The sequence below is a fragment of the Hippichthys cyanospilos genome, chromosome 1, assembly GCF_059441005.1.
Source record: "Hippichthys cyanospilos isolate Australia breed blue-spotted pipefish chromosome 1, RoL_Hcya_1.0, whole genome shotgun sequence".
Lineage (NCBI taxonomy): Eukaryota > Metazoa > Chordata > Actinopteri > Syngnathiformes > Syngnathidae > Hippichthys > Hippichthys cyanospilos.
This window is the reverse complement of record NC_142369.1, coordinates 32,692,146-32,764,234: the sequence shown is the minus strand read 5'-3', so window position 1 is coordinate 32,764,234 and position 72,089 is coordinate 32,692,146. Positions and strand designations below refer to the sequence as shown.

The window sequence follows — 72,089 nt, the reverse complement described above, 5'->3', positions numbered from 1 at the left end:
TCACATACAGGTCACATTTATTCGGAAATGTGAACAACCTGGGCGGCTCGGTGGCGCAGTGAATAGCACGTCCGCCTCACAGTTCAAAGGTCCCGGTTCAAATCCATCCTTCCTGTGTGGAGTTTGCATGTTCTCCCCCGAGCCTGTGTGGGTTCTCTCCGGGCATTCCGGCTTCCTCCCACACTCCAAAAACATGCATGGCAGGTGAATTGGACATACTGAATTGTCCTTAGGTGTGATTGGGCGCGTGAATGGTTGTTTGTCTCTGTGTGCACTGGCTGCCAATCAGTTTAGGGTGTCCCCCGCCTACTGCCCGAAGCCAGCTGAGGAAAGGTGCCAGCATGCCTGCGACCCCTGTGGGGATAAGCGGCTAAAGAAAATGGATGGAAGGATGTGAAAAATCTCTCAAAAAAATTGAATTGGGGCATTTAAGCACTGCAGTGTGAACCTTGTAAAAAATGCCAAAACCTTATAAAACCATGTTTTTAAATCCTGTGAGCCTTATAGTAAAACAATAAAATAAAATTGGGTATATAGAACCATATGACTTGTAAGCCTTAGCCATTGCAAGTGATAAAAAGTAACGTTTTTCAATCACCAGTTTGATAACTGCATTATTTTACATGTACAAATAATGTCAGAAGCACATTTTCTTTCCTTAAGTGTGCTCAAGCCCTGCTCGCTCCAGCGAGGTTTATCTGCCAACTCGCCATATACAGTATTTCAAATACTTGTGCATCTAAAAGACTAAATTCATTGCGGTTAGTGTATGCACAGAACACATACCATACCAATGACCCATTCAAAGGAGATAAAGAACAATGTGCTTACATAACCACATATTCGAGTTAGAAAAGGGGTAACTGAGGGGCCTCTTTCTGTTTTTTCTTTTTTTTTAACAAACAAAACCAAATATGAGCTTATTGGGCTGATAGTGCACATTAAAATGGCATTTGAAAACCTAAATAGTACAATATTCAGACTTTAAAACGGTTAGTAATTGTATGGAATAGTACTTAATGTTACAATAGAACCTGCACCAAATATGCTAATTTTTATTGAAAGTGAAAAACTTTTGCCTTCTCGCATAGCTCAAATCAGTCATTAACATGGTTTCTTATGTTTGTCTCATTTGAATGAAGCCACTGGCATCAATTACAAATGCATATGAAGATAAATGAAAAACCAAAATGCCTCTACCACTTCAAATGCACTGGAGAAATAAATAATTATGGATACAGTTTATCTCTTTTGCTTTTGCAGTTGGGATGAGCCTAAAAAGCCTAAAGACTTTCACACATAAATGTTTTGATGTCGCTTGCATTGTGAAGTGTCTCACAGTTCCTCATAAATTAACTGTAAAGAAGTTTTCTCTGAATTATGAACATGTAATTGTGTTCATCCGTGGACAGATTAAAATTGATTGTATCTGACTGACTGTCATATTACCCATCAGCAAGACTTTGTTCAATTAATCTTTTGCTGCACAGACTGGTCTGGTCTTATCTTGTAGTAAGAGATGATGAATCATGTCTTGATGTGAGCCTCTTGACAGATATACGGTATTAAGTGCCGTATAGGCTAAAAGAACATTAACTGCACACTCAGACGCACGCACACCCACACACTATCATGCTGGCTAAAGTCTTTTTTTAATTCCAAATTTATTCTCATATTTCGACTTTGTTCTTGATGTCTACGACATCCTCTTGGAATTCACAGGATGGAATACCATTGATTTTCTGAATGTTTTAAGTCTAAAAATGATCATTGTAGCAGTTTCTAAATCTATTAAATACTGTACTGCAATCCCTCTGAAGAGTTTCTTAAACTAAAAGCACAAAAACTGCTTTGCAATGAGTTTGTAGTTTCGCAACACATGCAATAAATACTGTGAACACAACTGATAGATTTACATACAATTTCTAAATTATAAACACACTCCTTACAAACTACAGTATATACATTTATGGCTTTATTTACATTGTTCTGCCACTGTCTAGTGACACTTGTCGCAGTAGAATTTTTTTAGAAAATTATTCAACAAATCAGCCAGAGCTTATAAAGCCACAAGTAAGTTGTTGGTGTGGAATAAAATGGAGAAAGTGAGAATTAGTTGAGGCAGAGGAAGAAAACATGGTGGTGAAGAAGCAAAAATGAGAGAAAGAAATTGTATTACTGGTGACATCCCTGCTTGAAAACAACAACAACAAAGAAAGACAGCATGGAATCTTTGTTGGTGTAAGATGTTTAGTGGTTAGATGGTTAGTGGCGCTGATGGACCAGCATGGCAGCGATGGCAACCCAACATGTGATGCTTGTTAGCACATCATGTGAATGCTGTTGGATGCTGAGCCGTGCTGGTCTTTCCAGCACCAAACACAAAAAAAACATACTGGTAAATGGAATGGACTTACAATATAGCGCTTTCGCCACCATATTTTGCTCAAAACATGCTTACATTCACCCAATAGAGACTGCAGCCAGGTGTATTACTTTAATCTCACAAGCACACTACAGGCACCGGTCAACACATTTCCACCTCTATCCCTATTCATCTAACTTGGTGCACAACTTTTCCATGTCTCTCAAGCTAGCAAACATGTAAAGATCTTTGTCACCTTCTTCCAACCTGGGACATGCATCATTTTATGGCTCTTTTTTTAGCATTTGCCTCCTAAGCTTTTGCTCTAGCCTGCATCTCTGTGTGTGTTTGTCTTCTTTGCTCAGTCATCTCAACATCCCACTTCCTATGAGCTAACCTTTTTGCTTGTATACTTGCCTGAACTTTCAAGCTCATGATCACTTCATCTAAGCCTTTCAAATTGTATCTAGTTCACATCCTACCTTTAGGGCATAACCACTAATTTCATTTAACATAACACCTCTAATTTCAGGTTTCAGCCTCCAACACGCTTTTCATTTTCAGGACACTCCTGACACTCTCCCTTTAAGATAAACCCTACTCCATTTTTCTTCGCAGCCGCACTATGTTAAAATAATTTTAACCAGCCCTTAAGCTCACATCCTTACTGCCACCTGGTCTCCTTGGCACACGCAATATCTACCTTTCTCTCAATCATGACTACCTACTCAAGTGTCAAACTCAAGGCCAAGGGGCCAGATCAGGCCCGCCACATCATTTTATGTGGGCTGTGAAATGCTGATTTTGTTACGTCTTGGCATGGTGAGTGGAGGTGTGGGAGACCCAAAAATGCAGAAAACGGCAAAGAATGTGGCTCAAACAAAGGAGGTTTAATGAAAACAGAGGCCGGATCAACAAGAGCAAACAATACAAAGTAACAAGAAAAAAACTCAGAAACAAACTCACGGGAGGCAGAAGGGAACAGAGACCGGAAGGTAAGGACTAACTCTAAGAAGATGGTGGACTCGGACAGAGTGACAGCAAAACAGCGTGGAAAAGACAATGACCCGACAATTAAATGGAGCTAAACTGGAACTTAAATACACTCACACAAACTAAGCAGAATGCAAAGCTGGATGACATGAGAGGCAGGGGAAGCTGATTGGAGGACACGCCGGGGGCAGCTAACCAGACAGGTGGACGAAATCAAACTAACGAGAACGCAGACAAAGGCAGACGCGAGTGAAACAAAGATTAACTTGAGAACGTGAAAAAATTCCCACAACCCACAAAACAACAAACCTCAACCAAACATGACAGATTTAACTTCGAGTTAGAGCTAAAATAACAAACTTGCAAGCTGTCGTCAACTTTTAAAATTTTGGTAGAAGAAAACAACCATTTTTCTTTCCACTCTCTATTTTGAACGGTTTCTAGCAGCCTCTGATTTCAAAACTAGTTAAGTGTGTGACGAACACACATAACATGTATTTGATTCGCAGTCATTTCGGCCCTCTGACAGAAACTATAACTACAATGAGGCATACGATAAAAATAAGTTAGACACCCCTGACCTACTCCAATCTAGTCTCTTCTTCAGGTCTCTGTGCTTTCCTCTCCTCTTTTTGTCCAAGAACCTGCTTTCGATCGCTCCTTTGTCTTTGACCCACATTAGGTGCCGAACTCCTGTATGTTACCAGTGACAATGGCTCTTGTTCACTCGGGCCCCATATGGATGGCGGTTATTAACCCCAGCCTCAAATGATCTGATAGTAAAATTATAGGAGAGCAAATTTATAAGGCTCGTAATTGTTTGGCAAAGTTTTAAGCTGGATGCCCTTCCTTATGCAACCCTTTGCATTTATCCGGGCGTCGGACCAACTTACAGTCTGCACTGGCTTGTGTCCCATAAGGGCTGCTTTTCATGAACACATTAAAAGTATCCAAAAGGGATAGTATTATTTCACTCCTGGGGGAAGCATTGACCCAACTCGGGCTTTTAGATGTTTTTGATGTGTGACACCAAAGGAAACGCATCCAAAAAAAACCCCACTAGGAGGCTAAAGTATTGCATAGATTGTCAAAACATGCCAACTTTAAGTATTTCATCAACCACAACTAATGTTCAAAGGCAAAGAAGAGTACAGGAATCAAACCTCGCGTCATCACTTCAGAAAAATTACAAACTTGAAGTGGGTGGCATAGGATATTGCAGCAGCATGGTTAATTTTTAGTTTTGAATTTATTTCAAGAAAAGTTTCTACAACTTGTTAAATGCTGTTGTGTGGTCATTGTTAAATATTTGAAGTTTATTAATTAAAAAAAAATGTACCGGTTGGTCAGTGCTCATGCATGTGCATTGTTTGAGACAGAGCTGAACCCTTCACATCCCTTCATCGCTTTCTCCTGTCCTCTCATCTTATCACGAAAGCCTGATTTCCATGTTGTTATTTTGAAACAATTCAATGGCAAGTTCCTGCACTTTCTGTTAGAGAAATCTCAGAAAAGAAGACTAGGACAAGCCTAGCTGCTTAAACAGCAAAAAGAGTAACTCAGACCAGCCAAGATTGACTTTTCTACGCCGGCGTAGGGAAAAAAGGCTTGAGCAAATGTAACTCGTGGGTCTTCCAACGCCAGTTTTCCACTTGCCCAGCCGTTCCCCCCGGCTTTTATTGAATAGAAGCATAGCAGATTACAAGACACAACAAAAGAGCCAGCCGGGCGCCACCGGCAGCTGGGCCAAGGTCCCGGCTCACACTTTCGTGCGTCAACAGTTCTATCTAAGGACAGGGTCAAGATGAACTAGGATTGCATAAATGGGTAACAATGAACTAAGAACATAATGATAACAACCTAATATATGATTCCCTTCACACTTTCTCTGTAATGTACTGTGCAATGTACCGGTATATAAGCCGCAGGAGCATAATATGAGCAAAAAATTGATTTTTGTCACGGGTAAGCCGCACTGAAATATAAGCCGCAGGTAATAACATCAGATCTTTATGTGAAAAGATGGTATATGAAGTTTATAATTATTTTTTTTTAGTTATTTAATTCTTTTGTAATTATCTGCCAACAGCAACATCCTCTCTTTAACAGACTGAACATGCCTGCATGTTTAGTCCCAACATATTTATAGAAAACGGACGGACGGATATATGTTAGTTAAATAGCAGTTCAAAATCGAAATCAATACTTCAATCGCATCTTTTTTTTGTCTCCCTTTGATTGACAGTTCATTTTAGTGAGCATAACACATTCTACATCATTCATACAGAATCATGAATACATAAATAAATCACATTTAAATCACATATAATGTGTACTGTATATAAAATGTGTTACGTCCCAGTCTAGGGTCTAGGACATAACATGAGTAATGGGCCCCGCCTTCCCCAACTCCCAAGCAGCCAGCCAATAACCCAAAGGTTTGGAAAACAAAAGATACATTTATTTACAAAAGGGTTACTAAAAGAGTGGAGCAATTAACTCAGGGTGAACCAAGGCCAAAATAACAAACAAAACAATCTCTGCAATAACCAAACTAACCTAGCAAACAAAACAACCAAAAGACAATAAGCTTACCTCCCGAGCTGCAAAAACAGGAGGAAAGAAAATGTACAACAAAAACGGCGATTCACCCCTACTGCTCAGTTTCAAGACAATTGGTACAAATGCGTGGCTGGTTGGAAGCGAAGGAGAGACGAAAGTTGTCTGCCGTCTTCTCTTAATATATGGCAGGTGTGCGACCTCCAATCAGCAGCAGCCAATCGTGGGCCTTCCTGGAGCCGACCAATTTGTGCACTGCTGGGGCACACCTAAACAAAAGATGGCAGGAAACACAGGCAAAAAGAAACACAACAGAGAGCAAGACCCCTGAGTGACCCCACCCGTAACAAATGTACACATCACAAATTTACCCCAAATTTAATTTATTCACTAATTAGATTTAGACATCCAGCACACATGTTTACGGAGCACAGAATCTGTCTGCCTGCACCTTGATCAAATTCACTTAAATCTCATGACACCACCTGTGCCTCAATTTAAACGAACTGCGAGTTGGGGAGTTGGGGTGGACAACGATGGGCAGCCAATACAGCCTCGTAATAAATTAATAGCTACACTTTTGCAGCAATATCACTTAACACCATAAGAATGAAAATGCAGATCTAGACGATGTTACTCATGGCCGTGGATGTGTCCAATTCCAGTGAGAAACGCTCACAATCTATGGTTTTGTTCCACAATTGCTGGGTTACATCTTCAGCCCTGGCTTCAAGGGCTTTGGTTGACGATAACATTTCTGCCTTATTTTGAAAGTCCCTGAACAATGCATCAGCTGTTTGAATAAATGCCTTTTACCCTTTCTCCTTCCAGGAATAATTACTTCTTGTTTTTGAAGATGACGTGCCAGACCTGGGCCATGCTTCGGTGGAGGCTTTCCCTTTGTCACCTTCCGTCAGTTTTGTTCTGTTGTGGGGTTTCTGTTTACAGGAATTCTGTTTTGGCTGTCTGTTGGGTTTACCTTGCGTTTGTCTGTTTTAGTGTGATTACTTAAACCCATCATCTGCGTGTTCCAGCCCCCGTGTCTCAGCCAATCCGTTTTCCCCGCCTCTCGTTTCCTCCCAGATATTGCGCTTGTCTTTAAGTTCCAGTGTTTGTCTATCCATTTGTCGGGTCATTGTCTTCCGACAAGTGGTGAGCATATTGGAAGGGTGACCCATGTTGTCCTATCAGGCTCAGCTTGGTCGAACCCCATGTGTGGGCCCTGTCATCAGGCGTTTCTCATCAAAGCCCATCTCAAGGCCTGGCTCCAGTATTACTCGGTTTTTTGAAGAAATATAGCATCATTTCCCCTCTTGTCAGTGTTGTATCTGAACTCTTGTGCAATATTTTGCCATTTTGAGGTCATTTACATCCACATCATTCTCACAGTATTTTAGCCAAGTAATGACACACCCCTGGTAGTGTGAGAACTAAGAGGTTGTGCCAGGTTGAACTTTGACATGGTGTCACCATCTGGATGAAATTTCAGCTGCCTTCTTTCAATGCTCTCATTTGGATGTAAAATGCTCTGATGTCAAGATCAAAGGTTGGACAAAATATTGCACATGGGTTAATGTGAACAACCTTTTGTCATGTTGCTATTGGAGATGTTCATTTGCTTGACGTGCGATTGTGTTTAAGAAAAGACACTCAACATGAGCTCTAATGATGTCTCTTTTGAAAGTGATTTGTATCTTATCATATTTAATGACAGGAGCTAGCAGTGAGCAATTAATTGTACATGCTTGTAAATCAACACTTCCATTTAATTGCTGAACTATCATTCATGACAATTAATATGACAGTTAAATAACTTAACCAATCAAACCGCTCAGCATCAGTGCATCAAAACTTGTTTGTGTCGCACATAGCTCATTTCGATGACATACAGTATAATCAGACATCCAATTAATACATTCTAATGAACTTGTTAACCATCTCGCATTTCACCACTGCATTGACCCCTGAGAAAATGGAATCAGCTCAGAAGCAAAGTGTTAATGAAATGGATAGGGCACCTTCGACTATGAAACCAATTCCACTCCCTCAAGATATGCATGGACAACACTAATAAATTGCACATATATAACCACAAATGTGCCATCCGTAAGGAATTGAATCAGGCGTTGGCTTTGCCAGCGATGCACTGCAAAGACCAGATGCAACTTCTCACTCGTGTAAAATGAAGTCAGTATGTCTTCGCTTCTATACTCGGTGCCGAGTTCATTTTTTCTATGATTTTCTTATTTTTGTTTTATATCTATTTCATAGTCATTTTTGGTTTTGTTATTTTCTTTTTTCAAAACTAAACCAGCTAAACCAACTCTGGCCCTGCAGTGGTGGTTCGCAACCTCAGCTAGCGAAGGTGGGTAACACAGTGCGGTGTGCTTATGTGCGAACCCCTGTATTGGTGTGTATACTGCTTAAACAAACAAACAAAGTTTGTCGTTTGGATGTACTGAGCTAAATTGTGTTGATAAAGAAACTAACTGTGAATGATAGTCCACTATGCATTAGGGGGCAGTGTTACAATCAGCACATTGTCTCTTGGTATAGGAACAAAGAGCAAAGAACCATGCAAGAGCCATGTCTAAATAAAAGTGTCATTAAATTATGAAATGTTTCATTAATTAAGTGTAATTCATGAAATGTTTCATCAATTAATTAAATGTTTCATTAATGCCACTTTTAATTCAACATTATGTTATGAATGGCACTATTAATTTGATAAACACTTAAATGACACTTTTCTAAAATCAAACATTTATTTGATCAATGACACACTGTTGCGACGTTTCAAGAATTTATTTTATCCGTCAAACTCACTCGTCAAAGTTGAGGGAGCAGGTTCTAACACCTTGCTCCTCAAACCAAGCCATAGAAGGGGTTATAACAAATATGGAGAGTTCTTTGGTCACTCTTTAGTCAATGTCGTGATCGGAAAGTGCGGAAATTACTCAACTTCAATACATTCCTCCATTTTATGTTTTATAACCTCATTTTGTGCAGGCCCTGCTTTCACATACTCAGCAAGCAGTGGTGTAGTGGAGGGTTTACAGCGTATACCCACTTTATTTAGATTAAACATTGTGTGCTTTTGGCATATACCCACAATCGTAACATTGGTGAAACACGGATGCTACTCGACTTCGGGTATTTACTCATCCATTGTGCTTGTGTGACCAGTAATACTTTTCGATCTGTACAAACTCTTCCTAATTAAGTCATGATAATTTTGTTATAGTTAGTAGAAACGGTATACATTTTTGGTTAGATGTGTCTTATATGTCACTTACTACTTATTAAAAAAGGTGAAATTTAGATTATACCCATTTCTCAAGGGACCACCACTCAACTGTCAGCAAGGGCTAAAATATCTAACACGCTTGAAAAGCTTAGGAAAGTTCTCCGTGATCGGAGCCGCCATGTTTTCAACCACCAGTGATGGGAAGTAACAACGTACAAATACTTCGTTACTGTACGTAAGTAGTACTTTGTACTTTTAGAAGTATTTTTTTCTGATAACTTTTTATTTTTACTCCCTACATTTAAAACACAAATATCGTACTTTTTACTCGCTACATTTAAAAAAATGCCTCATTTCTTTTTTATTTATTAGTCCAAGCGTTTCCCCGCCTACTGCCAATAGACAGTTGGAATACGTTGCAAGCCAACGACCCTAGTGAGGATACACAGCTACAGATAATGGGTGGATGGATGATTTTCAAAGTGCGCAACTCAATTTTATTTGCTTTGAATGGGACAATGCACATTATCAAGGTAACAGTCTGGATGTGCCACTCTATGCTCACACCACTTTGAGAACAAAAAGCGCTGCTGTAAAATTTCATCAAGAACGGAAGTTACTATTTAAAGAAATGATTAAGAGATTGGCCTATGAGTATAATTTCATCCAAGTTAAGATAATCCTGGTGTCATCCAGGACACAAGTGTGACATGTAAATAACAAATTCATCTAATACTGCTAACTTCATAGTGACGTACAGTACGTCAAGTAATGTGTCCAATTCATGCATTACGCATGTAGCCATTTAGCCTCACTGAGGTCTGTGGCTTTCTGGTGCCTATCCGAGCAGTCTTCAGGCAGTAGGCAGGGACACCCTGGACTGGTTGCCAGTCACTTGTAGGGCACACAGTGACTTACAACCATTCATGCAGCCAATCACACCTAAGGAAAATTTAGAGTGGTGATGTCAAACCTACAGCTTAGGGGCTGGTTCTGGCCGGAGTAGGTTTAATCCGGCACGCAAAATGGTTTTGTAAAGTATAAAGATGACATTTTTTTTTGTTTTTATTAAGAACAACTTGAAATGTTTATGATTAATAGTCATGTTACTATTTTGTCATTATTAGTGATGTTGAGTTTGTACTATTTTGGATAGTTTTAAAACATGAATAAATCTAAAGTTGCTGTTTTATATAAATATGTACCCTGGTTTCATTTGGTTGGCCCACTTGTTAATAGATTTTCCTATGTGTGGCCTGCATGCTAAAACAAGTTTGACACCCCTGATTTCCTGTGTGACCATTTAGGGTGTCCAATACACCTTCCATGCATGTTTTTGGAATGTGGGAGGAAGCGTGTCCCACACCTGCTGCCCGTAGACAGTTCCACCGAGCAGCTCCTTCTTGAAGATAACTGACAAAATTTATCTCAACGGCATAGAAACAAAATAAATTGGAATTGTGATCTCTGAATTGCGAAAAAAGTACTTTACTTTTTATTTTACTTTAAAGTACATTTCAGAGCTTGTACTTTTACTTGAGTAGACTTGTTTCAGCATTTTTACTTTTACTCAAGTTATTATTTTACATAGGGTAGGTTTTTTTTTTTTACTCAAGTAAACAATCTGTGTACTTTGCCCATCACTGCCAACCACTTCACATCAAAGCATTGGATTGGATGAGATTTGAGCTAAACAGGCCTTGACACCGCCGACTAACTTTGACGTGCAAGCTTGACGGATAAACTAAACACATTAAATACGACGTTTTATGAATTTAGTTATTCTGTCAACCTAGCTCGTCAAAGTTTGAAGGGCGGGTCTTCACACCTGATTGGGTACCCTGCTCTGTCTTGGTTTAAAGTGCAGCGTAACCAATCAGGTGCTAGGAACCACCTTGGTTTGAGGAGTAGGATAACCAATGTGTTAGAACACGCCCATCAAACTTTGACGAGCGAGTTTGACAGATAAATTAATGCATGGGCCGCAACAGTGTGTCATTAATAAAATACATGCTTCATTAATTAATTAAAGGGTCATTAATACATATTTCATCAATTAAGTGCCATTCATTAAATAAATGTCATTAATTAATTAAATGAGACATTAAGTAAATGTTTTATGTAATTATTTAATGAAACATTTAATGACAATTTATTGAATTTTTCGGTCCTCCATATGACAAAGAGGAAAATTTATGTTGTAGTGGTGTGAAGCTGGTCGTGTGTTTATTGTGAGTGTTATAATACTAATTATTTGTCTTAACTGTGTTGTGTTATGTATTTCTTGTTGATTTGCTCTGATGCAGGGCTTTCTCATCTTTGTCTTTAAAAGATATGTTGACACAGAGGAGTATTATTCATTAAACTGTATCAACATGTTGTGGGTTTGTTGTATGACATTAAACAGTTTGTTGCGGCATCTGTGCCTGGTGGATTTTTGCCTGTTCCCATTTATGAATTGCTCTACAAAAAAATCAATAAGTCTGGAATAATTTAGATTTTAAGACACCAAATAGGTTGGATCTTCTCCTCCGCTGGGCATTGTTCAGAGTTAGTTTTCAACTGTACGTGCCTACTATTTTCGAGTAAAAGGTTTAATTTGTTTTCAGATTGCATTGACGTTACAAAGAGTTATTAAGCATTGATGATAATAATCCAAACTGGAGTTTGACTTTAGTCTGCATTATGAAGAACTGGACTTTGATAGTGATTTTTGCCTTCTTGTGGACATTCGGGAATTACTTCAGACAGGCACATTGAGAGTCAAATGTGATGATGAAATTGTGATCTTCTTATAGAGACATACTCCCACATGTACTGTAGTTGTAAAACAGCACCAGAATCATTGACCTGATTGCTTTGTTGTACCTGCTTTTGGTTATGAACTGGAGCATATAGTAATGTCTCTGAGTAACAAAGGATATTGCTGAGGTCAAAAAGGTTTCAGAAAGGTAAAATCCTTAAAAGGATGGCAAGAGTATATGTTTAAACTTGCCTGAAAATCATCATTCACCTCATAACATAAAGAAAGGTCAAAATGAGAAAGTATACACAAGCCACTCGAGAAACTATGAGCGAATAAATCATTCAAGAGGTTTAAAAGATTGACAGAAACCAATTAATGATATGCAAGCTCATGAACACAGCATACGCCCTATGGCGAGGAAATCGTTGGGAGTTCCACTGGTGAGAGACATTTTGGACAGATGGTCAGTCTTCTCCAGTCACTGGTAAAATAAAAGATAAATGAATAAAAAAATAAATACACCCACACACACATACGCATTAGAGCATCTTATTTGTTCACAAATCAAACATTTAAACATCCCTTGACTGCTTAATCTGCAATGTTTTTTAATCACAGAGAATTGATCATTTTTTGATAGTGGGCAGTGAGCAACAGTGAGAATCAATCATGGAATAGATAAGGACTAAAATGTGTAACAATACTATCAATAATTGCAAAGTGCTATCAATTAATTTACAGAACAAATGTATGGGCTGCTAGGTCTAGTATAAAGCCCTTTTTTTCAATGTGCTCACCTGTCATCGTGCTGCTGGATTCTGCCCGTGAACCTCCACCCCCTCCTCATGACTGCACTTTGCTCTAACATTTTTCTTTTTTCAAATCTTTTTTGTTGCACCACCCATTTCATTCTCACCTGCTTTCTTCTTGACATTCTCACCTTTTATTATATTAGCAATTTGCTAAAAAGTTAAATTAATGTTTTAGTTTGAGGAAAATTTAATTTGAGTAAGTGCGTGCATTGGTATGTGGAAACAAAGTGTATATATATATATATATATATATATATATATATATATATATATATATATATATATATATATGGTGGACCTTCGTGTTACAACGTCCCTGACTTACCTTATTTTCATGTTCTGACGTGGAATACTGAGTTTTTTTCATCCCCTCTTTATGGTATTTTCACGGTTTTGTGCCCAAAACAACTGTCATGACCCTAGGGGCTTAGCTGTATTTTTTTTTTCATCTCCATCTGCAGGTATTTTTAGGTAATTACACTTATTTGCAGTTGGCATCCCTGCAACACGTCACTACAATTCTGGTCTGCTCTCTGTCAGCGTCTCCTCACGGAGATGGTGGTCTGCTTTTGGTCGGCCTCACTGGTTTCAAAATGGCGGAACGGTAAAGCTTTGTTTGATTGTGAGTGGTTACAAAACCGTATTTATAGTGCATTTTACTGATATTTTTATGCAATGATCCTCGCTGTATTGTGCCCTCAGTCCATCGCGGATTTAATACAATCAAAAGCTATATTGCCGATGGATGTGCTATAAAAGTTTCTTGCATGCCAGACAGGTGAGGTAACTATAAATGCACTTAATGCACTTGCCACGGACACTCTTTGGACATCCAACTACTGCAGTACACATTTACTTACATGTTAAATTATTAAACCTTATACAATAAATGCAAGTTGAAGTGGCCGGTGTTTCACAGAGAGCTGTGTCTGTCATATTAGTTAGCGCCAGGAAGTCTGATTAAAATAAACACTGTAGAAAACATGATAAAAGTCACAGTTTACACTTGAAATTCCAATTCAATACAAAAGAATTTTCCAACGGCACGGTGAAGCCACTTTCCTTGTTCTAAGAGCCTGCGTGTTTTTTGATTGACATTGAGCTGTTTGCCTTTGTCTACACAACAAGCGGAAGTTGGGGTGAGAGTAGATGGTCACGCCATAGCGTGTCTTGCAGGACAGTCAAACATGATTTCAGGAGGGAGATTGGCACTTCTATATGACAGGTGATTGGCTCCCGATGCGACTATCGACCAATGAGGGCAGGAGTGTAATCTGTTCCCGCCCCATCTTCCAGTCTGGTTGTAAGAGACCAGCACCAATCTCAACCAGAAAAAACACGCAGGCTCTTAGTAGGAGGTAGAGGTTTCGCTGGTCTGTTAAAAATCGCGTACCTGTCGGGTCCCTGTCCCAATTAACCATGAAAAGTGAGGGATCACTGTATAGATATATATCAGGAGAGAGAGAGAGAGAAATCCACAGCCACTGTGACAAAATGAAGAAAGACCTGTTAAGATAAAGTAAACCCAATACAATATCTTGTCAGTGTAAGACATGTGTACGAGAGTAAGACCTCACTTTAATAATCAAGTCGATGGATTACACTTTACATGGAGAATGCATATCCATGTGCGTGGAACATGTAGATATATCACAAAACACACATCAATTTTGTGGTTCCTACCAAAAGTGAACTTTGTCAGCTAATGCTAATCGGTGCATCTACACAAAACTTAATTAAGATCTCCTTAGCTTTTGGGTTGGATGTACTGTGCACATAACTGTGTTTAAGAGAAGTCTTGTCGGCCAATAGAAAATTTTAGAACGGCTTGCTTAGTTCCAAATTTTCAGTATGAGGCAGCTCAGAAATGCTTCACGGTTATTTAATTTCATACTTGACAGGCAGGCACTAGCCTGGCACTCCAGAGACCCAACTAAAAAATTAAAAAGTTCCACTATACTGTATGTCTCCTAGCTGAATGTGATTCGCTGGCAACCTGTCTAAGGTGCACCCTGCCTGTCGCCAAAAGTCAACTGGGACAGGCTTCAGCTCCATCACAACCCTATGAAGGTAATTGGTGTGGAAAATCGATGGAATTATATCTGGACCCAACAAAGCATGTACAGCACATAACCCATCCACCCAGTCATCCATCCAATTTCTGTACCGCTTATCGTCTAGGGGAGAGGGTGAACTGGAGCCTACTGCAACTGACTGGCAATCACACAGAACCACATTGACACATATGGACAACTTAGTGTCTTCATTTAAACTTTCCGCTATTTCCAGCCCTTAATTATTGCTCATTGACACATAAAAACTATTCCATATAGCCTTTTTTGCATTTTACTTCTTCTTTTTTGGTGCAATTCACACCAAATGTGAATGTGACAGATTCTCCGATCACAGGTATAAGGGGTGCTGATCACATGAACCATTTTGTACATTTGTTGGTCATGGGCATTCAGTTATTTAGTCGCATCTTTCTCTAAATGAGGACTGGATGTGTTAATACTGTAGTGTATTGGTAATGGTCTGAGCATGATAACAAAATGTAAAAAATGAACGCTAATTATATTAAGTCAATCATATACCTGAATTACAAAAGCTATTCATTTCAAGGGAAATACCTGGCACACATGAAAAGGTGAACGGTTGAAACACATACAGGGCAGCGCTATAGAACTTGATGAAGGTCATTCATTTTAACTAGCGTGTTATCCATAGTCACAATAGATAAATTAACAAACTAATTATGGGCATGCATCAACCCTTCTTACGAAGAAAGTAAAATTTACAAACAGATTTCACAGAGACAAAACAACGAGAGCATCACCGACTGACTACTCCCAACACACCATACCATCATTCTCACTACAAAATGTAATATCAACAGTGGCCAGAGACGGCGCCAAAAAACAAAGATCAAGCCATACAAAGCACAGATGATTTCGGATGCGGCACATGCGACCCTGTACAAGTTGATCCGCGGACCGGTGGTTGGGGACCACTGCGTTAAGTATTATGTTAAGTCCATTAATCTCACTTTTTTTATTTTGGTGTGGATGGTTGGAGTTGGTTCAATTTAGTCGGATCAGTTCAGAATGTATACGACCTCTGCCCAAAGTCAGCTGGAATGGCTCCAGCTCACTAATGACTGCTAAGAAGAGAGTAAGAAGTGAAAATGAATAAAACAAAGTTTTGTTGTTGTTTTTTTTTTTGGTCACAAAGCGGGTCCGTCATCCGTGCCTTATTAGGAGAAAAAACCTCAAACCAACTCAATGAAACCCTCATTTGATGGATGTTTAAAAAAAAATCTGTATCTTGGTGCCACAGGGGGCAGTCAGAGGCAGGTTATAAATGTGCCTGAGCTCATTTTCTCCAGCGTGTGTGCAGCGTGTTGGAGCAGTCGGGGGGAAGAAGCACCATGACAGCATAGGGAAGACTGAGCAGTGAGCAAAATTCCTCACATTTTGGAGATTCCGTATTCCCTCTAGTAGCACTGAGGCGTGCGTAAAACACGCGCTGATTTTTACGCATCGCGCAATTTAAAATGTCGTACAAATTCGAATTCCGTTTAAACCAAAACGGCAGAAGAGAAATCTTGCATCCTTCCACGTTCGAATGTGAAACTTTTCGCCGATAAGACCGAGATCCACAAGACTTCTCACTGCAGAGTGAGGCTTTTACTCCCGAGCGATTAAAATGGACCCGATATTTGATGGCGCGGAGCAAGTCAACTGGACCAGCAGCAACAACGACACCAATAACGGGACCATGTACTGGAACCAGTTTGTGCAGCCAGCCTGGAGAATATTCCTGTGGGCCATCGCCTACTGTTGTATCGTGATCGTGTCGGTTGTTGGCAACGTTACGGTGATTTGGATCATCGTGGCGCACAAGCGCATGAGGACGGTCACTAACTATTTCCTGCTCAACTTGGCGTTCGCCGAAGCCTCCATGTCCGCCTTCAACACCGTCATCAACTTCATCTACGCGGTGCACAACGAATGGTACTTCGGACTGGGATACTGCCGCTTCCACAACTTCTTTCCTATCGCGGCCGTGTTTGCAAGCATCTACTCGATGACCGCCATCGCCCTGGACAGGTAAAAGTGCGCCTCGCATTTCTGGTGCATTCCTTTACCTTTTGTGGATGTTGTGCTTCGGAGGTGAGCATGAAGAAAACTAATTTATTACTTCCTACGTAATCTGTTATTATTTTGTAATTTTACAAAACATATTTAGGACCTGAAAAATTACATTTTAATCATTTTCTGTAAGTTCTCAAATTTGATCTTTTTTATGTTCTCGAACAAAGGTTCTCAAAGTGGGGTCCGTGGCCTGACTGCAGGGTCTGTGAAATACTATCAATAATAATACAAATAATAAATCTATGTGTGTAGTTTAATTTTATATTTATTATTAAAATTAATTATTATTGACTCTCTTCTTCAAAATATATTTATATGCTAATTTTATATTATATATGAAAGTATTCATGACTCATGAATAAAGCAATCAACCATATTTAAAATAATGTTGAAATTTGTCAAAATGCATTGAGTGTCTACAATTGCTTACTAAGGCGATGAAGCCAGTGGCATTTTATGTTATACTGCTTTTTTTTTGACGAAATCATTGGCAGCAACCTGTTTGGGGGGGGAAAATTACCCATTTTGCTATAAGCAGGCGTGCAATTTCCAATTTTTATTTTCTAAACTTCAGTATAGCTGAAGAGTAACAAATATGCAGTACTTGTTGTCAAATTGACTCTGATGGAAATTAAAAAAATAAAAAATATATATTTTTGTTTTGCTTTTGCAAACATCTACAATGGGGCTCCTCGCATGTGTGTGTGTGTATATATATATATATATATATATATATATATATATATATATATATATATATATATATATATATATATATATATATATATATATATATATATATATATTTTATTTTTTTTCTTTTGTGTGTGTATGTGTTTGTGTGTGTGTGTGGGTGTGTGTTTGTGTGTGTGTGCGTGTGCACGGTGTATTGTCTCTCTCTGCGATATAGGCACAGGGAACCATCATGCGCTCTCAGCCCTTGCATCTGCTTGCCAGCTGGTTATAATAGATATACACTAGTGTGTCTGGATCTTTTTGCCCCAATGCAAATGATGCAATTAAAAAACTAGTGCTGCTGAAGTTACACTGCATCATATTTCAGGGTAGTGGTGACAACAATATTTTGAATATGATGTTGACATGCCTTGAATAGAGGAACACATTTCCTTAAATGTTATCATATTAAACGATAAAATTCTGCCAAAATAAAAATAAATACAAATCTGAGCTCTAAAGTGCTATGGTTGCCAAAGTGTGTGCCGTTCAGCACAGTTGCTAAATAGTGTGCAGAGCGCATGGCAGAACCCTCTATTGCATAGGTTTCAAAGTCATGGCCCAGGGGGCAGACAAAGACACATCATTTTATGTTGCTCATTAAGACAAATAAAGCATGTCAATATCATGTTTCTTGCTAAAAAGATTGGATTATTTTCACTTTTCAAAAAATGTCCTCACTTTAACCTGACTCACAATTATCTATGTTCATCAAATCCAATCTTTACAGATAAATTGGAAATTAGTTGTAGCCGCAGACTATAATATTAACTTCAGCAGTATTAATGATTAAATACACACTTAAATTTCTGACCTGGGTTTCAACACTTGACTTTGAACAAATAAAATAGAGGAATCGCATGCATTGATTCCAAAAGTCCTTTCAACTCTGCATTTTCATAACTCTTTGCATCATTGCAGCATTTTGTGTTGGCGAGGCATTTTTCAGGTCTACAGTCCCAAGTTTTAAATGTATTTGTACCCAGGGTGGTGGACGCATCCAATTCCCTTACACTGGACATGAGTAAAATGAGATTTCATGTGTTTTTTTGTAACTTACGGTTGATTAGCGCCGTGTATCTCAGCGTTTTCCACTAACCATCACCAGACCTTGTGTTGCGCTTGTAGTACTCTCCGGAATGTTCAGTGTGTGTCAAAACAGCAATCTCCCATCTCATTTACAACACACCCACAAACAGCTGGTATCATTCGTGAGGGTTAACAAGCAATTTAGTGTAATCCCTCTTTGGGATTTAAGTAAAAATGGCCTGAATTGCAATATCGCGTTTGATATTCAAGAGAGCGATGTGTGGATTGATTTGTTTAGGATAAGACTAAAACAGCTTAATTGGAATGTTCATATCTATAAGCTTAACTACCAGCACTGTTTTTAAACCAAACGTTTTTTGGGCGCTGCCTCTGGCCGCTGTTGATAGTGCATTTTGTGGGGTGGAGCAGTTGATGTCGGCGCGCAGGCGTTATTCCTTTGCTTTGTATGCGCTGGCCCACGAGTGCCTGTGAGTTGTGTTGTGTGTCTTCGCTGGAATGTTGTCATTGATGCTAAGATGACCAAAATTAGTCATTTGTTGGTCCAATTTGTGACTCTTGCTGTCTGTCTACCTAGATAGAAGGCATTGTAGCATTGAGGAAGGACACAACATTGCCTTATTAATCAAAAATCTATGTGTGTGTTCATTATTTTATTTTATATTACATTGTGAATGTCTTAATGACTCTTCAATAAAGCAATCAAGTCAACCAGTTTAATAGATTTTTTAAAAATGTAATAATTTTGAAATTGGTCAAAATGCGTTTTGTGTCTGCAATTGCTTGCCAACGAGGCGACATTTAATTTTATAATGCGGTTTTTGGCAGCAACCTGGTTTGTTATAAGGAGACATTTGTTGTATTTGTTACAAAAGTAACAAATACACGTGTTGTCAAATTGAATATGTTGCTGAATAAAAAGGGCACTTATGTTTGGCGTTTTGTAATGCACATTTCTCCGGCTGTCCGTAGCTGTAATAGACATGGCAAACTCTGGCCGCAAACCCACAAAGTAATAAACAAGGTATTAGCTATTTACATGCATAAAGGATATTTCTATTCATTTTTTCTTGAGTCAATGCCTGAAGACGTTCAGGGCAAAACAAATACAAACCTTTGCTGAAAAATTTTCTATCACTCTTCTCACATTCACGTTGAGCAAAATTCGCACATTTTACAATGGGGGAAGACATGTCCCCATTGTGACTCAGTGTTCAAATGAGATTCTGAAGCTTGATTTGAGTGCTCCCAGTTTTTCCTAACTTTTATATATGTACTAGAAAACATGACACTACGCTGTCGACATGAGTAGCAGATAGCATTACTGTCGGACACGTAACATCATCTGTCCGGCTGAGTTGGAGAGAGTGACTTAGGCCTTGTCTACACATAACCAGGGCTATTTAAACCCACATATTCTCCCCCTTCTCCCCCCCTTTCAACAAAACAAAAACTGTATCTACATGGCTTTGTTTATTGAAAAAAAGTCACTGTTACACGTATCCGCATCGTGCTGTTTCATTCATCTACAAGCCCGCCAAGCCACTAGGTGGCAGTAGTGTCACCAAATTCTGTCCAATCATTTCTAATGTCACCGGGGTCAGTGTCTTTGGTGGGAAATATAGCAGAGTGATGATGCAAGTCTCTGGTTTATGCTTGCTACACGGGTTTTTGAGACCTTCAATTTTGATGAGGGGGGGGAGCCCAGGCAAAAAGGATATAGGGCAAACCAGAGACATTTAAAGCCTGTTTGCAAGAACCTCTGCGAAGTGTAGACTATGCCTTAGTTCTAGTAATTCCAACATTTTTTGTGTTACTCAAACACATCAGTGGTTGTATCATAACATGGGAAATTCTGACTCTCTACCCATTCCAACTTGAGAGCAAATATTAGTCTTCTGCTTTTCCGGATATTATTTTCTACCTTATACGGCGGAAGTAAAAGGGACAGATCAAGGTTTTTATGAAATTGAGCAGGGCTTAACCGCACACGCCCCCTTTCGCAGTGCCATCTGCGCTCAACTGTTTCAACGGTGTTGAATGGGGACCAAAGGGGCGGTCGCCATGTCCTCTCCTGACCTTGTCACGATGTGTGCATGAAAATAGAATAGTAATAGACGTTGAAGATTACATGCATAGTGTGTTTTGTTTTGGCTTCTACATTCCAAGACACATGGCGTTTGTGAATCATTGACTTATTTTGAGGAGCGTGTTGCTAATTTTGTGAAGGTTTTATTAATATTTAATGCATAGATGCCCTTTTTTTCTGTATGAGGGTGAACTGTCTGACTATATTTGAATGTGCTCTACTTTGTCGTTAAAACAGCAGCGAGGTTGGGCAGTAATTTAGGTATAACAATGTATTGCAATATGAAGTGATGCACTAAGCGTATTGCAATACGAAATGTCTCATACATTGCGTATCAATTTTGGGATGCCTTGTTTTTGTAATATTTCATTCTCGTAATAAAATATTTGTTCAACAACTATCCCTTTTTTTTCCCCTCACAAGCGCAAGTGAGGTCACAGATCTGGCATGTTTTGCGTTTGGTTTACTAGCTAAATGGCTGACCAAGACCAAGTTGAGTATGAGGGTGTTTGCACTAATAAGAGGGCAAAATCATCCATTCAGAAACATTTAGGCCTTAAAAAGAGAAAAATTTACAACAATTTTGTGGATAAAGTTGCGATGCGTTTTCATGACCAACAAACTATGTCCAAGCGCTGGAACGGCAAATATGACAATGCATTTGTGACATCACCATCCAGCCACAAGCATTTCCAGAGCGGAGTCCAGCAAGCCACACTATATTATCAAAAAATAAAATAAGTCCTACATAAACTGGCAACAGTCAAATTGACATGTTTTCAAACAATTTACTAAACAAATATGATAGCAACTTTGCAAAATACATATTGCAATACACCTTTTCTGTATTGGACCATATTGCAACATGCTTTCAAGCAACAATTCCCAGCATTAATCTGCAGCTAATACAGACGTGGACATCTCAAGCTGATTGGAACGTAACTAGTGCTCCAGGGTAAAGTTAAAAATAGGAACTTGATCAGGCTATTACATTGATATTTATGTGTTTTTTGGTGTGTTTATGTATTTTGAAGTTGGCCAACATATTGAAGGCATTTTTGCACTGTCGTTGCAGCTCTTGACATGACCACTCCTCTTGCCCGTGGATTCCACATAGTGCATTGCCCTCTGTGTTGCGTCTCCGCTGCATCGTGCACAGCACTACACAGCCATGTTAATGAATGAGAGCGGTTCCACAAACTGCGTATCCACCGCGCTTGTACAACTTAACGCAGGGCTTGAAAAATTTGCCACCTGCTGTGGTCAATTCCACAGTTCATAAAGGATCAAAAAGGAAAAAGATTGTGATCTACAGCCGAATTTAAAAAGAAAAAGCACTCTATACGGACAAGATTAGTTCCTTTCACACCAAAAAATTCCAGGAACTATGAGTTCCTGGTAGCGGGGTTCCGGTCGGACGTTCCTGGTATTCGGCCAATTTCTTTGCTTTCATACCGAGGGACAGTGGAGGGGGTAGGTTATTGAAATTGGACTGGTGACGTTGGGGGGGATTTACACTGCCCATCTTGCCACTAAAAAGTTGAATGACAAGCAGGATGATGAACTAAAGAAGCTGCCACACACTGCATGAGAATGGAGCCTAATTATCTTCTCCTTTGCTGATTGATTGGTTGAACCCAAAAGTGACTACTTCTCCTCTGTGTTATTGTCCTTGAGACAAATAAAGCACTTTCCTCCTGTTAATTGGCAATAACGTGTGTACAAATATATGTTACTGTTTGAGTCAGGATTCTATCAATTCACTTAAAAGTTAAAACAATTACTATATGCACTCACTCGTTGTAAACGAAGCATGCAATGACATGTTATCCACACAAACCTTGCACAAATGGAGTTTGGTTTGTTTCCGGGAGTTTAGAAAACTTTTTTTTTTTTTTTTAATGGTGTGAGTTGGTAGACCCGCACAAATGCAGTTTTACCTGCCAGGGACTCTACTGCGTAGCATGGCGAACCAGCGACCCTAGTGAGGATAAGCGACTATAAAAAATGGATGAATGGATGTACGGGTGAATGGATGAACTGTATGCAATCATACAAAACATTTTGTCACATTACACATTACAGTACAATTTTTGTGAATTTCCTTCAGTACCTCTGTCTCTAAAGACATGAAAGTAAGATCATTTTAATAAGCATCAGCAGGTCTGCAATAAATTGGTGGTTAACTTCAGCCTGTGATACATGAATGGGAATTAGGGAGTATATAAAAAACTAATTAACATTTTATTTTGCGACTTTAGTTATGCAAGGCTCCTTAACAGTATCTCGAGAGGTAATTAAAAGTAATGGATTTCATAAACTCAAGATCACGTCATAAAATGTGATCTGATCTTCTTTAAAGTCACAATAGGCTGGCAGTCATCTTAGACATACCAAACAAGCATGATGATGTATGTTTTTACAGTGTAGCAATTCTAGGAAAGGGTGTGAACCCCAAAATTTGGAGTCTTATGTTTTGCTTTCAATACCGCAGCTCTGCTCTAGTAAAACCACTTCTACAATTGGAGAAAGTTTAGCACTGTTGCTACTCTCCCTAAATGTAGTCCTGTAAATAAGAGCAATGTAGAGAATGCTCAGTAACAGAGCTGTCATCACTTGTCACTTTCAGAGTGCTGTTTATTATTCTTTACATTATATATTATGATTATTATGCACTAATATAATTGTAATATGTATTTATGACCATTTTTGAGGCATTTTTATAATGTATTATTAATGTATTATTAATTTTAAGGGTTTTGGAGCGTCTGGGGGGACTTGGAACTGGTTAGGCTATTTACATGTAAAAAAGCGGCTCTACTTATGAAAGATTCACATTATGAAATTGCTTCCGGAATTAATTAATTTTGTATGTAGAGGTACCAATGTATGTAAAAGTAACTTCTACAACAGATAATTTGAGACAATTTTGACATTTATGCTTTTCAAACTTGGGGCTACGTAATAACTATTGTTACAGTTGTCTGCGTTATTAAAAAGAGACTAGGGACAGAACACAAAGTGTTCGAAAAATTTTCATCAACTGTTCTTATTTGCGATTTATGTTGGGGTAATGTCAAATGATGAGACACTTTCATAAGTTCAAGCTTTGCACTGTTGTACTCGCAGACATTGTATTTCATGAACCAATACGAGCTGAGCTGTTTTTTTTTTTTTCCTCTGTAATGCCACAGATTTTATCCCTCCAAAATTAGGTCAATCATAGTTTTTTTATTGCTAGATTTTATCTATGGATGCACTTTATTGAGCCCTTGGGGAATGTGTAATCAATTTCGCCTAATCACACAGGAAACATACCATTAAATCAATTACTTTGTTTTGAATCACCTGCCAGGGATAGCTGAGTAGCAGCTAAATAAATAGCCGTTAAAGTCACGCACCGTAAACCACTAATAAAATTGACCAAAAAAAGGAGGGAGCAATGACAGTCAATCAAAGGCAATAATTGAGGACAATACTTGAGATACGGCTAGAAAGGATTCATTTCACTTCTTCCCAGGCCATTTTCTTTGCTGACAAATCACTGATGATTATTGAGCGTTACTTCCAATTCTGTTCTTAAGGTTATTGTGCACCATTGTGGTAGGTGTCGTAACCGGAGGACTCAAAAAAAAAAAAACAGAACCAAACAGAGCTTTTCTGATTATCAACCTGGTCCAAGTGATGTACCGTATTTCTCCAAGTACAAGTCGAGTATAGGTTTAATTCTGATTAGAGGTTTCATAGATCACGGCTTTCCAATTAAAACACATGATGTGTGTTATTAAAATGATGACATTACGGTACTTTTAGAGACAGTTCAACATCGAGCAACATACTGCTGCGGTTATGTGGGAGTTGGGGGGCGGAAACAAGACAAGACTGCGAGGCAATGCACACATGTGCATAGAGGCAAATGCTGAAACCAACGTTGCAACAAAACGATTTGAAGTTTCAATGCTTTACTTTTTTGACAACACTGAAAATGTAATTTGTCTAAGAGCCCTAAAAGTCATCATCGCTCTCTGACACAACAAATAGCTCCTCCCATTTAACTCAGGGACGTCCTCTTCCTTCTCCTCGGGTAGTCATCTTCGGACCCGCCCAATTAGTTTGAAATGAAGGTCTTCGGAGATGATTTGCTGATCATCTTACTTGGGGTATCATCCCAAGCTTTCTTTACCCAAGTGACAACTGTTGTGAGATCAGAGCGTGGAAGGTTGCCCTTTACTGAAAACAATCATTCAAGCAGCCTCCATGTTGACAACAAAGAAGCAATTAGGTGTCGCTTGACAAAAGTGCTTTTTGCAATGTTTTATGCAAGCACTCTAAAACAGATGCATACTACTGTATATCAAATTAGAGGAATACAAAATCTTTTTTAGCCTTGTAAATGACATGATATTACTTATTCCGCATTTGAATTAATGCTGTTCAAACACAGATATGTGGGAAGAATTGGTCTGTTTTGAGTTATGCAGTTATATGCGGACACCCCCCCCCCCCCCCCCCCCCCCCCCAATATGGGGGTTGACAATGTGGGAAAAAAAACTCGAGCTCTACTCTGAGAGACACTGTAGTTTCTCAATAACCATTTTTCATATCACATGTATGATCAGCTCTTAATTAGTGTATGCAGCATGTGTTTTCTCACTCCTTGTTCTTCTCTGCCTGCACCACCTCTAAATGTACAGCGAAATCATTGTCCAATTGTTGTCTCTATCAAACAAATGGTTGAATCATGTTCGCATTGTCTGAATATGGTGTACAACATCTCTATAATCAGAGATAAAGGTTGCTGTGTATTTTTTATGGCCATTGTAAAGAAGTCAGCCACTGTATTCCCAGCAGTTGGCCCTTGTCTCTGAATTGTTACATTATACTGTTATGTTTGTCAGTAGCACTGACTGTATCCTGTCCGTTCTGCATATAAGTACAATAACTCAGAGTTAAATTCTACCTCTGAGAGTGTGACATAGGCGGATGAGGATAAACAACGTTGCTCATTTGCCAAGGGAAATGACATTGTTCAGTGTACAGTATGTAGGCGTTTCAATGACTTCTATCCAATAGTTTTGTTAGGGACAGCAGCAATGGAGCAAGTTGGAGCATTTATCCACCTGCTGTATCTGGGATGAGTTTCCTTATTTTTACACCCGAGGATTGTATCAGACGAGGACTTGAGTACTATATCACTGAACTCTTACCGTTATCTTGCCTGACTGTCTTTCCTTATTTTCCATGCACTGTTTATACTCAGGGGGATCATGATGCATTATCATGTCGTGATATGTTGATGGGTGACATATTTATTCATATACTGTCTTTATTGTGAGCTAGTTCATCAGTGGTGGAATTATTCTACAAAAATCACTCAAAAGGCATAAATACAGTTTTAATAAGAATGCCGCTTAGCTACCTTACTGGAGCGGACAATTACCATGGCTGAATTAAATTGTGTCACTGTGATCGAACTATTCCCCGATTGTACTTTTAAGCTAGTAATATACAAGTCGGAAACTGTGGCATTTTGATCTCAAATGATTATGCAAATGTTCAAATCTGTAATGATGACCTTTTATACAGTGTTAAGGGGCACACAATGTTTCATTTATTTTCAAAGTATTCCAGGTCCATTCAGTGAACTTAATGTCTTTTATTGAATTCCAGTATTTTCTACTTTACTGGACTCTTAACACATGGCCTCGACTGCTTGATTTTAGTTCCCCTCACTTCCAGTATGTCCCTCGTTTAATAAAAAGAGCTGTGTTGCAATTGTCCAAACCAATCTGAGTCACTGTCAATGTCGTTTGGATAGATTCAAACAAGCTGCCTTGCAGCCATGTCAACGGCAGAGCAATCACCACCAGCTCACTATAATCATTGGGAAAATATCATTTGACTGGATCAAAACAAATAGCATTGAGGTTGGACAGTTTGCAGATGCTCTTGACCACTTACATATCTGTAGATGTAAAACGGTTTCATAAACAGCAAATTTCATTTTTACTAACTTCTTCTGTGCCACAAATATGGGCTAAAGCTAAGAAAGAGCATGGTAACTATTAAGTTGATCAAATGAGCATTGAAGATTTGCAAATGATTTTTGATTCCCTGAAAACTGCATGACATGGCTGCAACTTGCAGTGTCTATATATTCCGTCCCATCGAATGTGTTTGCTGTACTGTCATTTGTACCCATATGACGATAGAAGGGGTAGACTGTACAGAACAAGATATGTAAAACTTACCATAATTCCCGAAATGTAAGACATGTAAGTTTCCCCAAAATGAAGGCCAAAAGTATGGATGCGTCTTATAAACTTATTTACCATTCGACAAGGATTGATTTGTCAGCCACATAAGCCGAGTATGACGCACAGATGTGCATTTTTATATCGGCCGTCTTCTTACTGACAATAATTACAGTACGAGTTTGAGGGCGGATGTCAGATGTCTGTTGGTAGCAAGGGCCTTTTGCACCTAACAGCAGTTTGTGTAAGCTGAGGTTATAACGGCATTAGTTTCAATAAAATAAGCGAACAGACTGAACCAACGTTCGAGTCCGTATTTGTTCACACACAGGGAATATTATTAAAACCAAGAGGTAAAAATGTCTCCAGCTCTTTCAATAAAGAGTGACGCGGTAGGCAGCCGGTTTGGTATATTAATAGATATTGAAAATACTGATCGATTGTACCTTTCCTGTATTTATTGTTTCATTTTTAACATGTTTGTGTTATTTTATTTTGTTCTTACTCAATTAATAGTAAGGAAATAAAATGATCTTCTTATATTAAACAGTAATTTGGACTTCATGAAATTTCGTGGATATTTATTTTAAATTATTATGATTATTTTTAAGTTTTGACAGCATCACGTGTAATGACAACTTTTAATGGCTGATGATGTTTAAAAGCTTCAGAAAATAGCCTGTGTAGCCCATTAATGTGTACATGTGCGCATGAGGGGTATTTATTCGAGAGTCTCACATCACAGAAGGCATACATAAACATACAGTGATACAGTGTGTGTGTATATATATATATATATATATATATATATATATATATATATATATATATATATATATATATATATATATATATATATATGCGTGTGTGTCTGTAACTTGTACACACATCATGCCATTCAGTACAATCGTTATTCTTTTGTTTTTTTCAATCAAATTTTCTCTCATGATCAAGAGAATCTAAAATAGAGCTGGAGCCTATCCCAAATCTCTTTGGGCAGTAGGCTGGGTCCATCTTGAACTGGTTGCAGAATTAAACACAAATGGGTGAATTACTGAGTATCAAAATCCAGGTGGGTGGGGATTCACTGTACAGTGGATACACAATTGTTTGTCCCCCAAACCGGGAGAAGGAGGCGGAAAGCTGCAGTTAGACAGACCATTAACTAAATGATTGAGTGCAGAAATGTGTTTTCAGTCGGGATTGAAAGATTTCCACTGAAGTGGCTGCGCGAACTTCCATCTGTAGGGCATTCCACAGCACTGGCGCGCAAATGGAAAAGTCCGGGGATCCAGCTGACTTCTTTTTAGCCCGCCTTCTTTTTTATCAATACCCTAAAAGTTTTTCTAAGCAGGAAAAAACCCAAGTGCATCAGAGTACCTGGAAAAAAAAAGATGCCAATCCTTATTTTCTCACAAATACACTTCACATGGCAAAAACAAATCCTTTTCCCTGGGGTCTTCTGCGTTGCCCCCCCCCTTCAGAAAGACTGAACTATACTAACAGAAGGAGGTGGAAGAAAGGCTCATGGTGCAGATTAAATTGATTTTACTGGTTAGCATGGGATGTCTGCTGGTGATTTAAGAGATCAGCAGACGGAAGGGTCATATATAAATATACTATCCATAAAGTGTGCCATGACACGCTTGCGTAAAGGAAAATTCCCAGCTTTTCTCTTGAATGGTAGTTTCACACATCCATCTGCCTGAAAGGCCAATATACCAGGTGGAAACAAAATGCTTGATCAAATTACTGAAACCCATAACAAACATCATTTTGCAAAAAATAAATAAATAAACACTGGGAGGCATGAACCCAATTTAAGGAGTTGCTTTCTGTAGTGAATTACTTTTTAATCACCTAATCACACATTGCTTTGCAGGAATCCAGCCCAGCAGCCTTATAATGTTTATATTGAACCACTTGCCTTGCCATTGCAGGTTAGCTGCAATCCGTTGATAATTGAATGTGCATATCACCCTCACATCTCCTACAAGCTGACCACGCTTTACCAATGACCAAGCTTGCCATTTTTTGAGCAGGAACCTTGAGGAGGTTTAATCTGACCGGCAAGTTGATATTGTGAAACATTAAAAAAAAAAAAATAATAATAATTAATGGGAAGTGACACAATTAGCATCAGTTCACATTAGCATCAGCATCTAGTTTTGTCATGTTATTGTTCAGCTCGGGTAAACTCTGTCGATCACCCCGACACAATGGCCGGGGGTTGCCATCTGGTACATTAGCGGGTTTTGGTCCATGTTTTTTTTTTTTTTTTTATAAACAATCAGTCTTGTATTTCTGTACTTTGTTTACAGCTCAGCAATTATCACTCAGCGCCATAGCAGGCCAGTGGCTATCGTTCCAGTTCGCCTGGAATCATTCAGAATAGAACTGAACCATTATTTGCATTCTCAATATAATTGCCGGAGATGGGAATTCACACAAATACCAGCACATTTTCGCTTTCCACTATGGGTTTATACCACTGCAGAAACAGTACTGGCTGTGTTCTGATCAGAGGCATTGTTGTCATCTGGTTGCAATTACACAAGCCTCCTCGGGAATAATACATCGTGGGAAATTGCACAAGGTCCTTCTGCATCTAATGCATTGAAATAAAAGGATCAATACCTGAATCAAATAAAGAAAAAAGTTTTAGTTTTAGCGTTTTTAAGAAGTCACGTTCATCTCACTAGTTAGCTATTTTTACTTACATCGTTCTGGGTGCTGTCTCACACATTAGGTCTTTTTTTTTCCCAAGGACATGATCAGTACATGAATTAATTAATCAGCAAAACGGCCCCATATAAGTATGCCATTAGGCACAATGATTAAATCTGTCTTGTGTCCCTCCCTCTTCTGGTGGGGTGTGTGTAACTCCTTTCTCTGCCGGTAAAGACAGAGGGGGGGAAAAGCTGCTGGCCTCTCATCATTAACTTCAACGAAGTGGCTTGTTGAGTTTAGAGGTCTCATTGGCAACTAGCCAATCATATTTCACCAAGATGTCCCCTGATTAGACGCCCACTCCTAAAAGAAAAAGATAGCTAATTCCTGTGACGGACAGTCTTAGTGGTGATTGAAACCTTGCCATTTTCTATAGTCTGTCTGGTGTGCTGTTATTAATTTCTGCTACCCTCTTGTAAACTCTTGAGAGGTTTATCCCATGTTAATAAAGAAGTTCCAAAATGTCTTAAAACCTTGGTAAGCCATCAAATTGAGGATTGATCCAAGCCTACATACAATCAACGTAGATCCTGTGACCTCACCGTTGATGGAGCTAGGAAAAACCTCTTAGATCACAACACCAGGTTTAATGGTAGCAAAAAAAAGGAAATACTGCAGGTCTGAGGTTGTAAGATCCAAAATAGCAGTCATCAAATTGCATGTTCACTCTAAAAGATTGCACACAAGGTTAACGGAGCATGTTGCGCCTGATTTACTACAAGGGTGGTGCTTAACCTTGTTGACCTTGGGTTCTTTACAAAAGAGCCCGGGCCTATCCAGAAATGATGACTTGTGTTAACTAATTATGTTTGCATTCAATAAGTAAATGAGATCATGTTCCAGTTTTACGGGTAAAAATGTGTCTCTATTAGACAAGAGCAGACTTAATTGCAAAAAACAACAGTGGGTCTCCCCACTATGAGATATTTCTACGAGACATCGTAAAAAAAAAAAAAAAAAAAAAAAAGAGCTCCCTTTTTTTCTCGTCTGAAGCCACGGCCGTCATGTGGTTACTTAGTATCGTTTGACAGCGAGATGATCAGGAATCAGCAAATATGTTGCGGTTGGAAGAACCGCCTCCTGCGCTATGGTGAATGCTACAAGGCAGCAGGCCTTTAAAGCACTTTTAGCGCTTCTTGTCATTGGGTGCATTTCCATTGCCCTCAGATTCGCGCAAAATGAAAATGATGCAAACTGCTAATGGAAACACACATTTTGCAAACACTCCTGAATATCGTAAAAAATGTTTTTGAATTGTGTAGAAATAGAGGTATTTCACAAACTTGTGACGGAAACACTTTTTCCGCATTTCCACTTGTAATGTGACCCTGTCCAGTCACAATCGTGAGAAGTCACATGACTAGCATTCCTCTTAAATTTGGATTCATTCACAAGATTAGGTAAAAAATAAGTCATTCTAACAACACGTCCAAGGTGTTGTTTACGAAAGGTGGGTGTCCATTTTTTGTAAACAAACCTTTCACAAGATGTCCATATCTCCGTTATTCTTGCGTGTCCTTTTTCTTGTTTGCCAACTTTTTCCTTGCTTGTCTTTTTTCTCGTTTGCGTCCTTTTGCTTGATTTTGGCCTTTTTCTTTTGTCTTGCAAGAGTCGTTCTCATACAAATGATGAAACAAGTATTGTCTTTTTGACAGCAATTTTACTCCATACTGTACACAAGTATTCACAAGTATTGTCCTTTTGACAGCAATTTTACACCATACTGTACAGCCTCATCTACCCACACCCCAGCCCCGCCCCCACATGTAATTTTCTGTACAGCTCAAGCGCACAGCCTGAGTCTTGTAGAGTTCTTGGCAAAGCGCCCTTGTATTGTGCCAGATGTACAAGAGCAGTGTAGTTTAAAAGTGCCTAAGATTGTGTATTAGACTTGTTAGACTGCTTCAGACTCTACATTAGGACTGAGCATGGGAGTGTTGCAGAGCATCATGTGTTGCTGTGCAGCGACAGCCCTTTGGAAAAAAAAATGCTAAGCACTGATGCAGCAAAAAGTGAAGCGTGAAGTGTCGAGGGAACACTTTGATCTCATGTCGGACAAATCACATTGCACATGCTAAATTAAACTATTTCTATATGACAGCTTGGCAGATGCAATCCCCAGCATACATAGTTACTCGAACAGCTTTAACATCTGTTTATTTGACCAATCAAGTTTACGCTCCTTTTTGTACATACATTTAGTAAATCAGGCACTTTATCTTGATGTTACTTGGCAGCTGTGTACCACCTAATTTAGGAGTTTTAGTATGATTTAATTAACAGAGACATTAATGCCGGTATAGAATTTCAATTAAGGGCCCGTTCTCAGAAATCTCCTCTTTGTACATTCGCCCTATTTGCTCATTTGTTCAGTCGTTAACATCAAGTATCATATCACTATTGCAGTGACTTTATTCAATTACAAGTTCCAGAAACCAATAATCTGAATTAGCCCTTACTCAAACATCAGAACACTGCCAGGAAGCTTGGTATTATTTTAGAACAACAGATGTCTTTTGACTACATCACCGAGCTGGTCAGGTTGCTCTATATATTGAGAATATTCCCAGCTTCGTTGCTGAGCTGCCCAACTCAGTGTCAGAGTACTTAAAGAATGTACAGCGCAATTTTAAGAATTGTCAAGTGCAAGAGTCTTATAAACGACCTAAAAATAGTTTAACAAATCCCTGTCATAGCTATGGGATGGAATAAAAAGACATTGTTTTTAACGTGGAAAGCATTGACACTTGGAATTGATTTCATCCTCTACACAAATACTTTAAAGATACATTGTGGAGAATTTACAGTTGCCGTTTACTCGTGTTACGTGAATATAGCATGCACATCATGGTGTCACATTGAAACCATACATGGAAGCATACACCAAACGAGCGAGAGAATGAGCAAATTCAATTCGCCATTGGTTTCAGAGCGTAACGCGGAACCTACAAAACTTCAGCAAATATATCAACATTGGTTTGTTCAAGATGGCAAACAAACCATCTATTTCCTTTTTTTTTTTTTTTTTTAAATTTTGCGATTAACATACAAACCAGAAACACTCTTGACTGCACACAAGACATAAACTGACATCCAAAATGTGATTTGAATTATGTTGGCGAATGCTTTCCTCCTTCGCTTTCCATAGCTAAAAAGGATGATTACTGTCCCCATCTAATATAAATAATATTAATATAAATATTACTAGACCGGCGAATATATACCGTAATTCCCCAAACACAAGATTCATCTGTGTCTAAAATGCACCTTTAATTTGGGTGTCAAATTCTGGTATTTTTTATGTTACCTTATATATGTTGCCATCACTTTGGCAACAATGCAAAAACTAGAGCAAAACAGAATAAGTGTCATCTTTGGTAAACTCCTCGCATTTTTTGTGTTGGACGTTAAGTGTTTCAGATTTCCCACATTATTAATCAATTAATGACGATCAGTGAACATCTCATCAGTGTAGTAGTGAATGTGCTCAAAGTAGTCGTTTTTGTTCATTTTACCATAATTACCTGATCATGGTTTATGGTATGATATTACGATTGTGGGTATATACCAAAAAACTGCAATAAACAAGTCAAATTGAATACCTCTCCGTGATGTCTCAACTTGAGACGTCAGAACTTTTACATGATCTTCTTGGTTTTTGTAATACAGTATTCCTGTGTGTGAACAAGAATGAACTCTGACGTAGTTTCATCCTGCTCACTCTTTTTATTGAAAATATTGCTGGGACAACCTCAGATAACATGAGCTGCTGTTAGCAACGGGCACCTGCTGCTAACAGCGAACTGACGTACGCCCTCTTGTTCGTCCTGTTACAGTAATAATACAACCTGCATAAAAATGCAAAATCCCTGTGTCAAAACTCGGCTTATATAGCTAACGTATCAATCTTCTTCAAATGGTGTAAAAAAAAAAAAAAAAAAAAAAAAGTTAAGTTGCTGTTTATATGACACACTCATACTTTTGGCCTGAATGTTTGGGATAAAAGTGCATTTTAGATTTAGCGAATTACGGTATATATAAAAAATTAGTTGGTTGGAGTGAACACATTTATTTACACCTTATTGAAATTTATAGAGTGTTTTCACAATGAATAATGGTCTTAATGTCACACATTGTCACTTTAATAAACCCTTTTATTGTTCATGGTATTCTTTCTCTCCAGATGACGAACATTGTATTAAGTCTTGGTGGAAAAGAATGTATCCTCTCTTCCAGTATAAAAGATTGCCTTGGTTGTGTGCTTCATTTGGACAGATGCACTTTTCTGCATAACCAACAAATCATACGCAAAAAAAACCAATTAATACTTCATTGGAAAGCTGGAAGAAAGCGCTCGAGTACATACATTGGAGGGAAAAAAATACAAATCAAAACATGTCCAGTTTTGATTATTAACAGGTTATTAACAAAAATTACATTAACCATAAGGTTACCAAAATGCATATTTTAATAATTTTTCTAACAAATGTCAACATCCATCAGAAAGTTTACCTAAAAGTATTGAACGGCCATAATATTTTCAAACAAGAAAAATAAGTGAATAAGACCTTTTTTTCAGTACAGATGATGGCTGAAATGTTGTTGTGAATTGTGGATGCCAGTAAAGGTTAGACATCTGCCAGGTGTGTATTTGTTTCTGACATCCACTGCCTCAGTGCACAAAGAAAATTCACATGGCTTCCAGAGCTGTTTGAAGGCAGGTCAACGTCAATACCTTTTGTTCAAAACAAAACCACTGAGATTTCAAAGGCTTGTTGTCTTTCAAATACTTCTTGTGAAAGGTCCATTAGCAGATTCACTTGCTTCAATAATGGGGTCAAGCCTTCAATTAGATATCTTCGGTTCAACACAATACAATTGATGCATACGAATGCAGTTCAATATCATTTTACAAACAGTTTAAGCTTGCCACTTGCATTTCCAAATGATCATATTTCTCGACATGTACCAGAAGTGTACGTATTCTACCATAAAGGAGGATTTACTGCAGGGATAGTGAAAGCTGTTCAATAAAAACACAGCTTGCAAGAAGCTATGAATCAAATGATACATAAAGCTTCATTTATTTTGCTCAAACTAAAGGGCACTTGATTATGTCAGCATAAGTGTTTAAAAGTAATTTATATTACTAATGAGGTGCAGTCATCTACATTGTCTTTTTAATTGGTTGTCATTTCACTGGGAACCATTTTATGACATAATTAATTGTCAGTTAATGTAAAGTGTTTCAATTTTCACTCATTCTTATAGACTAGCTGGCCCCATATCTTTGGGTTATTTAGATGAAAATTAACAATGACGGCCCCCTTCTAGTGAGTATTTACTTATTTCAAAAGTAAAGTATGGATTTCTTTCTGTTTACATAACACTTGTTGACTTCTACCATATAACTTATCTGGATATGTATTTTGTAGCAGTCTCACGTGTTGCTGTGTTTAAAACACAAATTCAGTCCAAATGTTTGCAGTCTTCAGTCATAACTTGATACTGATAAAATATATTATATGGCCTGTATAGTAACTGCTGTATCAAAAAATGATCATATAAACTATTAGTACGGAATAAAGTGACAATTTTTACAAAGACTGGGAAAACAGAGAGACTTCAAAATGGACACAAAGCTGGTCGATTTTTTCACAAACCCCCTCAATTTGTTTATTTTTTGACCAGGAATATGATATTCGCTCACATTTTAAATGTTATCATTTTGCTTTGGCGAAATTACTGAATATGTATGTCATGTGGGAAGTAACCAAGCAAATGTTGTCCACTCAAAACCATAATATTATACATAGATCACTAAAAATGTCAACATACACTTAATATCAGAAAATGGGGATCGCCCAAAAAAATGTGTGGACATTTCTGCTACTGCCCAATTTAAGCCAGTTCATTCAAATATCACAACACATAGTCATTCCATGGCGCATTAATGAGATTATATGAGCAACACATACAATTCTGTTATGCCGGATTCCAAGATACCAAGCACAAGGCGCTTCAAAAGGCTTTCGTAAGCCTAATTGTTCACAGGCCATTCTAAATTGGATTTCAATTGAAAAGCAATAGCTCGAGTTACTTTTTCTCCCAAGTCCACTTCATGCACGCTTCACACCACAAAATGAAAATGAGTGTGAAGCAGGCCACACTCGGCTGTCAAGTCAGCCTCATCGCTGTAGGTCTAATGGGCCATATTTTTTTAAGTTTGGCTATGGTGAACGACAGAGAGTGAAAGGTTTAATTTGTTTACTTTATCATAAAAGGAATAATGGTGGCTTGGTGGTGCATTGATTAGCATGTCCGCCTCACAGTTAAGGGACCTAAGGAACTAAATACACTCCAACCTGATGAGACAACGATGAGCACCTGGACAAGACAAAATCGGTGCAAGTAGCTGACTGGATAACACAAGGGAACAGGTTGACAAAGGCAGGTAGACACAATCAAACCGGCAAGACACTGACACAAGGAGATCAAAAACATGAACTGAGCATAAACAAGACTGTAGATGAGATTTGCCATACGTCATGAAACACACGCAAATTTTGAAAACATTACAATATTTTTTAAAACCGTGAATTACATTTCAATCACCCTGTATACATGTATTTGAAATTTGCATAGGTTTCTATATTTTTCACTACAAATTGTCTGGGGATTATGAGGCTGTATTTCTTGCGACAGGAAAGGAAAATATCCATAAAATAAGGAAATGTGGTTCCTTGCACCTATCCATGAAATAATGCAGCAAAAAAGGTTTGGTATTAGCAACAACTCTTAATGTCTTGTTTGTTTTCGTTGCAGGTACATGGCCATCATCCACCCATTACAGCAGCGCATGTCATCCACAGAGACCAAGGTAGTGGTAGGAGTAATCTGGGTACTGGCTCTGCTCTTGGCCTTTCCTCAGTACTACTATTCCAACATAGACCAGCTTCCTGGCCGTGTGGTGTGCTACATTGACTGGCCCGAATACACAATGTGTGACTTCAAAAAAATGTAAGATTGCATGAAACCGCTTTTCAAATACCTGGCATGCATTTGCATTATAAGCTGCACGTTCTACATTATTAACTGAAATAGCACTGGAATTGTGTTGACAATGAGAATGAGAAACACAGTTGGTCAGTGAAGTTCATTGATTGGATGTGAGTGAGGCCTTTGTCAACAATTTTTTCAAATCTAATGCACCTAGTGGTGCTTTTATAGTCGACATTCTGGAGTACTATTTTCTCTGATTCCATGTTTTTTTCCACCGTCAATGTTATGAATCATAGACAAAAAATACTTTGTCAGTCATTATTAAACTTAATGTGGAAAAAACAACCAACCACATGAAGCCACAAAGGGCAACAACATTGTGAAGGTGAATCATGCTGCATGATGCATCAAATTTTTCTTTCACATATGTAGGATGTGCCTATCCAAACCAGAACTATAGTCTGGACTAGTCATAAATCAACTTAAAAAAATTGACATAACAATAAATGCAGTCATTCCAAATGTGCAACAAAGTGTCTATTTCCATTGTCTACTAGTCAAGGTTATTTGTACAGCCCTCAGTCTCAGAGCTTCCCAGGTGAAAAAGAAATCATACAGAACTTCACAAATATACAACAACATCTCCTGAACAAAGCGCCCAGGAGAAGGGGGAAAAACTCAAAAACCCCATCTAGGGAAAATGAGAAACCTTCAGAAGGGTCCACAGGTCGGAGGAGCCCCTTCCTGGCTCAACAGGTAGTACTAGACAGCCGAGCAGCTCTAATTTGCGTCAAATGACGTAATTTTGGCAATCATGCAGCATCCCCGCTGCCAGATCTTCCGCAACGCGTACCTTCTGGAATTACTTTACTGTGCGGAAAACATGGCAGATGAAATGTTGCTCATAGAAGTTAGCCAGTACAAACACCTGATTCTGCAGAAAAAGACTACAGTGACCTAAATACAGTAAACAACTCCTAGCTTCACGGCGCCCTCCCAAGATTTCAACTTTCAATTCGACCTCAAGAGCCTTTAGATGTCAATGTTTCCCATATATTTGCATGACAAAAACCTCTGCTTTTTAATCACCCTAATATATTATTTACCAGTGTGAAATTGTATAGAGTTTCTCACCTGATTCCGAATACTGTATATACAGTTCTTGCGGTCAATTAAGACCCATTAAAAAAAAAAAAAAAAAATTAGAAATTTTTGTTCATGTTTTTTAAATTAAAAAAATTAAATTTAAAATTAAAAATTAAATTTTAATTTAAAATATTTTTTTAAAAAATCCGCAAAAATTTGAATAAACTGTTTGAAATGACTGAAAATTACATTTTGACTGGTAATTGATGAAAATTTGCTTAAAAGTAAATAATGTGCCTGGTTCGAACCAGGCTTCGTTTTTTTTTCATTGGTTTGCACTCAAGTAAGTTAACTGTGCTAACTCTCTGCTAGCTCTCTGTGCCAAGTTTTTGCCAAGTTCTGAGTGAATTTGTCTTAAACTAAAATAAAGTACATAATTATTATTTGTAAGTATGAAGTCTTGAAGCCTTTTTTCACACACTGTTTGTTTAAGAAAAGGGCAATAAATAGACATGTTTGACCAAACGTGATTAATAATTGTGATTTCAATATTGTCCAAAAAAAAATTATGATTATCATCTTGGACATAATCGTGCAGCCCTAAAGGGAGGGTTTGAACACATGCAGGATACCAGCCCTCGAGGACTGGAGATCAACAACTGTGAGTTAGTCACCAAAAAGTTTCATCATTATAAAATATACATGGAGGACATACAAACATACAAAGAGTCTCATTAAGCAATATGTGTGACTGTTAAATGTATTAGTTACATGTTGAGTGAATCATGCCTATCAAGTATTTTTCATACATACTTTTTACTTATTGATATTTTTGTGAAAAAAAAGGTACTTTTAGCCTGTTTCATTGATCTCAGGGGAAGCACTGTGACATGACTTCATCATCACCTCAACATAACTGACAAGTTTTGCCCCAACCAAAAATAGGTCATCTTGTAGAAACAACCTTGATTGGTTGTTTTGTATAAAACTACTCAGAAAGTTGAATTATTGGGTAGGTACTTTTTCAACCGACTTTTTTTTCTAAATCTATATTTTTTAGAGGGACACGTTTTCTAAGTAACTAATTTAGGCCTACTAATTTGTTTGTACTAAACTAATTTGTATGGTGCCCAACACAGTCAGAAAAAGCAAACATTCATTGTTTTGGATGTGAGATGAAGCTGAACTATCCACAATAAAATGACCCGAGCACAGCATAGACATTCAAACTCCACACTGGCGTTACGATTCAAACTCTGAATGAGGAGAAGTACGTATTTAACACATGTCCAGCGTGCTGCCTCTTTGTACCATCTTTACGAAAAATATTCCCACAGACAGCACAAAATTAAGAGACTATAAATGCTATCCTTTTTAGTTCAGTGTCAGTTCTGCTTTTAGTAAATTCATTCTCCTCAGGCAACACAGTTCTGCTTTTCACACCTATGTTATCTCATCATGCGAACCTTCCTTCAAATCTTCCTTTCAACAAGCTGTTAGAAAAGCCTCAAGGTCTGACTGCTAGCAGGCAGTTATGGGAGTATGCCTGTGTAACACCATAACAGAATATGACATGTGTGAAATGCTCACCGCAAAGCCAATAAAGCACAGCAGGGAGGTCTTGTGATGTCTGTCATAGAGGATTGGTTGCTTGTTTTGGATTTTTTTCAGTAAAGTCAATAGCAAACTTAACATAAACAACTACTGGGGTCTTGTATAGATGCACAGACACAATACAAGCAAAAAATTCATAGAATTTCACTGTTCTCTGGCAATTGAAGTATGATGATTTGCAACATGCTGTACAGTTAGTTAGCTTGTTCTTCTTATGTGTATAAGTATACCTAAACCTTTATCCTTTTTAACATTAACAAAAGGAAAAAGCAATATTGTTACGTTTGCATGGCGAGTGGAGGTGAGGAAGGAGGGGGAACCAAAAAAAATGCAGGAAACAGAGGAAATTGCAAAAAAAAAAATATCATTAAACAAGGCAAGAACAATAAATACCAAAAAATGAACAAAGCAGCAACAGAACTGGAAACTAAAATAAACTCACAGGGAAAGGCAGTGAGGCAGCATAACAGCAAAGGGGGAAGAAAAAAAAAAGCAATGACTCAACAAGAACTGAACTGAAACTGGAGACTAAATACCCACACGACTAATGAGACAACACGAGACAGCTGGACAGGAAACAATTGGCAGAGTGAGCTGATTGGTCAACACACAGGGGCAGGTTGACACGGACAGATGGACGAAATCAAACTAATTCGAATACTGACAGGAAGGCAGATGCAGGGAGAACAGTGACATGAACTTAAGAACATGAACAAAACCCTACACAACCCAAAAACAAAACAAAACAACCAAACATGACAAATATAAATCAACCTTTCACTTCTATTAATTATTTTTACAGAATTTATACGAGTTACATCTTAGTCTAAAACAGTACATCAAAGTGACTGAAACTAAAAAAAATAAATGAAAATTATTTTATTGCAATCGGAATTTATCCCAAAACATGTCGACAGTGAACACATCGATTGCTCTCATTGGCCACATAAAATCATGCAGCCGGCGGAATCTGGCCCCTGAGCCTTAAGTTTGACTCCAGTGTTATAATTTTGCTTTGAATATTCTCAAGGCTTCTGCTACAATGAAAGCATTTGAAATTATAGGTGGATTGTTTTATGTGTGTGGTGTGCTGTCGTGGTCATTTTATTTAAAATCAAATTCTGGGTCCCCATAATATAAAACTAAATAATTTCCTTCCTCTATCTTACTTCAAAGTTGCAAACGCAAGTGTACAATACATTTGGCAGGCCCTTCAAACTTTTAGTCAGTGTCACTATCTTCATTAATATTAATTTAAAAGTATGTTTTTATGCGTAGGTTAATAGTTACAAATATCAGTTAATGACAGTCTATTTCACCTTCCTGAGAGCTTCTAATTATAGGAAGCAGGCTCAAAGTAGTGCATTAAAATCAGATCTCTCAAGTCTTACAGTGCTAGGTCAATAATTGGTCGCAAGATCTCTCTCAGAATATGAGAAGAGTTTATTTCTATTTTTTCCTTTTTTTGTGTGTGATTGAATTTATAAGGTACAAGACCGTTTATAACGCGTTTTACAATTACATGGTTTTACAATATTTAAATTCAATTATGTTTTCCGAAAAACAAAAAGAAATGAAGAATTTAGTTAAAATATTGTTAATTAGAAACTTTAAAAAGGAATAAAGGGTTAAGGTTTTCATATAATTTAACAATTATTGTTCAAATGTCCCTGACTGTTGTACTGTTTTCATAAAATGATCAACAGACAAACTTGAATTATTCATTTTCATCAGAGTATGATTTTTTTTCAATCATATTGAATCTCAATGTGTAACTTCTGTGGCCCAGATACAGACGACCACATTTTTGCAAATTCCTGTTCACTTATTGATAAACATCAAAAAGGATCATGGATTCACAAAGATTCACAGAACAATTTCGACCTTGTCTACGTGTAGCCGGGGTTCTTACAAACGGCACTAAATGTCTTCGTTTTTCCTTATTTGTTATACGTGGCTGGACTTTTTTTTTTTTTTTTTTTTTTCTCCATCAAAACCGAATGTTTTGAAAGCCCCGGCCAAAGTGGAGATTAGCCCAAGACCGTTTCCTGGTTGTGTGTAACCATCAAGCAGAGATTTGCATCATTGCGCTACTCTGTTTCCTGCCAAAGACACAGATACTGGTGACATCAGAGGCAGAAGTTCTTTCTGATTGGACATATCCGAGGCGGAAGTTCTTTCTGATTGGACAGAATTTGGTGCCATTACTGCCGCCTAGCAACTTGCCAAGCTGCATGCTTGTACACGAATTTGAAACAACAACAACGAGGGGGAGACTTCGCGGATTTAAATAAGCCGGTTAGGTGTAGACAAGGCCTTAGTGACGATCTTTGACACAACTCACAACTGCTGACAGTCAGGGTTTACCAGTCGTCACCTTTACTCCAGATATCATATGTCTACAAGCTGCTACAAATAGAACCAACTGGTCTCATGTCAAAGATGGTAAAATATCCGTGCCCCACCAGCTGTGTCTTTTGGAGAAAAGATAAAACAAATAAATCTATCATTGCTATCATTACAGAAGCACAACAATTGCATCTTCCCTTGTCACGATGAGCAATGTTTGAGACTAGGAGAAATGTGTCATAGCGTCAAATGTTGGTGCTAATAATCCTTTGCACACACTGTAATCATGCTGTGATTGACAGTTCTGTTGGATAAATGCAGCAGCCTCGGAAGTGATTAGTTAACAGGTTGTGCCGCCCCATAACCTTTTGTGTTTTGTTCACATGTATTTCTATATTTCTACTGCTTTTACCACCCAATATACGCAGGTGGTTGTATCAAAATGAACACTTTCACACAAATACCAGTATTGGGCAAAACAAACCCATGCAATGCAATGATAAACAAATTCAGTGCTGAATTTGAATTCAGTGCTTTATATAGCTCCGTAGTTAACAAGACATTGCCTCCCTTTTCTACATATTGTGATATTTCCTCATGGTTGAATCGATTGTGATGGACTGCATGACAGAAGCTCAGTTGATAATAATAGAATTGTTTCTACCTTTTTTAATGACACCCAATCACTGGCACACAGGAAGTTAAGTATAAATACAATCACATGCTAAGCCTCACCTTTCTCATTCTCCGGTACTGCTTTGCTGCACCTTATGGTGCCTTTACTGTCAGTACCTTGTGCTGATGGCACAGCAAGAATGGGCATAAAGAAAAGTGATTAAAAAGAGGAAATTAGCTATCTCTACATATCTACAGCCTTATAGATATGCAGAGATCATTTTAAAGAGGTTTTTTTTTTTTTTCTTCAATATTTTGGGGTGAAAGACCCTGTTAGGATGAACTCATACTGAAGTCTGAAGGGATTGCCAAGCATGCTTGTGTACTTTAACACATGACAGCAAATGTTCCCTTATTGAATTGCTGCCTTGGCTTTCTCCAAAGTGGTTGACCCATTATATCACTTTATGGTTGAATGACATTATACCCACTGGATCTCTGCCATGTCAAAAGAAATACATGAACACCTGGGGAAAAATAATCAGTGTCATGTTGAAGAAGGGCATTATGTGTCCAGCAAGTTCCATATACTAAGAACCTGAAGTGAGGTAAATAGACACAGTGATTAAATCAAGGCATGAGCACCTCGTTTTCTGTGATTTATCCCCATTTCAAATTAGGATTACTGCAACATCAGGGTCAGTGTCATGTTGAAAAAAGACATAGTGTGTACAGCAAGTGCACATATACTAGGAAGTGAATAGACACACTGATCAAATCAAAGCCTGAGCACCTCATTTTCTGTGATTTATCCCCATTTCAAATTGGGATTACTGCAACATCAGAAAGGCAGCAATGTTGTAGCTTGTTTTATCTATCCTTTGTTCTTTCAGCAGCTGCCTCCCCTCACAATTCACATTTGTTAATTATGCAAAATGAAACAATCACATAAATGTTTGAAGTTATACATGCATATTAAGTATATTACCTCATTTTGCTCGACCTTTAGTGTTCAAACAAGAACTGGACTCAAAGCGAAATAGCTGTGATGAACAAAGTTCATCATAAATTTGTTCTCTCAGTAGATTTGCCATCTTTCAAAATCTAGCGCCGAACATTTGAAGCATGCTTTCACATTTGGATCAGAGATAAAGCAGCACCTTAACGGTGTGTCATTTTTCAGTGGCTGTGTGGTATGTGCAAACCAACGTTTTATTGATTTACTGTAGCCTCTATGACAGTAAGGCAACATAGTGTAGCCTTTCTGCCATGAAGCCTCATCCATCAGTCAGAGTAAGAGCTTGTGCTTGTGCTTGTGCTTGGCCCCCTAAAGGAGACGACTGTCATTCTCTTAGCAAAAAGTCATACCTCAACCCGTCTTCTTCAAAATAGATGACGATCCTAATATTTACAGAGGTTGGGCATTTGGAGGGGCTACATGGCCAAGCTTCTCACCCTATCTCGAAGGAAGAGCCCGGAAACTCTGCGGAGGAAACTCATTTGGGCCGCTTGCATCTGGGATCTTGTTCTTTCGGTCACGACCCATAGCTTGTGATCATTGATGAGAGTAGGAATGTAGATCGAACGGTAAATACAGAGCTTTGGGCTCAACTCCTCATTTAAAACGACAGAGGGATACAGACTCGGCATCACAGCAGCGGCTGCACCGATTTGCCTGTTGATCTCCCCTTCCATCCTACCCTCACTCGTGAGCAAGACTCCATGATACAATCCTCCTTTATAGATGAAATTATGTGAAAATTTTATATCAGTTATTGTAACCAAAATGAATGATTATTGATTTAATTGTGAGTGTTTGAAAACACGAAGTATGCAACACATTTTACTTTAAATACAAAAAGTATAAAATCAGCAACCCTACACAATTTCCATCTAACACAATGCCAAGACTGAAATATTTAATAGTGGCGCAGTGCTCTCATTTGCCTGCGCACCCACACCTCATATGCATCATTTTTGACAAGGGACACATACTTTCAAATCAAGGTGGTCCTTCAGACACATCATTTTTTGACATCAAAATATTATTCATCAGCCGACTACTCTGTTATTCAACAAAACTTTGTCCGTCATGTTTGTTTTGATCTCACGGAGAAAAAAAACAAGCTTAAATGAGTTTGGCACTCCTTCTCTGGACCTTCAATGAATGGCCTATTTTAAAACGGTTTTCATATATAGGGCGTACCGCATTGTAAGGCGCATAGAATAGAAGCTACAGGAGTAGCTGGGGTTGCGTTATGTATCCACAAGGTGGAGCTGCGCTCAAGGGAATATCAACAAAACAATCAGATAAGTCAGTCAAAATTTTCAATCAGAAATTAAGAATAAAGATGGCATGAAAAGGAATCTTTGTATCTCTAAAATCTTCACTTAACACTAATAAAATGGCAAGTTTATGCAACCATTAGCATTGCATCATGAGAGACTGAGCTATTTTCAAGATTTTAAATTGGTTAATAACTTGTAAAAATAACACCCACACATATAGACTGACCAGTGGTATAGATTTTTGACAAAACATACAAGTTTACTGAGCTCCAGATTTGGACCTTTCACTATTGTTCTCTTTGAATTAGGAATTTCAATATATTTAACATAACTGTAATAGCCACAGAAATGGTCTGAGAGGCTCTATTGCAGAATTTGCAAAGGAGCAAACAGATTGTGTTTGTTTTTTTTTTTTTGTGCAAATCAAAGTCACCGATATCTAGCTTAGTACACACATTATATGCTTTGTCCAAAACATTTTATTAATGAATTTATTTTTTCACATTACCAAAATCTAAACACACACACTCACACATGCGTGCACTCACACGTACACATACACAAATTTATATACTCCTGCATAATTAGACATAACCATTTCTCAATGTTAACATGATAAAAAAGTGATAAATTATGCATGAAATACATTCCAATCACTGAAACTGTCACATTCAATTATATCAGTTTTATTTGGTTTAAATTCACTCAACAGTTGGAGGAAGAGTGGGTGAGATTATACTTCAGTGTATTCATGAATGTATAAGAAATAACCATAATTAAAACATAGAAAAAGTAGAAAAGTGATGACCACCTTGGGCTACTATTAGATGTGATGTGGGAATCACTTGACCTCCGACCATCCCAAATGGTTTGTAAAAACCCTTGATTCAAGTCACATTTGACCTGCAAAAAAAAAAAAAAAAAAATCACAAAAATTGAAAGTGACCCTCAGATTAAGTTAAAACTGCTCCCCCAAAATATTTTCAACTTTAACTTTAACTTTTTCAACAAAATTATAAACTTAGACAAATTGAAAGTGAATGTGTGTTTGTTTGTTTTGGGGGATTGTCACGTTATACTAATTGTTTTCTTGACATGCCAATACAAATCATGCACATCGTGTGTTTCTTGGTTTTTAAACAATTTTGGCAGAAACTTACAAATATTCAAACAAGCAAAAAAGGTTTACTAAGTATTTTTGGGGAGGTCAGAAAAGAATGCTACTAGTAGGTCTAAGTCCTGTTACAGTCAGTCTCAATGAAAATTGCTTTCAGTTTCTACAGTTCCAAATGCTTTCTTCACTCCTGTCCATTGTCACAGATTTTTTTTTTTTTTTCTGATGCCAATTTTGCATTTGTTTGATGTCACTCAGCGGGAAGCAATGTGCTGCAGTATTAATGAAGGGATATTTGAAGGCTCCTTGATTAATGAAGTTTATGTCCCGTAGGTATTATGTGTGTGTGGCCATCCTGATCTACTTCCTTCCTTTGTTGGTGATGGGTTGTGCTTATCTAGTCGTGGGATTGACCCTTTGGGCCAGTGAAATCCCAGGAGACTCTTCCGATCGTTACAAGGAGCAACTGACCGCCAAACGCAAGGTATGTTACCTCTGGACCACACACAGCCGTTTATTATATTTTATTTCCTAATAAAGGTTCTCTTACGTTTTGATTTTGCCATGAATAATGGCTTTAACAACAATAAACCATACTAATGGGTGAAATCAATTATAGTAGCTTAATTGCTCAAGTGACAGCGCTTCATGTAATGTGTAGAAAAATGTATAATGCTGCAGAATTGACCAGTTCTAATCTCATTGTCCTCGTTATACTTATCATATGAATAAGTAATGCAGTTGGTTCCGTTGTGCATTGCTCTTTTTTTCCTGCCGCTCTATGAGCTCTATATAGCTCACAACTTGAATGAATGCATAAATTATGACTCATTGTACCCATTTCATTATGAAAATGTAAAGACTTCAAATAGAATTTTGTTGGGGAAGATATCTGGGTCTGAGTGATGTACTTGTACATTTATATGAATAGTGTCAAATTGGGTGATCCAACAACATTCAGTCTTTGTCACAAACATTCCATTGCCTGCATTCTTTCATGAAAAAATTCATAATCTTAATGATGAATTCCTGCTCTTCAGTAAAATACTTCATTCTCTTCAGTAAAATACTTCAAGTGGTAGTGATGTTGGAGTTGCGCTGCCTATAGCTTCGCAAATGGGAGGGAAGGCCAATTTCAAATGTGCGCTGTCTACCATTGGTTATTTCTGGAATGTCATCACCATCAGCGAGAGGGACTCTCCAGAAACGTGTGCCAACATTGACAGCGTTCCTCGCGTACATAGAAATGGCAATATTCAAAGGTGTTGACCACCCTCAAGGGAGGTTGTATGCCAGAGGTCTCTGGAGGTCGCCGAAATCCAAAAGTGAAGGCTAAATTTTACACTTCATCAGAACAGCATCAAAGTGTTTTTTGAACCGTTTCTTCTGCCCTCAGTGATCACCCTCCAGATGGTAATTCACAGGCATAGAAGCTTATTGTCATTCATCCAAATGATGTGTTCAGTGTAATGGAGCTGCCCAATGCTTCAGATATTAGCAAGCTCTAGGATCTGGACATGATGTGCAGTCCTTCCAGGTTATACCAAGGATCCACCGGAGACATCTGATGTGCCTCAAGCCTTTGAACGTCAGCCCTGAACATAATCTATGAATTATCTATGTACAGGAGATCGAAGACTCTGTTCGTCTTGGTTTTGGCAAGTAGCCTGCAGAGGATGGAAAAAAAACAAAACCTATCCAAATGGTATCTGATGGCGATTTCATCATGCACATCCACCTTATCGCCGAGAGAGTAGGGTAACAGCTGCCTGATAGATGTTGAAGATGATGGTAAAAGAACATAGCATTGTTTGACTCCAACATTAACAGCAAAAGGCGCATATATGTTTGCATGGAAGTCTTCCAGGATGGCACTACACTTGCAATGGACAACCAAATTTTCCTGAAGAGGTCTGGGAGTAAAATTGTATCGGTGGTACTACGATCTTTCTGGAAGCTGAATTGTGATTTGTGAGAATTATTTTTGTCACAAAATTAAGAAGTCCGGTAAAGAGGATGCGGCTTTCCTCCATAGCACATATGGTGCTGTCTCAATTCCTTTTATAGACTGTGACAATGTTAAGCCTCGTTCCACTGCTGGGGCAAAGTTGTGCGTTACAAGCCAATTGAGTGAATCCATACAATGTATCAGTTTGATCACCAATTTAATTTTCCCAAATTTCTTTCTTATATAGTATAATGTACAGCATTTCATCTACAGTGCTGTGAAAAAGTATTTAACCGCTTCTCAAACCTCTTACAGTTTTGTTTAATTTCCCCACATATTTTAAAGGCGGCAACAAAATAAATCATTTTAATAATTTATTATTGTGTCAATTATTGTGTTGTCCATTACTCTGCCTTTGAGTCAACACGATGAGTTACTATCATGGAGGATGAATTCAGATTTTTTTTTTTTTAAATGGAAAAGGTAAAAAGAATAATCAATCTTTTTTAAATAATGTTGGATATGTTTTGATTAATTGATCAATAATGTGCCTACAAGGGGTTATAAGCCAGTGTTTTGTGCCAGTCTGGAGCCCGGATAAATACAGATGGTTTTGTCAGGAAGGATAACCGACATAAAACGTTTGCCAAATAAAATTTGCAAATAATGAAAGCTATGGCAATTGATTTGCTTTCGCGATCCCTGAATGGAAAAGCCGAAAGGAGAAGAAGATTGATAGAGTAGTTAATCAATCACTGCGCCTCTATTTTAGTGGCAAGATCAACAAACAAAAGTAAACGTCAGACAAAGATATCCCACGGAAATATAAAATGTTGGTTTTATATGATGACTTTGTTTATTAACAAAAATGAATAAGTTAGTCAAAGCTATCTGGTCCATGTGAAGCAGTATTTGGCATATATGGACCTCACATTCTTTATAAAAGGGGAACAGATTTTTGGGTGGAAGATCATCAAAGTCCTGATTTGTGTTGCAGGTGGTGAAGATGATGATAGTGGTGGTGTGTACATTTGCTATCTGCTGGCTGCCCTACCATGTCTACTTCCTACTGCACCAGTTTTTCCCCGATATGTTTGAGGAAACATTCATCCAGCAGGTCTATTTGGCCATCATGTGGTTAGCCATGAGTTCCACCATGTACAACCCGATCATCTACTGCTGTCTCAATGACAGGTAAGTATGTGAGAGCTCAATTTTGAACCTCAAAGCTGAAGTTAGAAGCACCATAAAGTCCACACTTCGTCTTGCCTGAGAAGTGCCCTCTGTCACAACTCATGAGCACACATTTCTCTTACGTTTATGTCCACTGTCCGAAGCGCTATCTGTTTCGTTTTTGGGTAGCGACATCATCAATCATAAGTAGTTACTTGTGGCAGTAACGTGAACGCTATTGGTCTTACAACGTCACACTGACTGTCTCACTCACGGTGTCTAAATATATTACCATTTAAGTGTAGTGTTTGTACAGCTAAAGGGAAAAACAGCTGACATGAAATTAAATGTGCCAATTGCAGGACAAAGAATTGTCATTGGTTTAAATGTGTGTTTTTTTTTTTTAATTAATTGTCAATACATTCCAACCGTTTAAAAAAAAGTGCGAATAATTATCAGTCAGTCACGGAGATGCGAATATGCTATTGGTCGATTAAGGTCACCCGGTCTCACTCACGGAGATGCTATTGGCCGGCGTCACACGTCAATCACAGAAATGCCGATATGCTATTGGCCGAACGCCTTTATCTAGCTTGATGGGACAGGATGGAAGGAATGAGAGAAAATTAGTGAAAAACGGAATGTTGTGAAGACTTTGCAAACTTTATCTGTTAGACATAGCTTCTAAAATTACTAGCAGCGGTAAAGAAAGAAATAAGAGGATGATGTTTTAGTATCTGCGTGATTTGCACCCTGACTGAAAGAGTTACTGTAACACTGTAAGACCAATAGCATATCTATCGCCGTGTTAACTTCGAGCGTTGGACTCTGCCCCCCTCTGCTTACACCCAGCTCAAGTCTCGTCGTTTCAAAGGTAAAAGCTATTTATCTATTGTATTTATTATATAATGCAAGTGTACAGCAGATTATGTCACTCAATTTTAATATATGTATACAGTGTGTCGTTTTTACCTAAGGCTTCGGCGCGCGTTGCACGCATTCACGAATTAACATGGGTTTGGATTGCCCGCTATACGAGCAAATCGAGATACGAGCGTAGCCGCTGAACGGATTAAGTTCGTAACCCGGGGGCCCACTGTATATCCATTATCTTAACTGTTTATCCTCACGAAGGTCATATTACAAAAACATATTGTAAAACGTGATATCATCAGCCAGCAAACAGGCCACAAAAGGACCCTCACTATAATCTTGTAATACGATCAAATCTCATACCGACAATGGTCTGTTGGGGCGCCGCTGTTGAGGAGACCTGCTGGAAAAATCTCGCAAAACCGATGGATTAAAGGACCTTTTACCGGTGTTAACTATAAAATTGCAACACTGACTCAGATTCATCTGCCAAGGGGCAAGAAAATGACACACAATGCATAGGAAAGCAGCAAAACACAAAACATTTGGGTACAGTTTGTCTTGATAAACCACATATCTGTTTCCTTCTCAGCACAATTTAAGTACATTTTAAGATTAAATCTTAAATTGTCTCTTTCAAAGAGCTATGCACAGTGGTTTTGCTGGGATGGATTAGAATGTGTTTAAAAATGCAGCTACCCTGAAGGACAATTGTGTCTGCATCCCATTATGCTGGGTATGTGACTGGGCACTTCTTTCAATATCATCGTGCCCTACCATGTTAACCACAAGCAGGGGATATGCATTTTAACCTGGTAATGAGATCGAATACAATGCTGCTAGTTAGAGTAAGGAAAGCCAAGATGCAGTACAGAGAGAAGCTGACTAGCTTCTACTCCACTGGTGACTCCTTTGCAAGGTCTGCAACACATCACAAACTGCAAAACCACCACCAGCACCTGCCTGTACATTTGACAGATGATTTCAACATCTCCACCAGCGTTGAAAACTCGAGACGGAGCACAATAGTGGGCGAAACTAATTACACTGTGATACTGCCGGGAACGACTTTTACATAAAAGCGGACTGAGACTATGTCAATATATTATTTGGTGTACTAAGGTTTATTTTGAAGTTTGCCTTTTCACCACACAGGCAATAGTTCACTGTCATATATAGTAGTATCAACTGTTGCAGTGGTTGGCTTGACTCTTACCAGAGGCTGTCTACCCTTGACCTAAGCCCCATTCTCTTGCCGCTTTTCCAGTAGACCCAAATAGCCCCACACAACATGCCTACTTTTCATTTCCTGTCCAGGTGGCACCAGATGAGATAGGGGCAGGATCAACTAAACTGTGTCATGCTTTCGCAACTCTGAGTGTTCCTGAAATTTCAGTACTATACCCACTCAGCGAAATCTGAGGAAAAGACAGGGTACGTACTTTGCTGCGTTACTCATTGAGTACCCCCTCATAGGGCTCATGCTGACTAAACACATGCACCGCATCCTCATACCAGTCAGCAATGCACTGAGGAGACGTCTTTCATAAAAGGGGTGCCACAGCCATACAGTGAGAGGCAGGGTTTAACCCTTTCACTCCTGCTGGGACAATGCGTCGCATTTGGGTATAGGAATGGTAGCAATAACATGAAATGTCATCCCAGCAGTTCATACCCTATCTACAGATTCTAGTGGCATTTAGCAACTTTTCCATACAAAACAAGCCAGTGGTGGGACCACTGTCAACAAGGTAGCTTGGGTTGTACAATTTCTCCTTAATTAATCATCTGGTACTGCGGAAATGTATTTGTGTTACGTGCTATATGTGTGTTACTATAGATTGCACTGATTACTATGTATTATATGATGATATTTGGTGACCATTTTCACTACCTGGCATGTTCATTATTATTATGATTATGATGATGATGATGATGATAATGATTATTATTATAAAATACCAATGGGACAAAAAAATCCCAGGACCTATAACCTAATCTATGGAAGTGGGAAATTTTAAACTAATTTTCCAAGTATCCTAGATTCATAAACAAGTAATATGTGCCATTAGTTAAAAAAAAAAAAAAAAATCGGTAGTGAAAGGGTTAAGGGGGTCAAAAACTCCCGGGTTAGAAATGTAGCCACCAAATTCACTCATATTTCATTAGAATGTCAACCACATTTGTGCCAAATGACAGACTCACATATGTCTATAGTTAACTGGGGAAAGTTTAACCCTTGTCCAGTATTTTGTCAAGTAATTTGACCTTTATGTCAAAGTCATTTCATATCAAAGAAGGTACTGAAAGAAGACACTAGGGAGCTGAAACCTCACCTGATGGTGGCAAAATGCCAAAGTACAACATGGCACAACCACTTAGTTATCACACTACCAGGAGTGTGCCATCCCTTGGGTAAAATACCAAGGAATGATGTGGATGAAAATGGGTTCTAAAGTACTGCACATTGGGTTAGCACTTGGATCAATGTATGACAGGCCAACATCCGATAAATGACTTGTTGTTGAAAAAAAAAAAAAATCCTCTACCACAATGGAGAATAGAGTAAATCCATTAGGCTGAAAAGTACCATGTGCTCAGACACAATGATTGAGTCACACACCGTGACAAAAAAAAGCATAATGCCTGTCATGTGGATTTTTTCTGACAATAAAGACAGATGGGTGCGTTATCCAATTACCATTACACTTCTTTTAAAATCTTTTCCAAAATCAATTCAGCATGAAGTCTCAGCAATTGAATGTGAGCGTACTGACGCGAGCTGAAATGTAGTCATCCCCCAAAATACTGACCGACTTTTGTCCCTGCCTATTTAAAACAAATGTGACGTATGATTCTCTCCCATCTATAGTCTTTTCTTGTTTCTCCTCAATGAACATTTTCTTTTCTCGTCATTCACTTCTTTCTCATTCACTTGCAGTTTCACCCTGTCTGACCAAATTAATTCATCCTGCTGCCCTATTATTCCCTGTTATCACCACACTTGTTTTTACTCTGTCATTATTTTAGGCACCACGTAAACTAACACCTGCTATCCGCATTAAGCGGCGCTAAAATATAGTCCCTCTGAAGGTCACTGCACCATCCAATTCAAATTACAATACAGTTCATTTAAAGTGTACCTCCAGAGATCCCAAACTGAGGTCTTGATGGGTTAAGGGAGCATCATTGAAAAGTTTAATAAATATCAGGTGTTCCAATTTTTGTGCCTAATTCTGTAATTGCCAAAAAGTGTTCACCCAAAAATGACTCTAGTTTATTTTAAAGGATGATGCCATTCCTTGCCACACCGGGTGATATGCCACATGGTCGTTGTCATTACTAAAATGGAGTATTCTGAGAAAATTCAAGAAGAAATGAGCCAACATGGATATTTATTGAGCCACAAAGGGGCTCTGATTTGAAATCTGGCAAGACTGATGGCAAGAAGATAGAAGCTACCTTTTTGAGCAGATGCCAAAGACTGACATTGAGTGCTTAGGTTGCCATCAACACCATCTTGCAGTGAATAAAGTAAAAAAAAAAAAAAATTGACGACATTTTTTCACCTCAATTTAGATTCGCTAGAACGGCCAGCTAGGTGCAACATGGTCTGCCAAATTCTAAAAGATGCTAAACTAGGCTTGACCCAGCACAGAAATTAATATGGTAGCACAAAATTCTAGATGGCATGGGTGACTTTCTATGAAAATCACGCCCATAAATATCATCTTCACTTAGCGCACAATTAAACGGAACAATCAACTTAACTCAAATGTCTAGAATCCTATCTGCCCAAATTGGCCAAAATAATACCAGAAAAGCAATAAATATTACCTCACCTGATTTTTTTCATTCAATGTGACATGCTTATGTCCCAGCGTGACCAATCTGTTTTGTTGTTTTTTTATGTTTAGATTAGATTGAATTTTGAACCTGTTCACGTCCTGTTAACTATAGGCAATGTCATATTAACCCCCCAAAAATCACATCACAATATCAAGAGAGTCTACAGTATGACGATGTTTGTCTGTTCCAGAGAAAAATAAACTGCACACATTTTTTTAAATTGTTCAATCATCTATTTAGAAGTGTAAAACAAGCAGCAAATTTTGCAAGACTCATGATGCTGTACCTTTTTCTCTCCAAACATTTGATGTTTCTTGCTTTAAAAAAAAAAAAAACTAACATTTTTATCATATATTGCTGCTTGAAAAATTCACAAAACAAGAATTCCACTCACTTTGGCAGCAATCACTTTAGTAAAGAGCAATGTTATTTTTATTTTCTAAGGAATGTACAGTAGAAGGAATTGAATAAGAAAGTAAAAATGTTATTTCATGTTGTGTTTTGTCACGCGTAATCTTATGTAAACCATCAAAGAGTCTGTATCGTGTCACTATCATTAAGTGAGTCATTTTGGTGGTTGTCATTTCTAACCTGGGTTAGACACTTGGTGAACTAAAATCCCTCCTCTGACACTGCCTCTTACATGACATAGTGCTGGTGAAGCACAGATTCCATATAAAAGTGGGCATGTGTTTCATCAGCATGGATGGTATGGTGTACCCAACTAGTGACATAAAGTGTAACCCTAACCCCAGATCGGGCAGGGCTGGTGCTGGGAAAGCAGCAATGAGCAAGAATGTTCAGAAATGCGTGAAATGAGCAAAAGGCCACTTCAGGTGTGTTTTTGGTAAGGAATTGGCATTTTAACATCACAGAAAGTTTCAAAAGCTTGACTTTGCATGAGAGAACTTTTAACAGCCATACCTCTGCAATTTCTATTTTATGCTACATTTTTGGCCATGTGTATGCGTGCATAAGCAAAATAAGTTATGTGTACTCCCACAGGTTCCGCGCAGGGTTTAAGCAAGCGTTCCGCTACTGCCCCTGTGTCCCTCAAAGCTCCTATGAAGGCCTGGAGCTCAAGTCAACTCGCTACTTTCAAACTCAGACAAGCATCTTCAAGGCAAGCCGGATGGAGACCACCGTGTCTACTGTCGTCCAAACGGGAGATGAAATGGAACAGTTCAAAGCCAAAGTTACGGTCGGGCCCGAGCCTGTTGAAGCCGTTGTCGGGGCAGGGCCACAAAGCTGTTCGCTGGACCTCACGTCAAATGGTTCTTCGTCCCGGAGTGCTTCCAAAACCATATCTGAGTCATCTAGTTTCTTCTCGCATAACAACCTCAAAGAGCATACATTAAACACAGGCAGCGTTTTGACAGATAGCCAAGAAATAATGTAGGCCAAAAAAAAAACCTTTTGGCCTGAATGTGCGACGAACTGCAAATGATTGGTTACTCGACATTTTTCAATGGAACATTATTTGCATCTGAGAATGCCTGCCCTCTGAGCATGGCCCTTCCAAACTCCGAATTCTCTAGTGATCAATTATGTGACTCGTGCTTCTCACCCTCACTTTTCAGTACCAAAAAACACAACATGAAAGATGTATACTACGGCAGATGCATTGCTTCGACTTTTCACAGCTACTCCTTGTCACACCAGCCCTCTTTCATTCTCACGTTTTCAATCTCACTCACTTCAGGACTTCTCCAGATCTATTTTGACACTGAGTTAAAAACAAAAGACCGGCAAAGCAACAGTGAAAAGAACATGGATTATTTAGCAGAAGAAACTACATTATCTCATTTGAACTTTTCAATCCAATTGCCAATACTTTCACGTTAAAAACAAGCACCTGTCTTGGTGACAATGGACTTCCGACAGGTGCTATTGAATATCCTTCCGATTGCCAGATGTACATTCATGACTCATCTTTTGAAAATTGACTTAAGCCTTCCATCTCTGCATCATCGAGATGTGAATTGTGAATTGGCTGGGGTAAAACTTGAGCAGAAAAACAAAACAAGATTTTTTGATTTGAAAATGTGCAGTGGATACTAATCACTACAGTGGTCCTTGATTTCATACCGAAAATCAAATAGTAGGAATAGTAATCAATAGTAGGAAGTTTCCTACTACTTTTACAGATTTTCAACTCAAGTTTTCAACTTTACAACTCAAGATTGCTGACTCCAACCTCTGTCAAATACACGCACAAAAATATTTTAGAGAGTGGTAAAAATTACCCATTAAAGTCATGTAGTTTACAGAGGTCCCCGGACGCTGTTGATATTACATTTTGCGGTGAGGAAGGACGGTGTGGCTTGACGCCCCCCCCCCCCCCCCCCCCCCCCCCCCCCCCCCCACCCGGCCACAATGAACAGCGTTGACCAGTCCACGGCAATAAAAAGGTTGGAGACCCCTTATGTGAAATATACCTGGTTATATAAGGCAGTAAATTGATTGTAAAATATAGAGTAACGTATACCTACGCTACCTAGTTCATATAAAAATAACAGGTGTCTACCTCGAGAAATGTCGCGTAACATTCCCTTCACTTTAGGAAAAAACAACACTTATTCACCTTATTCCCAAGGACTCTCGTAGAGAAATTATTACGATCGTGACTTTCTGTAAAATACTCAAAGTAACATATTGGTATTTGTTATATCAGGTTTTGTTTTGTACAGCGTTTTGTTTGAACATATTTTTCGCCCTTTTTCGAAACAACGGTTGCATTGAAACATGTCTTTCACGGCTTGGAAACTTATTGTTCTCGGTTGTACTAACAAACAGAAGAAGTTTAATCTGAACAGATGCAATATTTTGACTTAAAATACCATTTGAAAAGAGAATGTTGATGTCAATCGCTAGTTTCCAGCGCCACACATGCTGCGTGTGCTACTAGCGCTAATGTGCTTGCATTGTGATGAACCACTGGGAAAGATTCACCAGACATCAGAACATCAGATATAGTTTTAATGTGTGCGTGGGAGAGTATTAGTCAACCTCAGAAATTATTAGAAAGATCTCCAGAGTTAAAGGACCATAAGCGTTTTTGCCATTAAGCCGTAGTGAGCTCGAGAGAAATACGTTATACTCGTAAAATTCCATTTATTGGGGCCATTGGTTCTAATATTGGTTGCGGTCCAAAACTCTACAAATCAAGAATCCAGAATCTGAAAAAAATATGGAGCAAGTCACAATCAAGGTATGTAATTACCATATTTTTCAGATTATACGTCACTCTGAATTATAAATCGCACCAGCCAAAAAATGCATAATTAAGAAGGAAAAAACATATATAAATCGCACTGGAATATAAGTTGCATTTTGGGGGGAAATTTATTTGATAAAATCCAACACCAAAAACATACATGTCATCTTGAAAGGCACTTTAAAATAAAAATTAAGTCGAGAACAACAGGCTGAATAAGTGTACGGTATACCAACATTACATGACTGACATGCCTGGTAATGTCAGTAACGACCTAACATATTAAGAGTTATCCGGATAACTCTAGCATAAAGAACATGCTATTAAGTTTACCAACTGTCGGCCTTGGCTTGGAAGTCTGCTGACAGTTTTTGGGACACTGTTGTCCTTGCTCTGATACAGAGGCGGTTGCGTTGCATGAAGCGGTAACACCAAGAAGGTCCTCCCGCAAAGTCATTTATATTCATCTCCTTGGCAACTACCTGGGCGTGGAGATGCAACTGCACTGTTGACAAACTTCTCCCAACAGCACGTTCTTCAATCACCCATGCGCAAACTCATTCCTCTAACTGCGGCCACCTAGCTTTTAGCCCGCGATTAGCTTTTTTTTGTTTTCTTCATTTCAGTAAGAGTAATCTCCGCTTTTCGCCAGTCCCTTACAAGTTTCTCGCTAACTCCAAACTTTCTTTCCGCTTCTCGATTACCTTTTTCGGCTTCATATTTCACTATTTGCAGCTTGTAATCTGCAGAATATGATTTTCTTTTCGGTGCCATTTTTGTTCAGTCCTTTTCAGTTTTTCTAAATTACCGGCAATGTTGAAATTGTCAACACAGGTCTAGAGTACCCTCTTGCTGTTTAGTGTGAAAATAACGTGTTAAATGATATGATAATATTTAAATCATTTCATACATACGTCACACCAGAGTATAAATCGCACCCCCGGCCAAACTATGAAAAAAACTGTGATTTATAATCCCGAAAACTAGGGTATTTTCCTCAACTTCCTCACCTATTACCTTTTTTTGCTTTTGTGTGTATGTTTTACCCAGGGTGTCATTAATGATACATGAAGAAAAATCTGTGTTCATTCTTGTGGTTTGGTGCTTTGTTTCGTCAGAAGAAAAAATATAACAAACAAAGGGATGCAGACTGTACAGTTTTAATACTATCACTGTTTTGCTCTGGTACTCAGGCAGCCCCCCCCCCCCCCCCCCCCCCATCCCATGGTTTTTTGCCCACACTATAATTCCTGCGATCCATGAGCAAGTAGAGAAGTTCCAATCAACATTTTATGCTAGCGATTCAGATGCGGATCTGTCACGTTCTGGCATTGTGAGTTAAGGCGTAGACACTCAAATGCAGGAAGCCGGAAACAAGGTGAAGTCCAAAAAAACAATAATTTAATAAGAAAAGGAACCAAATACCAAGGTAGCCGACAAAATACAAAGCAAACAACAAAAAACTCAGAAAAGGCCTATAAAGAAAATAAACTACAAGGGGCAGGTTGACAAAGACTGGTGGATACAATGACGCTAAAGAGAAACTATCGAGGGGAACAGAAACATCAAACAAAAACCCACCAAATTAGAAACCAGATAACTCTTAATAGCACACAACACAACAAAAACACGAAATCCAACAGAACACGACAGGATCACCCATGTGTGATCAGCCAATTCCGATCACATGGGTTAGCCACACGTTTTTCAATTTTAGAGCTGCACCCTGACAAAATTATTTTAATAATAATGATCTAACTTTTTCTTTAATTCACTGATGGATCAGATCTAAAAAAGAAAACACATTCGAGTCAAAGCTGCATCTCTTTATAATACAAAAACAGGACATTGTTTCAATTTGACAATAAGGAAATGCAAATGGGGTTAGAATATTTTCTGTCAGTGGTTTGGTCTGTAACATGGAGTGTGAAGGGGAAATGGGCGCTCCACTGCACAGAGGCTTTTCTCCAGCTGGTTGCATGCTACAGTGAACAAGCTGCGGGTGATCACTTTTTGTGATCGGCATTGAAAGGCATTAATTGACGTGACAATGACGTACTTTTCCACGGAAATCAGGCCATCACAATCGGTGGCCAATCAATCAGAGCATCACTACCAACAACTGATCCTGGGTGTACCTCAACTGTCGCCCAAAGTCAGTATTGACAAGTCCAAGCTCACCCGAGTTATCCTAATGAGGTGAAGCGCCATAAAAAATGACGATTGGATGTGCATGATCTAAAACAATAACCATAATTTAATTTTGTATGCTGTGGTGACATTTAAAGGCTTGGTCTTGTCTTTAGTTTGTGTAGTGTTCACTGTTGGGTATTTTGTGAGCTAAATTGAATCACCCCAGAATTTTCTTGCAAGGGCTCGAGCCCACCTTCTGTGTGTGTGTGTGTGTGTGTGTGTGCGTGCGTGTGTGTGTGTGTGTGTGTGTGTGTGTGTGTCTCGACACACTAGATTTAATTTCAATCAACCAGACCTGATAAGTGTGAACACCGGCTGCTATGGCAGCCATGGAATTGTGTTCCATTTGTGAGGGTCAACTATTTTACAGGATTGTTCAGTCTTTTGAAGGCTTGTTTGGTATTTACCGAAACAAAAAGCCCCTTGGTGCTCAACGAGGTCCGTCTAAAATAGGGATGCACTCAGTAGGCTTTGACCCATAGGCCACATGTGGCCTGTGCCATTCTTCAAGCTGAGTATTTGAGTATTTTAAGTGTCCTGTGATTTGTTGCATCAAAGACAGCCACATGACATATTTATGACATATGACATATTTCTGATGGAAGGTATTTGATTAAATGATCAAATCATTTAATTCATTGCAATTGAAATGATTACAACTAAGACCATAAAATTAACAAGAAAATGACAGTTCAGTTGCTCGTTTTTTGTTGACCTCATCTAGCAATGACCCAGCACATTTGTTCATTTCAAAAAAATATAAGGCCTTTACACAAACGTTTGCCCGCACCTGGTTGGAAGATATCAATGTTGCTCAAACTATTTTATAGAAGTGGGACCCAACATTATTAAAATGCAAAGATGACCAAGATTGCCATAAAACAAAACAATTGGAACAATGAGACCTATTCCTTTATTTTTGCTGTAGATTTAGACTGGCCAAGTCAGGAAACAGAACACCTTATGACGTATGCACATCAATTATACAATATTAAACAAAAAAACAAAAAAAACTTGACGAAAGTGGGGCAAATAAATATTAAATATCACATTATTTAGAACTTGTAAATTGCATCAATGTATAGACTTAAAGATACTATTTTTGCATTCTCTGAAGGATTAGGTGATTGATGTGTTTTGTTTTCGTACTATCCTCACATCTAATATGTTTTGTGCTAATGTAATCAGTATGTATCTAGTATTGAAAGTAATACCAATTTTGGCTACATTTTCTTGTAAATGTTTGCACATGTGAACGATGTGCCACGCTGTGTCGCATAATGACTGTAAAAGCACAACGGAAGCAGAGAGGCAGCTTGCTCTGCTGGAGTCCAGGAAAAGGACAGTTAGATAATGTGTGCTGCGGAAGCCCACCAGGCTAATTTAGTATCCTGCAGGCTTAGATGCACACATGGACACCTACTAAGGTATACAGTATAGCCCTTGTGTAAAATAATTAGCTAGTCAAGTGTGCCATGCAACTTCATCATGATAATCATTTGCCATAAAAGGATTGGAAACATTTTTCCAGTAGAAGTCCAGTTATGTAGTTAATGAAAGTCAGGCTGAAAGAAAGACTTATGGAAATCAACTGATTGGATTCCTGTTGCATTGACACATGGATCCACCATAAACCATCTACAATAAACCTGTTTGAATCTGTTTCATTGAAGTGCACTCTAAAAATAATTTCGTAAATCCATCATCTAGAACCGCTCATCCTCACAAGGGTTGCGGGGTTGCTGGTGCCTATCCCAGCTGACTTCGGGCAGTAGGGGAGGAAAACCCTGAAATGGTTGCAAGCCAACTGCAACTGGGGCAAATGAGAGTAATCAGTTTATCCATCTATCTCCATGTTGCTGGAATGTGGGTGGAAAACAGAGTTCCCACACAGGACTTGTTTTCAGTATTTTAGAGCGTTTGCAGAGAACATCGCCAAATGCAATGTCGTCAAGCATTGCCTAATTGCTTCGTTGTTGTCAATAACAAGGCTGCGTGAATCTTTTTTTCAGCAAACTTTGACCCATTATGGAAAGGAAAAGATGGCTTGACTTGTCTCCTACAGCCCTTAGACGTCTGCTTGCACAAACCAGCATGGATGACGGCAGGTGGGGGGGAGAAACAGTGAAGGGCAACCTTCCACGCTCTCACCTTACAATACTCGTTACTTGGGTCATCTCCCAAGACCTCCATTCCAAACAAATCGGATGGATCCGAAGATGACTACCTATGTTTTAATAACATGAAGATGACAACCCATGTTTGAACAATTGACGAGGAGACTGGAGAAGATGTTAAATGGGAGGAGCTATTTGATGTGTCAGATAATGATGATGACTTTTCAGGCTTTTCAACAAATTCATATTCAGCTGTGTCAAAACAATAGCGCATTGAAACTTGAAATCATTTTATTGTTGCAACATTGGATACAGCATTTCCATGTATGCGCACACGGACACTGCCTCGCACTTGTCTCGTTTCCACCGTCTAACCAATTATTAGTCGTACTGTAGTTACATTTACCAGTCGGATTGGTCAAATTCTGACCACCCCATTGGTAAATTTAACCAAAATCAGCTTCACAAACTACGTGGTTGGGTTAAAAAAAAGTTCAGTTTTTAGTGTGGCGTTTGTTTGGGTTCCTGTTTTCTTGTTAATGTATTAGGCAGGCCATCCTCCAAAAATAGCCACACTGCTATCACCTGTTAAATGCATCATTATCTCCGTTCTCACTGGAGTCCACTTCCTGCTCTATTCTCAGCATACAAAAGCTGCTGTTTAAAATATGCAACATCATATGATCTGAATCTGGGAAGCAGATAGGAATCGCCTCAACTCCTGAATGGCAATCCTTTTTTTTGCGTGTTACTTTATGGGCAGCATTATTCACCCGGGATGTTCCTGCCCGCTACTGATCACTTTCCAACTCTCTGCCATTTGTCAGCGTTAAAAGTGTTTACACAGTCTTAATGCAAATATATTCCATTTTAGTGAGTGGTACAATTAATGAACTCTGCTTTCCCCAACTTTGTCTGCAACTACCTGGTTGTAGAATAGGTTGTCGGTTGTTACTGCTGCAGTGGTAGATTGTGCTTGTTCTGTGTAGTCACTTGGATAATGTAGTGATGCTTTATTATGATTTGCTATCTTATGTGTATTTTATGCGTTGCAATATACATGTGCATAGTGATCATAGTCCAATGGGACATCACTGTGACTACTGTTCACACCGCAGGCCGTCAATGATTTTTTTTTTCCCCACCGCTACGTGGCATGTTTTTTTTCATGCATATCCATTGTCTGAACTTATATTTTTATCACCAAACGACTACATGGACCAGGATATGAAAAGATTAAAATGTCCTACAGTGTGAACGTAGATTAAATTGACATTGGATACACAGTATGTTGTGCCGGGTGATGTACATACATGAAAATCTGCAGAACACAACCAGAGTCCAAAGCAAAAGGTCAGGCTCATTGAAAAGGGCAAACGATGGCTGACAACAGCCAGCGGAATAATGCTTTTTTCACCCGCAGTCAGACCAGGCCAGATTAAAGGCTATTCATCTTAATGTAAGTGGTTGTTTACATCTATGTTGTCAGAGCCCAGTGTAGTCGCTTCAGTTTCTGTCTTAGCATGTAGCTTGGGGGTTGCCTGTTCCTGTTACTTTATATAGTGCTGTATCAACTGTCACGTGTGGGTCTGGAACCCATAAAGATCAACATGGATTAATTGTACGTAGGCCGTTCCAAAATGTTTTACATATTGCAATCTGAAGTTTGTAATTTTGGAGGGACACATTCAGGTTTATTTTACAACTAATTTCACATATCTTCAAAAAAAACAACTCAATGTTTGCGTAATACTCCATAGATATTTATATCTATAGCTCAATCCCTAATATGTGCAAGAATACTTGGGCTTTGATTGTATGGTCAGTTTTTAAATTTTATGGCAGTTATCAACAGTGTTGGGCAAATTACTTCAAAATTTTAATGTTTATGTATTATTTATTACTGTCATTTCAAAATAATTAATTACATTACAATATTACTGTACTACTATTGCATTACTTTTTTAATATTACTCTCACCAACATAACTGGAAATATGGCCATTTGCCATTCTGAATGGAGCTCATTACGCTCATAACACATCCAGTGGAAGAATGGCTTAAGCCTAAAAACTGTACACATTATTTGGTCTGTATGTCAATCTTGTAAACCTTGTATTTTAATCCCTTTACTACTTAGTTTCACAGCATAGGGATGCATTGTTTATGCTTTAGGCAGAAACAGTGCATTCTACAATTTCAGTGTTACTATTCAAATTGAAGCTCAGTCGGCTAGGTTAGAAAGAGACGTTTCAAAAATAGATGATTTTTGATGATGGGGGTAATATTAGTAGCTGGCCTACATCATCGCTACTGTTTAACATGTGCTTCAATGCTTCATCTTGGTACACATTGACTACAACTAGTTATAGACCAATATTAATAGCAATTGTACAGTGAAAATTTGTGTTAGCTTACCTTGACATTTTTGTTGGTTGCGACAGGGATCTTGCTGACAAGGTTTCAAAATGCGGGCAAATTCACTGTGGAAAGCGGCGGCATATCTTCTACATACTACATACTCTGCCACAAATGCCATAACCTCTTGAGGTGGAAGTTCCATTCCTGAGCGGGAGAACAATAATTTTGCCTGCTTTGTTTTATCCCCACTCTCAATCCTCTGCATGTTTTTTTTTTTCGCTAATTTCATGTTACTATGGTCTATATAGTCAATGTAAAGCGCTTTGAATACATTTAGGTAGAAAAGTGTGATATTAGTGAAAGTCCATTTAACAGCAAATCATACATTCCTTCTTTCATAAATCCCAAAACGGTCCATAAACCCACTTCCGTGTCTTGCTGTGGCTCATCTTGTCTGTATCTCTTGCAAACTGCTGTTGACATTCTGTAACACTTTAAGCTTTGTGTACTCAGAGTACATTGCGTTTGAAGCTTTACAATGGCCAGGTTACTGTTGATCAGTTGTTAGTTGACATCTTAGTCTCATATCTCATTAAGTGTTAATCCGCTGCCTTCATTAGCTCGACTGACTGTTGAACAGTATCATTTAATGGTCATTACTGATGCAGGCTTAACATACATACACGTGCAAACACTTCCAAGGGCGCTCACATAGAGGGCTCTTAACGCATTCGCCGCGCTACATACATATTGTCACACCCGTTGCTATTTAAACATTTCTTTTACACTAACTCTCATGACAATTTTATGCTATTATTCATTTTAATGCAAATCCAAAAGTTCTTATCCTGCATTAGCTTTTAATGACAGTACTTATCTCACTTTGAGTCATCACCAATTTGAGCAAAACCCTACCTGAGAATGTTAAGTGCATTTTAACTATATTCAGAAATTGAACCCAAAATCTGACTATTCTCATTTTTTTTGTGCGCAGAATAATTGCATCTGAAATAACCAGAAACTACCAAATTATGAATCTGTCTCCTGCTCTGTCATACTTAGTACAGTACACGTGCAAAATATAAATGATACATACACAATATTACAGTCCTCACACGCTGTAATATTTGTGCCTGTTTAAGCCCGAATAGCCTGTAATTTTTTCAATCAAGATTTAATTTAGTTGGAAGAAGTCAATCAGGAACAATATTTTGGCATCATTTGCATGACTGGATTAGCAAGCAAGCCTTGTTACAAACAGACAAGTCCAAACAGAAACATCTGGGATAACAAAAACATTACGGTTATTAGAGGGGTCTGATTAGATTCTGAATCCAACCTGCCCCTTGATTGCTGATTTTGCTGAGGAATTGGACTGAGTCGGGCCTTGTAGTGTTCCTGCCTGCATGAGAATGATTTGCTTGTTGATTATGGAAATGATGTGACCAAGTGGCTTTTTGCCTCTAAATTGAGCATCATTGTTCAAAGTAACAACATTTTCTTCGATCTTAACAGATCCCCTTCGTGTTAAAGACACTCACTCTTCGATTGGTTCTGATCGTGCCTGTTCATTGAAAACAAAAGGTACACTGTGCCATATTCCATTCCTAAAGTGCCTACTACCAACACCAAGTACTCTTAAGCTTGCATTTATTATTTCATACTGTGTGAAATGCTACAGGTTTCCCATCACTGTTAAAATTAAGGAATGTTTATCAACAAGCTCGATCACCTTTCATACAGTACAATGTTAAACGCTAAAGTAGCGGTTATAGTCTATCATACCCAATCATATTTTAGAGGCACGGCTGGCCATCTAGCATAGATGGCAAGATGTCCGCTGGCTGCAATCTTTTAAAGCTGATTTGCTATCAATTATTTCGTCCCATTTTTTCCACCAAGAGTCTGGCGTTCTGTTATGGGGCAGCAGCCCATTAAATCATTCACAATCTAGACAGCAGACTGAACCTGTCAAGATGAGTGGCAGCGCTATCTGGTCACCAGCAGGGATCAGGAGTTATGTCTGAAATCAAATTTGATAAGAATTAGAATAGAATGTTTGAGTCTTGCAGGTAATGTCAATTATAGGCTGGGAAATCATTGTTTCACAGACCATCCACAGGTCATGGTTTCATGAAATAAAATACACACATATCTAGAACTTTTATCGATCCAGTCATAACAAGCAAGCACAAACCTCAGAAAAGCAGTAGTGTCTAGAATTGAGAAGAATTCAGAGGCTTTTTTGTCATTAATTTTTGTGATTGAAATGAGTGAGCGATTAATCACAGATACACAATTGTGTTAGCTGTGATTGGCTGTATCAAGTATTAAGTAAATACAGCTCAACATAAATCTGTTTCTTACTTAGACGTAATTGTACTGGCGGTGACTTGGTGGCGCAGTGAATAGCACATCCGCCTCACAGTTAGGACTAAATCCACCTCGCTCCGGCCTTCCTGTGTGTAGTTTGCATTTTCTCCCCGAGCCTGCGTGGGTTCTCTCCAGCTTCCTCCCACGCTCCAAAAACATGCATGGCAGGTGTATTGGACATATTAAATTGTCCTTAGGTCTGATTGGATGTATGAATGGCGGTTCTTCTCTTTTTGCCCCGCAACTGGATGCAACCAGTTCCGGGTGTCCCCCGCCTACTGCCCGAAGCCAGCTGGGACGGCACCAGCAAGCCTGTGACCCTTGTCAGGATGAGCGACTCTAGAAAATGGATAGATTGTTGTTGTAGTGGTATCATGAGTAATGTTTAGCAAGGTTCTGGATATTTTATTTCATCGTGACTATGGATAGTATGACAATGACTTAGGTTGGTTGATTTCTAGAGTCAATTTGTGCATGTGTGCCAGTCCAGATCTGCACTTGGCCTAATTTGATATATAGTTGCAGTCTTGCAGCTGAGACAGCACTAAGAATGAGAAGTGAACAGTAACAACAAATTATCATCTGTTGTCTCTAGCCTTGTGAGGCAAACAAGGAACTCACAACTGAATACATAGTATCCTCCTGCAACCATTAGGCCAAGGCAAAGTGATGCAGGTGAAGATTCTGGGCCTTTAATGAAGGTTTAATCAACTTTGTTGGACAGTGGTGCCTAAATGAGCTGATGATAGACTGTCTCTCCCCAACACACGCCGCAGACTAAAAGGTTGTTGATGATGGAGAGGCGCCAGGCAGGCTACACACCAGGGTGTATGGTCTCATCAGCGTCATATTTTTCAATATTTCTATCCATCCTTTGCCATCTAATCACGCTAATCACAACAAACAAGTGAGGAGAGCACCCATGTAGATATATACACACTGGCGCACAACAACTTTCCAGGTTTTATGTATGTGTGCTTGTGCACAACTGCAGCATGACTCAAAACAATTAGCAGGATGAAACCTTCAAAATGAACTCAGCAGGAAGTGGGCAAATGCCTTTCTTAGGTACTTGAAATTTAAAGAATGATATGTATCCATGTATAAGAAAGGCAAGGGATGGAATTGTATAATATTGCACTACAATAATACAAATTGGCTTCACTTCATGAAGAGACCGAAGTTATTGCTGAACTTCAGTTCTCAATTAGCCTTCTCAATTTTATTTTGCAAAATTCAAGAAGTCCGTTCACTGACTATATATACGTTTATGATCGATAGAAATTGTAAAAGCATACCTAAATCTGTATCATTTTTAACATTGAGAAAAGAAAGAAGCAATAAAAATCAATTTTCAACAACTGGTAACTACTTTTTACTGCATCAATACAGGTTACAGGTTAGTCTCAAACCGAAAAAAAAAAAAGTCCCTAAAATGAAAAAGAATAAAATAAAAGAAATTTATTGCATTTAACATGGCAAAAATAAAGCCTTTTCCCACTCCCGCCCCACAATTTGTGACGGACTTCTATAGTTATATGAAATTATATTTTTAAATCTTGTACATCCTTCTCTATCCTCAAATGTATGAGCAATTGAAATATATGACTATCTAATAGATAGCTTTTTTGGCTTAGAATCAGTATTTACATAAGCAATAAACGTAAAAAATAAAAGTGAAGCCCTTTTTATGACAAAGACCGCTATTTCCCGTATATGAGCAGGTGTTTTTTCATCCATTAAATGCAGGCGTGTCAAGGGATTGTAAGAATTCCGCGTGGGCAACAGCGAGCCTATTAGCACTCCAGCATTGTTTTAAACACATGTTAATTTCCCTAAAGCTGCAGATTTTGACCAAACCATGCCTTTTGTGGAAATCATATTCAGCAGAATGCATTGTACCTCTGTCAAACAGTCAAAATTGAACTCGACTTTGTGTACAGTTCTACACTGATCAGATACAGTTGTGTAGAGTTGCTAACTCAGATGCTGCAACTGTGCATTGTGCTTTTATTGATGGTTGCTGTCATGCTCTCTGTTATCAAAGCAATGTCGTAAGTAACTGTAATTGTTTCTTTGTACTGTAATAGCCTTTATTTGTTATTGTTGTCTGAAACTGAAATAATATGTATATCGTCTGTATGATTATCAATGTTTTAAAATGTGCACTGTATCTACAGTATTCCTGGCGCCAAGATGTTATCTGCTGTTTACTGTGCAGTGGTTGTTTTTTGTGCTCTGTGCCAAACTGTCAGGATGTGAATATTAATGTTCTTACCTATTTAAAACAAGTGATTACAGTTTCCATTCACAGTTCCGAATTGTACTGTATTTGCATTGTCTTATTTTACACTGTGTGCCTCTGGCTAGCCAATAGCAATCACGTACCCCATTTAAAGTTGCACAGCTTCTTTGGTGTTCAGGCCATAGTGAAAAAAGAAACAAAAACATGATATATTTTGTTGATGAACTTCACACAGTAGTTCAAACATATTTTTCAAGCCTGACCTGAATGGGGGCATAGAGATGGGAGAGAGAAACTGCGGGTGCGTGCATGCTCTTCTGTGTATGCGGGTGTGTGCGTACGTACGTGCAAGAGTGTATTTCAGCTGCTGAAAACCCATCAGAGGAGGCTCAGTGTGGTTTGTCAGGTCACAACCTCTGTACACACACATTTCACTATGGACAAGATGCCTTTCAACATAAATTCCTTATAATACTATTACACTGTGCGACATGTGGGCGCTATTATGTTTGATTTCCTACAATAAGGTATCAACAAAACAAACTCTCTACAGCTTGTTTTGATGCATCAGAGGCATAGCAGGAGAGCTCTAGCTGGAATTATTTGCCAGTCCTTTTTTAGACAGACCTTTTGACATCCACACAGCTGTCTGCATATTGAGATTGTTTTGGCAACATCAAAATGATGACAGACAATTGCTATCAACACAAAGGGACGCGGGCCGTGTGTCTCCTGTATTCAACGGAAAGTCTCTGTTCTACTCCTACACATATCAGTAAGCCGAGAAAAGGTGGATAAACAGGCGGAGCTATACACACCTTTCCCAAATACATTAATTAACTGCACAAGCGCTGTATGTCCCTACTTCATTACAGCATCAGAAGGCTCAACGGTAATGTTATATCAGAAAAAAAGAAACTGTGCCAGTGGACTTTTTCCTCCCCCTGTAAGAAGCATTTCCACATTCTGATGGGGCTTGAAATTTTGTGAGAAACTATACACAAGGAAGGAGAAAAGGCATTTTTCTTTCTCATGCATGAGGAGAACAGAGAAAGACTGCACAATGTACAAGTCAACTTCACTCTGAAACAGCCTCTCCGCAACCTCTCTTTTTATTCATTCAAGAGATCCCTAGGTACAAAAGTCATTGCTGCCCTGAAGGACTGGGGAAGACATTTGGCGACAATGTCAACAATTGGTTGATGATGATGAATGCAGTTTAGAGTCCATGCTGCTACTGTATCTTCTTCCTAAGGAATATCAAGTGCGAACCCGTTCGTCTCTTTCATGCAACTGCTTGAAATGTGTCAAAACCGCTTCTTCACAACCAACAGTAACATAAAACATTCATCCTAATCTACCAACATACCGATCACATAATCAACATACTGATTGCTTCAAACATACTAAGTGATTGCGCCACAAATATGGGATAACCTATATGCAATTATTCTAACGCAGTGCAACAGTGTAATTATAGATATTTGGTTGATTTTGAGAGTAAGTAGAAAAATTGAAAAAAAAGTTGGTTTGGGTGTGTTTTCAAAGGTTATTTGGGGCTTAAAACGGGGAGATGGTTGATGACGGAAGTTGGCCAACGATTACAATTTTCACTGTTAAAAAAAATGGGGTGGGGCACTGACGACTGAAAGTTTTGTGATTCATCACGCAAAGACACAACACACTGAAAGGTGTACTTCCTTGTAATGTTCTGAGACTCAATCACAGGTAGTTATTAGGCAATACACCAGCTGTATCAGTCAAGTGATCCAATACAAATACCTGTATCATTTTTATGTTTGGTTTTGTTGTTGTCACCCAGTTTTTGCTCAACACACGCACTGACGCTTTGGTGTTGCCGGACCCATTACCAATTGCTAGATACTCTCATACCCTCAAGTACAAGACAGGTTCATGGAAGTGGAAGAAGCAGCGCTTAGTTCATTGTTTCTAAAAAGGTTCGTCCATTATTTGTAAAAGGTTTCCCGACAGACTGTCAGTGACAATCCGATGGACTGTCGAGTGGTTCCAGCAGACTGCCCCACAGGACGTATACAGGTGGAAGTAGGTAGTGATGTAGAGGTAAAGCCTCAAGAGTCTTCGAACCAATCAGATAATTGATTCAAGTAAGGATTTATTTCTTAAAGCTTCAGGTGCTTGACACAACCAAGTAAAATCACAGGCCACTGTGTCTTCATGTGTGATTAGTCAATTTCTTACTTCGGTTTTCTATCTTTGGAAGAATTTTGTATGACATAAAACGCATGACCCATCACCTGCTGGACAACCTGTCAAATATAATAATAATAATTAAAACAGATATAGATGAGAGTCTCTGATTCGATTCAGAGTCGATTTCTAATTCAAAATGAGGCGCTTCAATCAACAGATGTGCAAAGAATCAACATTTACTGTACATTCTACTTGGTGGTTTTTTGATTTGTCAGTAACATACCTTTTTCCACGAAAACATCATGTGGACAACTACTTTCTTGAGGCTAGCTATAAATTGTAAAGCTTTTGTAGGATAAAATAAGACGCAACAAACATTATGTGCATATGTATGATAAAAAATAACAAGATTCATTGTGATTTTATGGAAAATATGAAAAATCAAAATATGTGAAAAACGGTTGCACATATTAAAATGTTTAATGTTTCTCAGTACCTTCATGACCAGTGTTGGGAGTAATTCATTACAAAAGTAATGTAATTACTGTAATGCATTACTTTTTGATGTAACACAGTAGTGTAATATATTACACAACAACCACAAAAAAAAGGTAATATTATACTCGTTATAAATGAGAGTAACAATGCATTTTTATCCTGAAAGTAGTGTCCCCCACCCAAATTCACAGAAAACACCGCAAGATCGGAGGAGAAATGTCCGGGGCAAAATGTTTACTTGCTGATCTACTACAGCAGAGATGAATGCAGCAGCAGCAGCAGACGGCAGCTTGAATATGGACCATACTTACACAAAACGGACATACTTTCAGTTTGTCAGAGATAAACACAGGGAGAATATTATCATTAGGTGCACTTTGCGCATAGCACCTAAAAAGCTGTCCACTTCCCAAAATTGTAATTTGACAAACCATTTAGAGTGGTGCCGTGGTAACGTGAAGTTAGCGAAATGAAAACACACGGAGCATTGCGCTCTCATGCTGAGGGATGCCACATCCACCTCAAGAGGTTAGAAGATTTGTTAGGAGATATGCTGCCGCTTTCCACAGAGGATTCACCAGAATGTTTAAAACCTTGTCAGCAAAATCCCTGTCACAACTGGCAATAATGACAGGGTAAGCTAACGCTAATATACACTGTATAATTGCCATTAATAATAGTCTCTAAATACGTTAGTTGTGGTCAATGTGTATCCAGATGAAACAGTTGTTTATCTGTGTAACTGGGAGCATATCAGGAGCATTGTTTGTCACAGTTGTGACATATTTAGTGTAGACTGACACGGCTGCAGGATGGAGGACACACAGGTAGATAGATTTAGTGACAGAATGTTTATTTAGAGAGGGATACTTGCTGGAGTGGAAGCTGACGAGAGTGGGTTGCTGTGGAGAGGCTGTCATGGTTAGGCATGCTGGAACTAGATCGGCAGGCTAACAGGTGGTTGAGTTCGGGCAGGGTCAAAGCACCAAAGGTCAGATCTAGATGGCGGGCAATCAGGGAGTCGGGAGCGGACAGGGTCATTTCACGGATAGTCAGGCAGGGAGAAGTGCTGTAAAGGGCAGCGTGGCGCAGCGTGGACAATCTGGCGGGTTGTAAAGGGAAAATACTGGGTTTTATACTGGGCAGGTGAGTAGTAGTAGGTGTGCCGTTTGTGCTGATTGGCAGGGGAATGGAAGGTGTGATGAGGTAGAGAAATGAGGTGGCTGACTGATGGATTGTGACAGTTGACAGTGTTTTCATTCATTTACATG

General features: G+C 38.6%; 1 protein-coding gene across 1 annotated transcript; it reads left to right on the top strand.

Annotated features, from left to right (window-relative positions):
- The first annotated feature begins 16,150 nt into the window (after nt 1–16,150).
- On the top strand, nt 16,151–55,737 carry tacr1a (tachykinin receptor 1a). The gene is made up of 5 exons (XM_088418625.1): nt 16,151–16,831; nt 36,557–36,751; nt 46,134–46,284; nt 48,746–48,942; nt 54,649–55,737. The coding sequence occupies exons 1-5, from the start codon at nt 16,428–16,430 to the stop codon at nt 55,040–55,042; spliced, it is 1,341 nt and encodes a 446-aa protein (XP_088274751.1). The 5' UTR covers nt 16,151–16,427; the 3' UTR covers nt 55,043–55,737.
- The last annotated feature ends 16,352 nt before the right edge of the window (nt 55,738–72,089 follow it).

Coding starts and splice junctions, on each gene's coding strand:
- tacr1a (XM_088418625.1), top strand. CDS start 16,428: ATGGACCCGATATTTGATGGCGCGGAGCAAGTCAACTGGACCAGCAGC. Junction 16,832..36,556: donor ACCGCCATCGCCCTGGACAG/GTAAAAGTGCGC, acceptor TTTTCGTTGCAG/GTACATGGCCATCATCCACC. Junction 48,943..54,648: donor TACTGCTGTCTCAATGACAG/GTAAGTATGTGA, acceptor GTACTCCCACAG/GTTCCGCGCAGGGTTTAAGC.